We start from the raw sequence: 72,089 nt of genomic DNA, 5'->3' as shown, positions 1-72,089 counted from the left end.
GCGAAGCCCTGTAGGGGAACCACAAGCTCCACCACCACGCCATCGTGCTGCCGGAGCTCTCCCTCAACTTCTCCTCTCCTCTTGCTGGATCAAGAAAGAGGAGACGTCCCCGGGCTGTACGTGTGTTGAACGCGGAGGCGTCGTCCGTTCGGCGCTAGATCGGATCTTCCGCGATTTGAACCGCTGTGAGTACGACTCCATCAACCGCGTACTTGTAACGCTTCCGCTTAGCAATCTTCAAGGGTATGAAGATGCACTCCCTCTCTCTCTCTCTCATTGCTAGTATCTCCTAGATTGATCTTGGTGACACGTAGGAAAATTTCGAATTATTACTACCTTCCCCAACATTTGTGTCACTTGTGAGCCTCCGTCAAGATTGTGGAGTTGAACCAAAAAGTTTGTAAGGGCAAGGAGATCGCCTACGTCGTGAAGATCTACCCAAGTGAGGCAAGTCCTTCGTGGGCGATGACTTAGGGAGTCCTGGATAAGGGGGTATCCGGACAGCCGGACTGTATACAACGTCCGGACTATTGAAGCGTGAAGATACAAGACTCAAGACTTCGGCCTGTGTCCGGATGGGATTCTCCTTGGCGTGGAAGGCAAGCTTGGCGATCCGATATTATGTTTCCTTCCTTGTAACCGACTCCATGTAAACCCTAGCCCTCTCCGGTGTCTATATAAACCGGAGAGGTTGGTCTTTAGAAGGCCGATCACAATTACAATCATACCTTCATAGGCTAGCTCTTAGGGTTTAGCCTCTACGATCTCGTGGTAGATCTACTCTTGTACTACCCATATCTTCAATATTAATCAAGCAGGACGTAGGGTTTTACCTCCATCGAGAGGGCCCAAACCTGGGTAAACATCGTGTCCCTTGTTTCCTGTTACCATCGGCCTTGACGCACAGATCGGGACCCCCTACCCGAGATCCGCCGGTTTTGACACCGACATTGGTGCTTTCATTGAGAGTTCCTCTATGTCGTCGCCACAAGGCCCGATGGATCGTCTCGTCGTCAAGGACGACATCACCTCAGGGGGAGCTCTGGCTGTAGGCCAAACTCTTCGATTTGGCGGCTTTATCATGGCCGCCCCATCGGCGATAGAGCCGACGATGACCTCTCGAGTCTGTTGGAGATATGCCCTAGAGGCAATCATGTATGATGATATTTCCTATGTGTTTATGAATAAAGATAGTCCTTGGACATTATCAATGATGTGTATTAGCAAGTATGTGACTTGTTTGTGGGACTATGCATTGTATGATGACTGTCCTAAAAGGTCCCTAGTCGGAAGGGCTGTGTGGAGGCATTGGATGCTAACCGGATAATATGGACTTGGAAAGGTCTGGTCGGATCCGACGCAGTCGGATCCGAGTCGAGATAAGGTCCGAGTCGGACAAACCCAACTATGAGACGCAGCGATATGTCATCTGTGAGTCTCTAGTACAACATACGTTCTATGTCCTAAGACCTGAGCTGACGCTTGTACTCGGGATGCTGACAGACTTGCTATGGGCCGACCAAACGCTACTCCATGACTGGGTAGTTACAAAGGTAGGTTTCGGGTTTGTCCAGTCCCACGCTGCGAGACATGGTCGAGCAAGATGGGATTTGCCCCTCCGATCAGGAGAGATATACTCTGGGCCCCTCGTGTGATCCGACCAGGATAAGCATGGCCACGTGACAAGGATTATGAGATAATCCGGATTGTGGTCGGCATCACTAGAACGAGAAAGAGGTCGGGCTAGCACAAGGATGACAGTCTCGCCTTGAGCCCGACAACATGTATCGTGTGGCAAAGGGAACAGAGGTGTGACACATTGTACAGGTTCGCCTAACCAGATTCATGGTCTGCTTGGTGGTCGGCACGCCTTGCTAGGGGCCGCTACCAACCGTGCAGGTCGGAGGTGATCCGAACTATGACCAAGCCGACTTGAACCTAAGGGGTCGTGCGCTTAAGGGAAGGAACCTACGAGGTCGGTTCGTAGGACACTGGTCGGATGTGATCCGAACTAGACTAGGAACGTGACCGAGTAGACTTTGGGCTTTAGGGTCCGTGCGAGGCCCAAGTGTTGAGCCTGCGACGGACGCCTATATAAAGTGGAGGTGCGGCACACTCATGCGGTTGATCGCTTCGGCGCAGCGACTAGGGTTTGCATGTGTTGCTAATAGCCACCTCCACTCGCCGCCGGTTGTGTGATCGGACCTAGCAGTCCGCCGCACGACGTTCCTCCTGCACGCGCGGATACCGTTAGAGGCGGTGCACTTGCGCCGCTCCGGCAGACCTGTACGTGGGAACCGACGACTGGCTGTTCGAGGGAGATCAGACGAGGAGGAGACGATCCACGCGGACGCGCTGCCCCAACTCTTCTTCCGCTGCACGGCATTGCGTGTCTAGTGGTAACGAACTGTGATCCATCTCCCGTAGCATGTTCCTGTTGTTCTGCGCATAGGGGAATTTTAATTTGCAGTCGACGCACCCTACAGTAGAAACCAACAGTGGTATCAGAGCCTCTACTATAGGATTTGGTTTCAGATCGTATGCATATTAGATATGTGGAGGTGGTAGATGAGATCTATTGTCGTTGATGAGATCGGCTGTGTGCACGGTTGATGAGATCAACTGCACATGGGGATCGATGAGGCTATGTTTTCTGTCAATCGGGATCGATGAGGTCGTGACACGATCTACCCCTACCGGTCGGTCATCCGCCATCGGGGTTAACAGTGAAACGTAAATCCGAATCGGATTCGCGATGATCGATGACCGAAGGAGCCATACTATTTCACAATATATGTTTATTTGTGATTGTTATGCTTCTTGTTTTCTATGCATGTTAGAATGGTAGAAAGATCCCTCATAAATATCAAGCGAATTGCCATCCCCGATGTTGCACCTTCGCACGTCAAGTACGTCTAGTAGCGGGCTCATAAAATTGGGGTGCTGCTGGGTGTCCTTGAACTGAAGGGTTCGTGTCGGACACGGACATGCACTGCATCAGGTTAACTTGACAAGGCTATCAAAACGGTTTTGGGCCTTGTGGCAAAAATGGTTGGGAGCCGGGGTATGAGATACCTTCCCGACCGACAGGAGTCGTATAGAGATACTATTAGCAAGGAGTTGCTTACCGGATAGGTATGTTGGCTAGCAGTGATGCTAAAGCTCACTAGTCGCATGCGCTAGTCGTATCCTGAATCACTGAGAGTTTGCGGAGGGATGCTGACTTCAGTGGGAGTATTTCTGTTTAGGCTAGAATTACTCTACATAAACACATTGCTTAGTGATTGCATATTTTCTGTTGTAGATCAATGGCACCACCTGCTCGACCCAACTTTGCATTGAAATCAATTCTGGAAAAGGATAAACTGAATGGAACAAACTTTACCACCTGGTATAGAAATCTGAGAATTGTTCTCAAGCATGATAAAAAGGAACATGTTCTAGAGGATCCACTTCCAGAGGAACCTGCCGATAATGCTAGTGTCACAGCTAAAAGTGCCTACTAGAAACTCGTTGATGAATCAACGGAGATCAGTTGTCTGATGCTGGCTTGTATGGAGCCCGATTTGCAACAGCATTTCAAAAATGTTGAGGCTTACGATATGATCGAGAGTCTCAAGAGCATGTTTCAGACACAGGCTAGGACCGAAAGGTTCAATGTCTGGCGATCCTTGATGGATTGCAGGCTGAAGGAAGGTGATCCACTGAGCCCACATGTGATGAAGATGATCGGATATGTGCAAGCTTTGGATCGGTTGGGCTTCCCGCTCTTGGATGAGCTGGCTACAGATGCAGTTCTGGGTTCTCTTCCGCCTAGCTATGGGACGTTCGTCTCGAACTATCATATGCACGGCATGGATAAGAAGCTCACTGAATTGCATGGGATGCTCAAAGTGGCAGAGCAGGATATTAAGAAAGGCACGCATCAAGTGTTGATGGTGCAGAAATCGGCTAAGTTCAAGAAGAGTTGGTCCAAGAAAAAGGCTAAGGCAAAGGGCACAGAGACGGTAACCTCCGCCGCTACGCCGAAGTCTGGACCGGACTCGAAGACCGTTTGCTATCACTGCAAGGAGACCGGTCACTGGAAGAGGAACTGTAGCAAGTGGCTTGCAGAGCATGGCAAGAGGGCCGGAAATGCTTCTTCAGGCAAAGGTACACTTGTTGCATATGTTATAGACATTTACCTTGCTGACATACCTAGTAGCTCTTGGGTATTTGATACCGGATCGCTTGTTCATATTTGCAACTCGATGCAGGGGCTGGTAAGAACTAGGCGTGTGGCACAAGGGGAGATTGACATCAGGGTCGGCAACAAAGCAAGAGTTGCTGCGTTGGAGGTCGGCACGATGTAGCTCCAGCTTCCTTCCGGATTCATTATGGAATTGAATAATTGTTATTACATTCCTGCACTTAGTCGGAACATTATTTCTGCCTCATGTTTGATGAGTCAAGGTTATGAATTCAATTTAAATGACAATGGTTGTTCGATATTTTTGAATGGTATGTTCCACGGCTATACACCCATTATTGATGGATTATTTATATTGAATCTAGAACAGGAACCGGTCTATAACGTGAATGTCAAGAGGCATAAGCCTAATGAGATAAATCCGACATACTTCTGGCATTGCCAGCTTGGACACATTAGTCTGAAACGCATGAAGAAGCTTCATGATGATGGGCTCCTAACTTCGTCCGACTTCGGGTCGTTCGAGACATGTGAATCATGCTTGCTCGGCAAGATGACTAAGTCTCCATTCGCAAAGAGTTGCGAGAGGGCGTCCGACCTGTTGGAACTTATACATAATGATGTGTGTGGTCCAATGAGCACAACTGCCAGAGGTGGCTATCAGTACTTCGTGACTTTTACCGACGACTTGAGTAGATATGGATATATCTATTTGATGAGGCACAAGTCGGAAACTTTTGAAAAGTTCAAAGAGTTTCAGAATGAGGTTGAGAATCAGCTCGGCAAGACTATAAAGCTTCTGCGATCTGATCGTGGAGGTGAGTACATGAGCCAGGAGTTTGATGATCATATGAAGAGTCGAGGTATAGTACCTCAGCTCACACCTCCGGGTACGCCACAGAGAAACGGCGTGTCGGAACGGATGAATAGGACCTTGTTGGACATGGTCCGGTCTATGATGAGCAAATCGGATTTACCCTTGTCATTTTGGGGATACACTCCAGAAACTGCAGCTTTCACACTTAATAGGGTACCATCAAAATCCGTAGACAAGACACCACATGAGATGTGGACCGGGAAGAATCCCAGTTTGTCTTTTCTAAAGATTTGGGGTTGTGAAGCATTTGTCAAGCGACTTATGTCAGACAAGCTTACACCCAAGTCGGATAAATGCATATTCGTGGGATACTCGAGGGAAACCTTGGGATATAACTTCTACAACCGGGAAGAGAACAAAGTGTTTGTTGCTCGGAACGGGGTTTTCCTTGAGAAAGAGTTTCCCAGTCGGGAGGCCAGTGGGAGGACAGTCCGACTCGAAGAAATTCGAGGACCACTCGGGGACGGCTCGGCTGGTGATGAGATCATACCGGAGTCAGTCAGGGAACCCATAGTGGAAGCGGCACCAGAACCACAGAGGTCGGAAAGATTGCGCAGAGTGCGCGATGTATTGTTGCTAGAAAGCGACGAGCCGGCCACGTATGCGGAAGCGATGATGAGCCCAGATTCCGAGGCATGGCTGGAGGCCATGAGATCCGAATTAAAGTCCATGGATGAGAATCAAGTCTGGGACTTGGTTGATCCGCCACCTGGCGTAACTGCCATTGGTTGGAAATGGGTCTTTAAGAAGAAAACCGATGTGGATGGAAATGTTCAGATCCACAAAGCTCGGCTTGTCGCTAAAGGTTATGGACAAGTTCAAGGAATTGACTACGACGAGACTTACTCACCGGTAGCGATGCTGAAATCGGTGAGGATCATACTAGCTATAGCTGCATATTTCGATTACGAGATATGGCAGATGGATGTCAAAACGGCTTTCCTTCACGAAAATTTAACCGAGGACGTGTATATGATACAACCCGAGGGTTTTGTCGATCCGACTAGCACTAGTAAGGTATGCAAGCTCAAGAGATCCATTTATGGGTTGAAGCAAGCATCTCGGAGTTGGAACATTCATTTTGATGAGGTCGTCACTGGTCTCGGTTTCATCAAAAGCGAAGAGGACTCTTGTTTATACAAGAAGTTAAGTGGGAGCTCGATAGTGTTTTTGATCTTGTATGTGGACGACATACTACTGATCGGAAATGATGTTTCGATGCTAAACTCAGTCAAGGAGTCATTGAATGGCAAGTTTTCGATGAAAGACCTTGGTGAGGCAGTCTATATTTTAGGCATTAAGATCTATAGAGATAGATCGAGAAGGTTGCTCGGCTTGAGCCAGAGCACATACATAGATAAAGTGTTCTTGCCACTCTCACATGGTTTAAGGCTAAGCGAGACTCAGAGTCCTTCGACATCTGATGAGCGAAGCAGGATGAGTAGGATTCCGTATGCCTCGGCAATCGGATCCATCATGTATGCCATGATATGTACAAGGCCTGATGTTGCTTTTGCGATAAGCCTAACAAGCAGATACCAGGCCAACCCAGGCGAGAGTCACTGGGCAGCGGTAAAGACTATTTTGAAGTACCTGAAAAGGACTAAAGAGATGTTCCTAGTTTATGGAGGTGAGGAAGAGCTCGTCGTAAGGGGTTACGTTGATGCTAGTTTCCAAACCGACAGAGATGATTGTCGATCATAGTCCGAATTCGTGTACGTCCTGAATGGAGGAGCAGTGCACTGGATGAGTTCCAAACAGGATACGGTGGCCGATTCTACCACAGAAGCCGAATACATTGCGACCTGTGAAGCTGCAAAGGAAGGTGTTTGGATCCGACATTTCCTGGATGATCTTGGTATTTTCCCGGCCTCGGTAAAACCGTTGGACCTTTATTGTGATAATTCTGGTGCCATCGCACAAGCCAAGGAGCCGAGGAATCACCACAAGGTCAGACACATAGCCCAGAAATATCACCTGATACGAAAGATCGTAAAGAATGGTGATGTACAGTTATGCAAGATTCACACGGATGCAAATGTTGCAGATCCGTTGACTAAGCCGCTTCCACAACCCAAGCATGAGGGGAACGTTAGAGCTATGGGCATTCGATGTCTATTTGATTGAATCTAGTGCAAGTGGGAGACTGTTGGAGATATGCCCTAGAGGCAATCATGTATGATGATATTTCCTATGTGTTTATGAATAAAGATAGTCCTTGGACATTATCAATGATGTGTATCAGCAAGTATGTGACTTGTTTGTGGGACTATGCATTGTATGATGACTGTCCTAAAAGGTCCCTAGTCGAAAGGGTTGTGTGGACGCGCAGCCGACTAGACTGGCATATGACACGGTCGATGGCTTGGTCTCACTAGCCATGGAGCATTGGATGCTAACCGGATAATATGGACTTGGAAAGGTCTGGTCGGATTCGACGTAGTCGGATCCGAGTCGAGATAAGGTCCGAGTCGGACAGACCCAACTATGAGACGCAGCGATATGTCATCTGTGAGTCTCTAGTACAACATACGTTCTATGTCCTAAGACCTGAGCTGACGCTTGTACTCGGGATGCTGACAGACTTGCTATGGGCCGACCAAACGCTACTCCGTGACTGGGTAGTTACAAAGGTAGGTTTCGGGTTTGTCCAGTCCCACGCTGCGAGACATGGTCGAGCAAGATGGGATTTGCCCCTCCGATCAGGAGAGATATACTCTGGGCCCCTCGTGTGATCCGACCAGGATAAGCATGGCCATGTGACAAGGATTATGAGATAATCCGGATTGTGGTCGGCATCACTGGAACGAGAAAGAGGTCGGGCTAGCACAAGGATGACAGTCTCGCCTTGAGCCCGACAACATATATCGTGTGGCAAAGGGAACAGAAGTGTGACACATTGTACAGGTTCGCCTAACCAGCTTCATGGTCTGCTTGGTGGTCGGCACACCTTGCTAGGGGCCGCTACCAACCGTGCAGGTCGGAGGTGATCCGAACTGTGACCAAGCCGACTTGAACCTAAGGGGTCGCGCGCTTAAGGGGAGGAACCTACGAGGTCGGTTCGTAGGACACTGGTCGGATGTGATCCGAACTGGACTAGGAACGTGACCGAGTAGACTTTGGGCTTTAGGGTCCGTGCGAGGCCCATGTGTTGAGCCTGCGACGGACGCCTATATAAAGTGGAGGTGCGGCACACTCATGCGGTTGATCGCTTCGGCGCTGCGACTAGGGTTTGCATGTGTTGCGAATAGCCACCTCCACGCGCTGCCGGTTGTGTGATCGGACCTAGCAGTCCGCCGCACGACGTTCCTCCTGCACGCGCGGATACCGTTAGAGGCGGTGCACTTGCGCCGCTCCGGCGGACCTGTACGTGGGAACCGATGACTGGCTGTTCGAGGGAGATCAGACGAGGAGGAGACGATCCACGCGGACGCGCTACCCCAACTCTTCTTCCGCTGCACGGCACTGCGTGTCTAGTGGTAACGAACTATGATCCATCTCCCGTAGCATGTTCCTGTTGTTCTGCGCATAGGGAAATTTTAATTTGCAGTCGACGCACCCTACGGTAGAAACCAACAGAGTCATCAATTGTGACCTTCGCGTCAGTTCGGAACTCGCCAAACATATGGATCCGATGGAGCTCTCCTCCCTTAATGAGCTCTTGGATCGCATCGCCGCTCTGGGAGTCGCTACAGACTATGACCGGATCGGGCTTAAACCCGATCAAAGGGATATCAGATCCCCGCCGGCCACCCACGAGATGGCGGTAGTGGAGGAACCGCACACGGACCGCCCCTCGACTTTGAAGACGAGCTATGTCCGGATCACCGAACTCCCTGAGCCGAATACATTCTCAAGGGAAGGCATGACCCAGGTCCTGGACTTGGAGCCGGACATTGGGCCAAAGAAATTGGGCGGCACTCCGGAGCCCGAGCCGTCAGGCTCGGAACTTCCCACGCCCCTGGGTGTCAGGTTGGATCAGAATCCGGAGTCCGCCAACGACACCCTCCAGGACTTAAACCGTCTCTCCCGCATCAGGCAAGAGCCCCAGGAGACTGTACATCACTACTGGGCCAGATTCCTCCTTGTGCTTAACAAGGTCAAGGACTGCCGCGAGGAGGATGTAGTCTTACTCTTCTGCAAAAACTGCACGGACAAAGGACTCCTTAATGCTATAAACCGCCGTGACATAGTACACTTCGCGGATCTGACACTCATAGTACAGAAGTACTGTGCGATGGAAAGCACCTGGAAAACCCAAACGGAATTTTGGGACAGTATGGCTCTCGCCAAGACCTTTGTCCGAACTAAACGGGCGAACTCTCGTAAGTCGCCCGATCCCTCCCCCAAGAAGCCGAAACATATCTCGGGGCGGGGAACCGTATTGGAAGAATGGCTCAATGGGCCATGTAAACTCCACAGCGCTCCGGGCACGACACCAACTCATAGCCTTAGAGCATGTTGGATGCTCCGGCAGGTCGCAAAAAGCGGCGAGGATCTTCTTGCAAGCCATAGAGCAGAACAACATCCCGCCAACGAACACAATGCGGTATTAACAGTTTTTGAGATTTTCGCCTCGAACAATAGGCGCAAGCGGGCTCATCGAAGCTCTGCTGAAATTTGCCATATGGCAAAGATAAACCCCTGGAACGGCACTGCTATTACTTTCAATGCCAGTGACGAACCTCGATTCTCGACTGTCCGGGCACCGGCCGCTCTGGTCCTTAGCCCAATCGTGGATGGCTTCCGGCTCACTAAAGTACTCATGGACGGCGGAAGCGGATTAAACTTGATCTATGAAGAAACGCTCAACAAGATGGGTATTGATAAAAGCCGCATTGAACAAAGCGGCACCACCTTCAGGGGAATCATCCCTAGTCGGGAAGCGAGGTGTGCGGGAAAGATCACACTTGATGTGGTATTCGGCACCCCGGACAATTACAGCTCCGAAGAGATCACATTCCAAGTGGCCCCATTTAGCAGTGGATACCACGCCCTTTTAGGGCGGGACGCGTTTACAAGCTTTCAAGCCATACCCCATTACGGGTACATGAAGCTTAAAATGCCCGGGCCCAATGGAATCATCACTCTAGCCAGTGATCCGGACGCCGCACTCCGCGCCGAAAACAAAACCGCAGCGCTGGCCCTGGAGGCATTATCCGAAGCCCTAGCAGCTGAAGAACTAACAACGCTACGGGCCACCGTGGACAGTGACGATGTGATACTCGACAAGCGACCCAAGTCCACCTCATTTAAACCCGCAGACGAAATAGTCAAATTCCAAGTCCATCCAACGGACCCCACGAAGACAGCTTTCGTCGGGACACAGTTGAGCCCCGCAATGGACGCTGCACTACGAGACTTTTTACGCGAGAATTGGGACATTTTCGCCTGGCACCCGTCGGACATGCCGGGCATCCCGCGTAGATTGGCCGAGCATAGCCTTAATATACTAAAGGGATATAAACCTGTCAAACAGGCCCTAAGGCGGTTCTTAGAGCCCAAACGACAAGCAATGGGGGGAGAGTTAGCTAAGCTACTCGAGGCCGGGTTCATCAGAGATATTAAACACCCAGATTGGCTGGCAAATTTGGTAATGGTACCAAAGAAGGACAAATCCTGGCGCCTATGCGTCGACTTCAAAGACCTCAACAAGCTTGCCCCAAGGATCCCTTTCACCTCCCTCGCATCGACCAAATCATCGATGCCACAGCTGGACACGACTTGCTGTGTTTTCTCGACGCATACTCTGGATACCATCAAATAAAGATGGCAGAGTCTGACCAAGCTGCAGCAGCTTTCATAACGCCATATGGCCCTTTTTGCTTCAACACTATGCCTTTCGGGCTCAAGAATGCCGGCGCAACCTATCAACGCATGATTCAAACATGCCTGGAAAAACAAATCGGCAAAACAGTGGAGGCATATGTCGACGACGTGGTTGTAAAAACTAGACACGTCGAAACTCTAATAGATGACTTGAGGCTTACATTTGATAACCTCCGGACATATGACATCAAGTTGAATCCGGAAAAATGCGTCTTCGGCATCCCCTCAGGGAAACTGCTGGGCTTCATTGTTTCTAATAGAGGAATCGAAGCGAATCCGGCAAAAATCCGAGTGCTGTCACAGTTGGCTATACCAACAGACCTCAAGCACATACAGAAACTAGCGGGATGCGTGGCCGCTTTGAGCCGCTTTATCTCCAAGTTAGGAGAAAAGGCATTACCCCTTTACCGCCTCCTTCGGCGCACCGAACACTTCATGTGGACGGACGCAGCCGCGGCCGGACTCAATGAAATAAAGACCTTATTGGCCAGTAACCCAGTCCTAATCGCGCCAAATATCGGCGAGCCTATGCTATTATACATAGCCGCAACACATCAAGTAGTAAGCGCAGTGCTCGTAGTCGAACGAGAGGTGGACGGATACAAATTCCCGCTCCAGAAGCCGGTTTATTACGTATCCACGGTCCTCACTCCATGCAAATCCCGATACCCACACTATCAAAAAATAGCATACGCGGTCTTCATGGCATCCCGGAAGCTGCGACACTACTTTCAAGAGTGTTCGATTACAGTAGCCTCCGAAGTACCACTCAATGACATAATAAATAACCGCGATGCTACGGGCCGGATTGCTAAATGGGCTATCGAGCTCCTTCCGTTTGACATAATATACAAACCACGGCGGGCCATCAAGTCGCAAGTACTGGCGGACTTTGTCGCCGAATGGACGGAAGCCGAACTCCCTAAAGAGTACGGCGCGTACTTCAACTGGATCATGCACTTCGACGGCTCTAAAATGCTGGCCGGATTGGGAGCAGGTGTAGTCCTGACATCTCCCACCGGAGACACGGTCCAGTACGTCCTCCAAATATTATACACAGACTCCAACAATGCAGCCGAATACGAGGCTCTGTTGCGTGGTCTTCGAATGGCAGTCTCCATGGGCATCCAACGCCTAGAGGTGCGCGGGGATTCGAACCTCGCAATATCACAGATAAATGGAGACTTTGATGCCAAGGATCCGAAAATGGCGGCCTATCGTACTGCCGTCCTCAAAATTTCAGCTCGGTTCAAAGGGCTCGAATTCCACCATGTGGCCCGAGAAAACAACCAAGCGGCGGACGTACTCGCCCGCATCGGCGCTAAACGCGACCCCGTCCCACCCAACATATTCCTGGAAAGGTTTTTCAAGCCATCCGTAGTACGGGAAGGGGAGTCTGGCAATACCAGCACGGACCCGAACACACCCCCAGATTCTGAACCATCAGACACAATCGGAGGCTCTGCCACCGAAATAACATCTTCAGCCCACGAAATCATGGCCGTCATTGCCCCGTGGACTGAGCCTTTCTTGGCCTACCTAAATAGGCAGGAACTCCCCGAAGACCAAAATGAAGCACGCTGCATTGTACGGCGTTCCAAAGCTTACAAAGTCCATGAAGGGGAACTCTATAAGAAAAACGCGACCTGAGTGCTCCAAAGGTGCATCTCCGAAGAGGAAGGGCGGCAACTCTTGGCTGAAATCCATGCCGGACTGGGCGGACACCACGCTGCGGCTCGAGCGCCGGTTAGCAAGGCGTTCTGCACAGGCTTTTACTGGCCGACGGCCCGAGCAGACGCAAAGGACCTTGTTCAACATTGCGTCGGTTGCCAACTTTTCGCCAATCAGAGTCATATGCCCCCTACCGCTCTCCAAACAATCCCCATAACATGGCCCTTCGCGGTCTGGGGGCTGGATATGGTCGGCCCTCTTAAAGGGGGAAGCCATAAGAAAAAATACTTATTGGTCATGGTGGACAAGTTCACCAAATGGATAGAAGCCAAACCAATCAAAACGGCCGAATCTGGACCAGTGATAGACTTCATATCCGGGGTCGTACATCGATACGGTGTCCCCCACAGCATCATCACTGATAATGGCTCAAATTTCATAGCCGATGAAGTGAAAACTTGGTGTGCCAAAATGGGCATTAAGCCCGACTACGCTTCTGTCTACCATCCCCAAACAAATGGCCAGGTCGAACGGGCAAACAGTCTCATCATGAGCGGCATCAAACCCAGACTAGTGCGATCTTTGACAGAATCAGACACGCACTGGGTCAAGGAGATCGACTCCGTACTCTGGGGGCTGCGGACCACACCAAATCGTACCACCGGATATACACCATTTTTCATGGTGTACGGGGCGGAAGCAGTACTACCCTGCGACATAATACATGATTCGCCATGCGTATGCATGTACGAAGAGAAGGAAGCCGAGTTAGATCGGCAGGATAATTTGGATGCCTTGGAAGAGGAGCGCGATGTCGCAAAAGCCCGTTCCGCATTCTATCAGCAGCAGGCTCGACGATATCAAAGCAAAGAAGTGCGGGCCAAAACTTACAATATTGGCGAGCTCGTCCTACGCCTACCGGAGAAGAAGAAGGAAAAACTCAAACCCAAGTGGGAAGGTCCCTTCGTCATTGACAAAGTTCTCACCGGAGGAGCGTACCGCTTACGTAATGCATCTGATAACAGACTCGAGCTGAACCCATGGAACACGGCCCGACTCCGGAGATTCTACGCCTAACGCCAAACTCAGTGTTCGTCTCCTTGCTCCCTCTTTCCTTTTTTTACTTATGCTCCACCCCATTTTTCCTTTCTCGACCTTTTTTCTCTTCACACAAAGTATTTCATACAGTGCGGACTCCCGGATTACTCCGGCCGCACTATGTGTGTAAGCAATACCTGGGGGCTTCCTATACGAAAGCTAAAAATAATTACTCAAATGGCTTTTCGCCCATCGCATATGAGTTTCTTTTTCATATGTGCCTTTTCTTCACCATTATATGCATCGATATGACTTAAGATGTGGCCAAGCTGGGTTGCCTGGCTCTTGTATTTATGCCCTACGTTCCCGTTAATTCGGCTAGGGCATAAGCGGAGCACCTCTGCGATTGTTACTGCCGGTTCAGCCCGATGTGTACCTCAGACTGGGTGAAGCCGAAAGCTAGTTTCCTTAAGAGAATATTCGATCGGTGAACAAAAGATGTATTCATTTATTACAACATAAATCCCCAGAAGTTTTTTTATCCTGCGCCATCGTTCGCAGTGCGGGCATGCGCATCGCCGCATGCGTACCTAGGGAAAGGAACCCCTAACGAAACTATTCTCCCTGGAAGATGTTTCTTACTATCCATGTAATATAACATAACTAGTTGGGTACTTGTCTGTTCAAGCACTTATGACCCCTACGCCTGGTCTCCACGCATACCTCGGTTTTGTATAACTGAGCGGGTATTCGGACACACCCCGGACTATAGGATCCGGGGGCTGAAGCGAAAAGGTCCGCCATGATAAATGATTTTAATCCGGCTAGGGGCTTCTTACGCCCATTAAATTACACAGTCACTTGGACTGACTATATTCTTCCTCTATACCATCCAACAGACTATCTAGCTTACAATCCTGTTGAGAATACTTAGCGGCTAACGCTACCTGGTCATATACCAGATTTACGGGAATTTCTTGCCCATCGGGCCCCGCAGGTCCTACTTCGGCCATATGGTTCGGGTCCAGCTTGGTGTAGCGCGTCTTCACCATTGCCCAGGCTTCTCTGGCACCTTGCCGGCACGCTGATATCTTCCATAGTCGGAAGCGCCGCTGGGCTCCTTGAAGCAGGTCCACAAGCTCCCCCATGCCATTTGGCAGGAGGCTTGATGGCCACAAGGCCTGAGCAATGCCATGCATCACCCGCCGAGCTCGCTCGTGCAATTGTGACATTTCTTGCAATAAATCACTTGCAGATGAGGGCATCTCCTCTTCAGAGCGACCCGTTAACATTCCTGCAAGAAAAATTCTTTCAATATACTTCCTCGCCGAACTATCATACAGTTCGTCAGGGCGCTCACCATATATGCCACGTCGCAGCCTTTGGTTCTCCTTCACGGAGTCCGCCAGTTGAGCGCGGACGTCTTTTAATTCTACGTCTAGCCGAATATTGGCATCTTGAAGATTGTTCTTCTCTTGCCTCACTTGCGTATGGATGCGCTCGCCAGCCTTTAGCTGCCTTTTAAGATGCGAGTCGTCATCCGTTACGCCCTCCGGATTCACCCCGGGATTGTCTACAGAATTTTCTGTTAGACTAGTCAAACCAGCCATTTACTAACTGGTGCATCCTCGTACAATTGAGATAAATGTTACTAAGGGAGGCCTTCTGGGATTCCTCTAATTTGGTAACCGCGTCCCTCAGCTGGGACTTACATTCCTCCAGCTCCCGAGCCAATTGTTCATTCTCATCCAGGAGTACCTGTGTATAGGTTGATCCTTCAAACAGTTGTTCCAACTATTTCAAGTCTCAGGGGCTACTGCTATATATACTTATCAAAATTTCTTACCCGTATATCTTTGGTATACTGGTTCGTCGCTTGGGCAATCCCGCCTTGAGCAGCTCGGACGTACGCATTTGCTGAATTGAAGGCATTAAACGCCTCTTCGGAAAAGATGTTGTGCCGAAGCACGGCCCTCCGGCGTCGGTGATTCATGGCGCTCTCCACTTCGGAGTTCGTGGCCGAACACATATCCGCATCCTCTGTCGGAGAACTATGCGGTGCGGGCCCCGTGTCCGCTTCCGCCCTTGGAGCCGGTTCTGGAACATGGCTGGTGGAAGCGTGATTGGTGGGATCCCCGGATATAGTCCGGCTACTCCTCTTCCTGCCAGACATGAAGGGCGTTGTCATATTTCAAATACTATAATTGCAAGACAGGTTATTACTTTACCTCTGCAGCGGTGTGTCCACCCTCACCGCCTTTCTTTTGAGCCTGCCCGATCCGAACGCCTGTGGTTGACGAGTCCCTAGGGGCTCGGCCCCGCGCTCCGGCCGTCGCCTCTGCAAACAGCACGACACATCAAGGGTGAATCATAATACCTGAGGGGAGTCCTCTTCGGAGGATAGGGTTTTTAAGTTCAGGCTTACGCGCGACGCAGGGAGCAGTCCGGAATGGTCAGCCGTAAGGGCCACCAAGGTACCATCCCAGCTCGCTTGATAAAATACCCCGTCGACAAGCTCCACGGTGATATCCGGATCTCCTTTGAGACCTGGATCTAGGGCCCTTCCAGGGTCCTCTAGTTGCGGGGAGGCTGAAGATTCCCTCTACGGCCCTCCTCAGTTCCTGCTCGGAAACATCGATGCAGGCAATCTTAGCGGAAGAACGCTAAAAGTAAGTGAAACAGGGAAAGGAATGACGACTTACCCACTCTGGGGGTTGTAAATGGAGAATCCATCCCGTATTTTGATGCGGAGGAATTCCTCTTCTTCCCCTTGGTATAAATCGTATCCTTGCCAAAGTAGTGGCGGAGTCCGGACCCTTACGGCCGCAGCGGGTGGCATCGTCTTCCCCGTTGAAATGCCACATGGGCTGCCCCCGATATTGAAGCGGTTGCACCCCCCCCCCCCCCCCCCCGCCTTATGCATATTGCCATAACTTCGACTGTCGTCAGTCCGGATTTGGCCAGTAACTCTGTCCTGCTCATCAGGAAGTGTATTTCCCTCGTGTCCTCTTCTTGAGGGCCCCGGGGATGCCAGCTGAGGCGTGCCCTCGGCGGGGCGTTACTGAACTCGGGGAGACCGGTCCGGACTAGATCCGGAAGGGGAACGTCATCGATATAAAACCACTCTGAAGACCAGTTTTCTGGTGTCTTCTTTGGAGTGCCGGACAGGTATCCGGTCTCAGCAATGCGCCATACTTCGGCCCCGCCCACTTGACATAGGGATTCTCCCTGGGTGCGGGGGACAAGGCAGAACAGCTTCCTCCATAATCCGAAGTGTGGTTCGCAACCTAAAAATAACTCGCAAAGGGCGACGTACCCCGCTATATGCAGAATAGAGGCAGGAGTGAGGTTGTGCAACTGGAGGCCATAGAACTCCAGGAGTCCGCGAAGAAACGGATGGATGGGAAACCCGATGCCCCTCAACAGATGCGAGATGAGGCATATACGCTCCTTTGGAGAAGGATTTGGAGATCCCTCCGCTTGTTCCCCTCCATCATAAGCGGCAATTCCGGCTCGGACCGGAACTATCAATGCCGGAGGGAGAAACCCTTGGGTTTGTAGCTCTACTAAACGGCTATGAGGAACTGAACACTCTCCCCAATCCCCCAACTTAGAACGAGGAGGGCGAGCAGAAGAGCTGCGACGGCCGGCCATGTTAGAATGGCTTTTTGCGGAGCGCTCTATTGGATGCTAGCTCAGGGAGGGAGAGTGAGGTTTGGATCCGTAAATCCCCGTCCCTTCAAATAGACGGTCAGCCTGAAGGATTGAAGATGGCAGGTGCAAAGATAACTCGACTCTTCGCATTCGCTCGACACATGGAGATGGTCATTATTGAGACGCTGAAGCCGAGGAGTACAACATTGATGGGATGCCAGACGCTATTCGTCATAACAGGAACTTTGGAGTATTCGAAGGAGGAACCCGCCTTGCAATGCCGAAGACAATACTGCGCGCCGGACTCATCGTCATTGAAGCCTGGTTCAGGGGCTACTGAGGGAGTCCTGGATAAGGGGGTATCCGGACAGCCGGACTGTATACAACGTCCGGGCTATTGAAGCGTGAAGATACAAGACTCAAGACTTCGGCCTGTGTCCGGATGGGACTCTCCTTGGCGTGGAAGGCAAGCTTGGCGATCCGATATTATGTTTCCTTCCTTGTAACCGACTCCATGTAAACCCTAGCCCTCTCCGGTGTCTATATAAACCGGAGAGGTTGGTCTTTAGAAGGCCAATCACAATTACAATCATACCATCATAGGCTAGCTCTTAGGGTTTAGCCTCTACGATCTCGTGGTAGATCTACTCTTGTACTACCCATATCTTCAATATTAATCAAGCAAGACGTAGGGTTTTACCTCCATCTAGAGGGCCCGAACCTGGGTAAACATCGTGTCCCTTGTTTCCTGTTACCATCGGCCTTGACGCACAGATTGGGACCCCCTACCCGAGATCCGCCGGTTTTGACACCGACAATGACCATGGTGGGATAGACAAGGTTGCTTCTTCGTGGACCCTTCGTGGGTGGAGCCCTCCGTGGACTCGTGCAACCGTTACCCTTTGTGGGTTGAAGTCTCCACCAACGTGGATGTATGATAGCACCACCTATCGGAACCATGCCAAAAATCTCCGTGTCTTCAATTGCGTTTGCACACTCTAATCCCATCCCTTTACTTTCTTGCAACTAGCATGCTTTAGTTTCTGCTGCTCATATACTCTTGCCATGCTTGCTTGAAATGTATTGTGAATGTTTAAACTTGTGCTAAAACTCCACCTTAACTTGAAGAATTTAAAAACTGCCACATTTGCTTGTTGAGGGTCTAATCACCCCCCATCTAGACACCTCTTCTCAATCCTTTCAATTGGATGTGTTGGGGACACAAGAGATTTCTTGTATTTGATTGCAGGGTTGTTTGAGAGATACCATCTTCATCCTACGCCTCCCACGGATTGATAAACCTTAGGCCATCCACTTGAGGGAAAATTGCTACTGTCCTGCAAAACTCTGCGCTTGGAGGCCCAACACGAGTGTAGCGCAGAGTTTTGCAGGACAGTAGCAATTTTCCCTCAAGTGGATGACCTAAGGTTTATCAATCCATGGGAGGCGTAGGATGAAGATGGTCTCTCTCAAACAACCCTACAACCAAATAACAAAAAGTCTCTTGTGTCCCCAACACACCAAATACAATGGTAAATTGTATAGGTGCACTAGTTCGATGAAGAGATGGTGATACAAGTGTATTAACAATAGTAGATATTGATTTTTGTAATAGGAACAATAAAAAACAGCAAGGTAGCAATTGATAAAAAGGAGCACAAACGCTATTGTAATGCTTGAAAATGGGGCCTAGGGTCCGTACTTTCACTAGTGCAATCTCTCAACAATGCTGATATAATTGGATCATATAACCATCCCTCACGTGCGATGAAGAATCACTCCGAAGTTCTTATCTAGTGGAGAACATAAGAAGAAATTGTTTGTAGGGTACAAAACCACCTCAAAGCTATTCTTTCCGATCAATCTATCCTAGAGTTCGTACTAAAATAACACCAAGCTATTCTTTACGATCGATCTAACCAACAGTTCGTACTAAAATAACACATATGACACACATCAACCAACTCTAATGTCACCTAGATACTCCAATGTCACCGCGAGTATCCGTGAGTTGATTATACGATATGCGTCAAACAATTTCAGATTCACAATACTCAATCCAACACAAAGAACCTCAAAGAGTGCCCCAAGATTTATACCGGAGAAACAAAGACGAGAACGAGCATCAACCCCTATGCATGGATTACCCCAATGTCACCTCGGGAATCCACGAGTTGAGTGCCAAAACACATATCAAGTGAATCAATATGATACCCCATTGTCACCAGGGGTATTCATAGCAAGACATACATCAAGTGTTCTCAAATCCATAAAAGCATTCAATCTGATAAGAAAAAAATCTCAAAGGGAAAACTCAATTCACAACAAGATAGAGAGGGGAAAACACCATATGATCCAACTATATTAAAAAAGCCCACGATACATCAAGATCGTGACATCTTAGGAACACAAGAGAGATTAAACACATAGCTACTTGTACAAACCCTCAACCCCGAGGGTGGACTACTCCCTCCTCATCATGATGGCCGCCGAGATGATGAAGATGGCCACCGGTGATGATTTCCCCCTCTGGCAGGGTGCCCGAACAGGGTGTAGATTGGTTTGTCATGGCTACAGAGGCTTGCGGCAGCGGAACTTTTGATCTAGGGTTATTTCTGGGGGTTTATGTATTTATAAGATTTTTGGGCGTCGGTTTCACGCGAAGATGGACCTCGAGGTGAGCACAACCCACCTGGGCGCGCCTGCGCCTCCTGGCGTGCCCAGGTGTCTTGTGCTCACCTCCTTCACCTTCTGGTCCTCCCACGAAGCTTCTAGTGCCTCTTTTATTTCAAAAAAAGCGTCAAAAAGTCTCATTGGATTTGGAGAACTTCTATTTCTGCACAAAAAACAACACCACAGTAGTTCTGCTGAAAACAACATCAGTGTGGCTTAGTTCCTCTCAAATCATACCAAAACCATATAAAATTGTTGTAAACATGACATGAATTCTTCATAAATTATAGATAGGTCGGAGACGTATCAATGACTACATCACCTGTGTTCATATTTTCTTCCGCTTAGCGATGTACAAGGGTGTATAGATGCTCTCCCCCCCCCCCCTCGTAGCTATGCATTTCCATGGATAGATCTTGCGTGTGCGTAGAATTTTTTTGTTTTCCATGCAATGTTCCCCAACAGACCCGCTGCGGTCAGCAGTAGACTAGTCGAGGGTATCATGTTGTCAGAATGGATATCCGTCGACGCCAATCGTAGACTAGTTCAGTTTCATTTTTAGTTGAAAATATGTCCAAAATGTAACCGTTTTCGTCCGGTTTGTATGAAATCCGTCGTGTTTATATGAAATCCGCCCATGTTTGGAGGAATTTCATCCTGTTTGTTGAAAAAGTGTTGCAATGTGTGCGACTACGGTTGGATGGCCTCCCGCATTCGTGTCTGCGAACTGCCCCATCCCCCTCCGGTCCGCGGACGGATGCGGGAGGAAATTTGTGGGTCGCCGTTTGAGATGTTGTTAGAAACCATTCTTTACATAGGGATTTAAATGATCTGATTTGTTGGGATCGTCAAGCAAGTTCTATTCCATCAGAAAATTCTTAATATTCTCAACAATTCCATGCAAAAAATAATGAATCTAATGTGGCACGAACTCAAATCTTATAATATTTAGTTGTTTCCCCCCAAAATCTACATGGTCTGATGCCTCCAAGTGAAATGAAATGCATCCCAGTAGTGCTGACTCTCTAATTACTACTCCCCTTGTACTCAGCTACTCCAACGACATATGTTTCAGTGCAAAGGAAGTAGCTACTTCTCTCCAAAATGCAAACATATCTTTAACAAAAAATGTTGAAAGAATTGACATGAAGGCCTAGACCTATCTCTTGATGTTCAAAGAATAAATTGAAAATTTTGTTTCCTCGATGACCTATAGCAGTTTTTAACTCAGAATTACATTTACACCGGCCAGTTTTGCTTCCCATGAGAAAGGTTAAAAGTGCACCTTACACCTTTTGAACTAATGTGTGAGATTAATATACAAGTCTCAACTCACGCATCCTCTAACTGTCAGTACTCATAAAGACCCAGTCCTCCATGTCATAGTAAATTGTCAACCGATATGACTATCAATTGGTTGATGCTAATTTTTCTTTCTGGTCTCCAAAAATTACTTGTGAAATTTTGACGACTTCGGCTTTGCCTTTTTTTAGAACCCTCATCCCTGGTGAACGTCCGTCGGAATGGGTGGAAAAGAACATGGTCCCCTGACAGTTATCACTGCATTTGAAGGGTGTGGGGCTGCCAGTTTTTAGAAACGAGATTGCTAAACCTCAGTCGACTAAGACTTAACTAAGTCTTAGTCGATGCTATATTCAGGAGATCTTATACGTGGATATCCATGCAATTTTTCCTTTTTCTTTTTACATGGTATGTCACTTGAATGAGACTTTTTTTGAACGTCGTGACTTTATTCCTCAAATAATGGCAAGATCATTTACATAGTGGTGAAGAACAAGTCAGCGACGAAAGATTCCCAGCTTTCAGAAATTCTACTGCTAAGACAATGCTTTGCAAGATCGTCCGCAAGCATATTAGCCTCTCTGTTACAAAAATCAAAACTAACACTTGTAAACTCCATCGCCAGGAGGGAGCACTCCATCACAACCGCGACGTCGGCGTCGACTCCCATATACATAGCCGGATCAGATATTGCCTCCAAAGCATGCATATAGTCCGATTCTATAATGATCTTGGTGCATCCCAAGTTAGCTACTAGATATAGACTAGAGCGGATAGCCAAGATTTCAGCTGATCCCGCGCTTGATACATGAGGTAGAATTTGTGTTGCTGCTCCCAACAGTTTGCCATGGTCATCACGTGCAACAACGCCACATGCTCCCCGAGGATTCTCCTCATGAAATGATGCATCGACATTAAGCTTTATAACTCCCCTGGCTGGCTTTTTCCACACTTGATCTTTCTTGCGGGTGGCCAATTTTGGTGTATTTGCTCGAACAAAATTGGTAGCGAGAACTCGTATTGAGATAGCTGATTGTTCCAGGGTTGAAACTGTCTTTCCTTTCGACGCTTGCCTCCGCTGCCACCATATAAACCACATAGCAATGAGAATAAGCTCGGCCATTTGTATGTCCCCTGCTAGCTTCTGCAATCGGATCAACGTATCCAAATTAACAGATCTGGACCGGTCCTGTATAACAGCTTTATCTATCTCATCTGTTAAACCTAGTGATGCCCACACAAGTCGAGCTCTATCACATGTGAATAAACAGTGCTGAATATCTTCCAAGCCAACCTTACATATTGGGCATTGCGGGATCAAGGGAATATGTCTGTCCGCCAGCACACCATAGCACGGAAGAACTCCCTTAAGGACTTTCCAACCAAAATGTTTGATCTTTCCCGGTAAGCGGAGGTGCCAAATCTCCTTCCAGGCCCCGTTTAGCTGAGCAGTTCCTAGGCTGTTAGTCTCTCTGTAATGCCAACTGAACTGGTGGTCAAACTCTAGGTGATAAGTCGAGCGAACTGAAAATGTTCCTGACTTTGTGAATTGCTAGGCCACAAAATCCTCTAAAACTTCAACTTGGAGTGGGATTTGTAGTATTCTTCTTACATCAACTAGTGAGAACACACTCTGAATAAGTGCATCATCCCACTAACCCGTGTGTGGGTCAATTATATCTTGCACTTTTGATAACATAACTCCCCCTCCAGGGGTAATTACTTTCCTGGACGGGCTTGATGGAATCCATGAATCCTCCCAGATATTAATCTGTGAAGCCGTACCCACCCTCCAAATACATCCCCTCTTGAAAGTTTGTATTCCCGCAAAAATACTTTGCCATGTGAACGAGGAGCCTTTCTTCGGTCCAGCTCACATGATATTTCCATCCGGGTAGTATTTTGCACCTAGGACCCGTGCACACAAAGAGTCAGGATTATGGATCAGTCGCCAACACTACTTTGCTAACATAGCAAGGTTAAAGCTATGAAGGTCGTTGAATCCCAGTCCTCCCTTCTTCTTTGGTACACGCATCTTCCACCATGCAAACCAGTGCATTTTCCTTTTTTTCCTCTCCATCACCCCACCAGAAGCTCGATATTTCATCAGTTATTGCTTTGCAAATTCCTTTCGGTAATTTAAACACAGACATAGCATACGATGGAATTGCCTGAGCTACCGCTTTGAGAAGGATTTGTTTACCTTTAATTGACAGGAATTTTTCCTTCCAACCCTTCAGCCTCTGACACACTCTATCAAGATGTTGAAAGCAATCACTTCTATCAACACCCACAATAGTCGGTAATCCCAAGTACTTGTCAGACAAAGCTTTAGTTAATATATTCAGCATTCCACAAACAGCCTCTCTTTCACTAACTCTGGTATTAGGACTGAAAAATACACTAGATTTAGGTGTACTTACTCTCTGTCTCGAGCTCTCACAATAAGTATCTAGAACCCTCTTCAAAGTACTTGCATTTTGTACCGTGGCTCTCATAAGAATTAGAGAGTCATTTGCAAACAAAAGGTGAGATATTGAAGGGGCATTCCTTGCCACTTTTATTCCTTCAATTCCACCTATTTCTTCTTCATGCAATAACATACTAGATAGTCCTTCAGAACAGATCAAAAACATGTAAGGAGACAGGGGGTCTCCCTGTCTTAGGCCCCTGGTTGGAATAAATTCATCCGTCTCTGTGTCATTGAATCTGATGTGATATTTCACAGAGGATACGCACTCCATAATTAGCTCAATCCATTGTGCATGAAACCCCAACCTTATCATCATCTGCCTCAAAAATCCCATTCTACTCTGTCATATGCTTTTAGCATGTCCAGTTTAACAACACAAATACCATTCGACCCATGTGTTCTCTTCTTTATGGAATGAAAGCACTCATATGCAATCAACACATTATCAGTGATCAACCTACCTAGTACAAAAGCACTCTGTGTAGGAGAAATCAACTCCGGCATGATTTTTTTCAACCTATTTGCCAACATTTTTTAAATGATTTTATACACCACGTTACATAAGCTGATGGGCCTAAACTGAGTGATCAACTCTGGGCTGTCAACTTTAGGTATTAGCACCACATTAGTGTCATTCCACCCATTAGGAATTTTCCTGTTGTTTATTGCTTGTAGCACTTCATTTGTTAGCTCCTCTCCAGCGATATGCCAAAAACGTTTGAAGAAGATGGCATGCAGCCCATCAGGGCCTGGGGCTTTCATATCTCCTATTTGAAACAAAGCTTTTCTTACTTCTTCCCTTGTGTATGGGGAAATTAGAAGGTCATTCATTTGCCCCGTCACCACGGGTTTTACTGTGTTTAGTAGAGCTTCATCAATCGGCCCTGCCTCCGTTAAAAACAAGTTCTGAAAGTAATCAAAAATCAATGGTTTGAGGTTCTCATTCCCCTGAACCCATGCATTATTATTATCTTTCAATCTCTTGATCAAATTACGACGCCTACGAGCCGAAGCAAACTGATGAAATTTTTTGGTCTTACGGTCACTGCGATGAAGCCACTTTGCATGTCCCCGTTGGGCCCAGTAGATCTCCTCCTGCTCTAAGAGGTTTTCAATTTTGAGCGTCAAGTCATGTTGTTTTGCCCGTGCCTCAGCATCATATGGCTCTCGCATCAGTGCCTCTAGTTCCTGCTGCGCTGTTTTCAGTCTGGCTCGAGGTCCCTTCAAAACTTTCCTGTCCCATTGGTGAAGATCTTTATGCACTGCTGCTAGTTTCTCACTAGCCGAGGGGCAGAGCCCCCTTACAACTGCCTTCTGCCACGCCGTCCTCACTACTTCCTCCACCAATTCCTCTTCTAGCCATCTTGCCTCAAACTTTCTTCCTGACCGACGCCTTTGAACTACGACACCCGCCAGGTATTCAGTATCCAAACATATAGGTATGTGGTCCGACTTGCCCATATCCAGGTTTACAAGACCACATAGAGGATGCATATCCATCCATCCCGGATTTGATACTGCTCGATCCAACCTTTCTCGTAGCCCTCCTCTGAAAAAGGTAAATTTGTCGCCATGGTATCCAATATCCTCCAAGGAGCCGTCTGTCAGGGCATCTTGGAACGCTTTAAGCCTAGACTTTTGCCGCTGGGTTCCTCCTTCTTTTTCTGACGACGGTAGTATTTCATTGAAGTCACCAATAACAACCCACGGTAAGTTAGAGTGGGCATGAAGGTCTCGGATCAACTGGTATGTTTTATTATTATTGTCCCAGCTTGGTTCTCCATACAAACCCGTAAGCCTCCATACTCTACCATCCACTTCTTCCATCGAGACATCTATGCAATTAAACGTATTAGTCCGGGAGTAGATCCTCACCTCCTTCTTCCAGACTAATAGTAAACCTCCGCTTCTACCATCAAGACAGGGGACCACAATCCTATGATCCATCCTCACTTTCCTCATTATCTCATCTTCCCTAGTCTCGTCCAAATGCGTTTCAGACAGAAAAAACGCATCTGGGTTATTCTGCCTCTAGATGTCCAGAAGCGATCTCACTGTCGGGGTCCCGAGCAAACCCCGACAGTTCTAACTTATAATTTTCATTGCGATCGGCGACCCTCCCCGGAGGAGGACACCGCTAATTCTTCTGTCGACTCTGACATATTGGCCTTCAGCCTTTTGTTATCATGTATCTTTTGAGGGGTACTCATGTGGGTTTTATCAATCTGTCCTCCACCTATGTGTTCGATCAGTAGGACTTGATCCGTCACAAAACCGAGTGGCGGTGCCATAGAGGAGTTGGCTACTATATTAACAGTCCCATCCTGACTAATGAGACGCTTTCTAGCGAACGGCACAACATCTTTCCCTTGAAGATCATCCCCTCTTTCCATGTCCATGCTCACAGATTCCTGTGGGTTTAGATCTCCATCATTACCCCTCCCTGCACCTCTTGGTGCCGTGTTCCTGTCATCACCAAAACCCCTCCCTCTGTTCCACATCTCTCCTCCACGGCCTGAGCCACGGCCACCACCTCGACCATACCCAGGTCCGCCTGACGGATCATCAAACTTAACCATCAATCAGTTGCCCCATTCACAGTCCTCTGCTCTATGAGTTCCATCCCCACATTCTGTTACTAAATGTCCAATCATACCACAGAAATCACAGAAATCTAGGAGTTTTTCATATTCCACCGGATACCTCTTGCTCTCTTTCAATGTTAGATGGACAAACCGAACTAGTGGAACATCTTGGGGAAGAAACACCCTAGCTCTCAAATATTTAGTCAGATTAATTCGTCCTTCATTCACAATAACCTTTATTGGAGGGATACCGACCTTCCTCGCTATCTTCTCCGCAATTGCTTTATTTTTCATAAGACCATCCGGGATTCCAACAATACGTACCCATGCGGGGATACGATCCAATTTGTAGTCATTCACATTCGTAATTCCATCATATTCCTCAATGACTACTGCCGCCTTGCGGAAGAGCCAGGGTCCTCCATTGATCACTCCGTTCCAATCACCAAGACACACCAGTTGCGCTAGGAATATGCTTTCGCCCATTGGCTTGAAGGTCACACCCTGCGCTGTCGTCCACGCGTTCCTCAAAGATTTAAACAGGGATACATGACTAAAGGGTTTTTGGGTATGAACCCTAAAGACTGCAACTCATCCACTACTAGGGAAAAGCCTAGCAGTAGCGCTGGTTTTTGGCCTATCAGTAGCGCGGGGAAGCGCGCTAATGATAAGGCGCTACAGCTAAAGCTTAGCAGTAGCGCCTGCTGGCACGCGCTACTGCTATATCTACTTAGTAGCAGTGCTTTCCCAAACGAGCGCTACTGCTAATTACTAGTAGCGCTTTCGAGAACAATCGCTACTACTATTATTCCTAGTTCCATTTCTTTTTTATTTTAGGTCGTATTCATACACCTGTATACAATTTTTCATATAGTAGCAATTTAGAGATTGTTTTAACATCATAATGAGTTATTAAATCACTAGGTGAAAGAACTTTGGATTAGTTTCAAGTGCATGGATCCAAAGTAACCAATATAATGGTCACTTTGGATCCATCCATTTGAAACTAATCCGCGGTTCTTTCACCCAATGACATAATAACTTATCATCATCATCATCATAATATCATTAACAACTTATCATCATAATATATCATTGTCATATAACTCCTCATAATCATCATTTTCGTCCATGATGAGACATCATATAACAACTTCGTCACTAGTTATAATAACAACTCCTCATCATCATCATCATAGTACTCATAATCACTACTCCTACTCAGCATCACCATCAAGTCTAAGACATTGTAGTTATATATAATCAACACTAACTAATTGGTCTTAATACTTAGGACCTACTCCTCTCTCCTAGCTAAAATACCATAAAACAGATAAACCGGTCCTTCACCATAATGGAGAATGGACATAAACCTATATCCAACTTGTGGCTTGCGCACATTCATTTTGTCTCCAATTATTTGCGTGTGCGCATTCATCACTTTGCTCCATTCTTTGATTTTGAGCCTTCCATCATTTGAAGAAATCGAGTATGCGGTATGGTAAGCCTCCGAAGGAGTTGGTCGTAAGCTAACCATATGCATATCACCTTCGGTACATAGCATGTCAGGCACAACCTGCTTCGGGAGCCTCTGTTCAAAACCGAAATAGTAACATATATAGTTAGCAATGTAGTTTACTTAAGAATAATGTATGCAATGAAGTTACCATCATTAACAAAATCTTACCAAGTTTTTGGCAATGAAGTTACCATCAAGCAATTTATGGACTAGTGGCACGTATCTAGTATAATTTGGGCTGATTGAGTGACTGGTTTTGCAGGCCTCAACATCTTCTATGAATGAGACAAGATAACCTTTCTCCTCACAATTAAGCTTGGAATCATAGCTGTAGTATGTGTTGTCTACTACCTTCCGAGTATTTCTTGAAGATAAGAAATAAGCTAACAATTATAAATAAATAAGTTTAGTACGGACGAACACCAAATATTTTTAAATTAACAACATAAACTACTGAACTTAACAAATTAGTTTGACAAACTCACATCTAGGTAAAACTGGAGGCATATCCACATCCACCCAGATGTCGATATTATCATCGTCATCATAATCTTTGGGACGAATATCAAATCTTATTCACATTCCCTCCTCAAATCCATATGCCTTGCAGAGAGCTTCCCAATTAGAGCAACCGAAATGGGAGCGATCGACCGCATTGTAGAACTTAACCAGAAACTCATAACCATGTTTAGTTCTTAAGTGAGCCCTCCTGGTCTCCACATTCTCAAAGTCATCTAAACCAAAACCAAGCTTCTCCAATACATATGCTCTAGCATGGCACGGGATGTACTAGTCGTATTGAAAAAAAATCCATAAATTACATGTTGAACAAAAGAAGCACAAGTGATGATATTTATTATGATGAAATGCTTGTCGTTGCGTACCGTACAAACATCGAAGGTCTCTTCCAGCTTCACGGTGAAAAACCTATCATTTTGCAGGTGAGGAAACCTGTCGCACACACCACGGTCATCGTAGCAGTACCCGCACTCCGGGATCCCATCGTCATCAGACATCTCCTGTGTTCAAAATTCAAAGATTATAACTCGACGGCAAAACCCAAAAAACGTGGCATGACCTTTGCTAAAAAAGACATATCGAGCGCCTGAAATTTGCCGGAACGGAAATTAATCAACACTCTGGCAAAACATAGGCCATTTATCGATGGTCATTGTATTTCAATGGTTCAAAATATGAAAAAAAAACATTTGAAAATATCTTATATATAATCCTAACACTAAATAAACTAGTTTTACTAACTACTTACTAAATAAACTAGTTTTATTAACTACTTACTAAATAAACTAGTTCTATTAAGCACTTACTATAAATAAACTAGTTCTATTAAGCACTTACCAAATAAACTAGTTCTATTAAGTACTGTGACGCCCTCGATTCAATCGTACACTAATCATACACGCAAATGTGTACGATCAAGATCAAGGACTCACGGGAAGATATCACAACACAACTCTAGACATAAATAAAATAATACAAGCTTTATATTACAAACCATGGGCCTCGAGGGCTCGAATACATAAGCTCGAATACACAAGCGTCAGCGGAAGCAACAATATCTGAGTACAGACATGAGTTAGACAAGTTTGCCTTAAGAAGGCTAGCACAAAAGCAGCAACGATCGAAAAGGCAAGGCCTCCTGCCTGGGAGCCTCCTAACTACTCCTGGTCGTCGGCGGCCTCCACGTAGTAGTAGGCACCCTCGGGGTAGTAGTAGTCGTCGGTGGTGTCGTCTGGATCCCGGGCTCCACCATCTGGTTGCGACAACCAGAAAGAAGAAAGAAGGGGGAAAAGGGGAAGCAAAGCAACCGTGAGTACTCATCCAAAGTACTCGCAAGCAAGGATCTACACTACATATGCAACATTATCAAAGGAAGGCTGTATATGTGGACTGGGCTGCAGAATGCCAGAAGAGAAGGGGGAAAGCCTAGCCTATCGAAGACTAGCATCTTCTCAAACCCACCATCTTGCAGCAACAGGAGGGAGTAGAGTAGCATAAAGTAAAGTAGTAGAAGTGTTATCAACCTCGGCCAGAGATCCTTTCTCGACTCCCTGCGAGAAAGCAATCCCAAAGCCATACTATCTAGTTCTCATCTCCATTTCTCATATCCATTTCTCATCACAGTCATTTCTCATCTCAGGTATCCAGTTCTAGTTGTATCGATCGGGATACAACTCCAAGTGTTCGTTACCGTAGGACAGGCTATCGATAGATGTTTTCTTCCCTGCAGGGGTGCACCAACTTACCCACCACGCTCGATTAACTCCGGCCGGACACACTTTCCTGGGTCATGCCCGGCCTCGGCCAAACAATACGCCGCAACCCGACCTAGGCTTAATAGAGAGGCCAGCACGCCGGACTAAACCTATGCCCCCAGGGGTCATGGGCCATCTCCCCGGGAACTCCTGCACGTTGTGTGGGCGGCCGGTGAGCAGACCTAGCTACCTCCTTCAACAAGGCAGGTGCTTACGCAGTCCAACCCGGCGCGCGCCGCTCAGTCGCTGACGTCTATTAAGCTTCGGCTGATGTATACGACGCAGAACGCCCATACTATGCCCACGTGATGGTTAGTGCTATCAGGCCAGAGGCCCCTCGGATCAAATATCCAAATCGTAGTGGATTAGGAACGCGCGGTAACAAGCAGAGACTCACGAAAGATGTGACCCCGTTGCCCCATCTCGAGGACTTGCGGCAAGGGCTAGGAATGCCCGGCCACGCCTCGTAATTATCTCGCGGGCACCCTCCAGGTCAACCCGACTCCACATCACTCGCAAATATGCTCGCGCGGGTACCCCTCAGGGCCGACCCGTCTTTAGTAACATGGTTCAGTGTAAAGTCATAGTAACCATAGTAACTGTGTGTCCAAACATCAAGGTTAAAACCCGAGGAATCACCCCCGATGAATTCCACTCGATGTAATCATCAAGGTGAACGTAAGAGGAACCACCCTCGAAGTTCACACTTGAGGGGTTGCACGACAGAGTCGTATCGGAAGTGGTTAAGGCGGAATCACCCACGATGACCGCGACCGAATATCTACACTACAGGGTAACATCAGAAGTGCTAATGAGGTCTCACCCCCGGCACTCAATAGTAGTCCAGTAGTGTCGAGCAACTAAGGGGAAAGTGATGTGCGGTGTCGGGGCCTGGTCTTCGGTCACGTAGATCGAGTCGGCGATGATGAAGCAGGGGCAACAAGGACAAGTGGGGGTCAGTGATGAATCACTAAACAACCTGTACTAAGCAGTTTAGGAGAAGCAGGTAGGTAACAACAGCAGGTACAAAAGCAGGCTATGCATCAGAATAGGAGCAATCAAATACAGTAGCAAAATCTAATGCAAGCATGAGAGAATGGAATGGGCGATATCGGGATGATCAAAGGGGGGGCTTGCCTGGAAGCTCCGTTGAAAGGGAAGAAGGGTCATCGTCGACGTAGTCGATCACAGTGGCATCATCAGCGGTCTCGGGGTCTACCGAAGGAGAAGAGGGGGAAGAAACAGTAAATATAAAGAAAACATAGCATCACCAAGCATAACATGACGATACGTAGCGCGAGGGTCGACCTAAAGCAGTACTACACGTTGCAGACGGAGGGAATAAACATTCGAGGATGATTTCCTGGCGGTAGACGGATTCCGGACAGAGGAAAAGAGGGGGAAAGTTCCATGTTCAACATGCTAGGGGCATGTGACAGATGAACGGACCGCGTATTCGGTTGGATTTTTCTGAGCAACTTTCATGTAGAAAACATTTTCATCCGAGTTACGGTTTAATTTCTATGAATTTCCGAAGAATTAAACAGCTATTTGGAATTCCTGAAAATTGGCTAAGTCTGAGAATTGTTCAGTTTTTAAAGTTCACTTAGCTGATTTCCAAAGGCTATAACTATGGTTCTGCCCATCCTATGGATTAGTACCTTATATCAATGTTGACCATTTCCCTGTGATCTACTAGATGGTATCAATTGCATCACTATTAGTGTTCATGTGCTTAAACAAAACTTTGCTTGAAAAGTGCCACTTGTTGTTGATTCCAGAAACTGTTAAAATATACGAACATAAGATTTTGTGATTTTCACAGGATTTAATCCATGCCTTATTTGAATTTGGTCTAATGGGATGTTTTGAACCTTGTCAAGTGTACTACCCGTACATATTTATTTTAGCTATGTTAAGCTTTGTTCAGATGCTGCTTTGAGGCTGTGAAGAGGGCTAGTCAGTGTTATAGATTAATGGGGTTGTTTTGGGCACTATTTTAAATCCTAAGGGCATTTTGGGAATATAGGTGATGTTGTTTTCCCCAACATAAATAATTAGGAATTATTTGCAAAATTATGAACTATTTTGTTTGCATTTTTGAAGAGGTAAATTTTGACTTCAAATTTAACTTGAATCTGAGTTTGGATTGAAACAAAGTGAGGATTAGCAACTTCATTATGATGACATGGCATCATCAGGCATGAGATTACTGTAGCATGACACTGGAGGTGTTACAAGTACCTAATATAAATAAACTAGTTATATTAATCACTTACTAAATAAACTATTTTCTATTAAACACTTGCAAAAAATTCTACTACCCTAGTTTTACCCTAAATTTTCTTACTTCTATTTTATTCAAAACACCTACGATTTGCAAGAGTAGAGACAAGGGAGGGAGGGAGGAGAGAGGAGGGGGAGCGGGCGGCCGGAGGAGGAGGGGGAGGGGCCGGCCAGAGGAGGAGGAGGGAGGGGCGGTGGGAGGAGGGCTGCCGACGGAGGAGGGAGGAGGGGGCGGCCGCAGGCGGAGGGAGGAGGGCGCGGTGGGAGGAGGAGGGAGGAGGGCGTGGTGGAAGGAGGAGGGACGGAAGGAGGGAGTACCTCGGTGGCGGATGGACGACGGCGGCGGCGGCGACGGACGACGGTGAGGTCGAGAGCGGCGGTGAGGTCGAGAGCGGAGGGGGTGGGGGAGGCGACGGCGACGGTGAGGTCGAGAGCGGTGGCGGTGAGGTTGAGGGCGGCCTCGGGCGGCGGCGGTGAGGTCAGGCTCGGGCTCGGGCGGCGGCGACAGAGGAGTAGGGGAACGGGGGGGAGGAGGACTTAGCGAAATTTTGAGCGGACGGATGGTTAAGTCGAACTAGCAGTAGCGCACTTTAGGAAACGCGCTATAGCTAAAGTAGCTATAGCGCGTTTTACAGAAAAACGCTACTGCTAAGTCTAAGCACGCATCAAAAATATACATTGGTCATCATTGATCTTTTTGTGTAGAATCTAAATAGTCAACATGAATCCTCACAGTACCTGTATAGGCACTGGTAAAGATTCATATTGCAGCCACAAATCCTACACATATAGTTCAATGAAGACCAAATGCTCAAGGTAGTTTGAGAAGTAACATATTTAAGGTGGTAAACACCTTGTTCATTTAGCAGTATGGGACTAAACTTAATTAGATGCAACACTTAGCAGCAACGAGTTTTGCAGAAAAACGCTGCTACTAAGTACTTTAGCAGCAGCGCGTCCAGGGAAGGACGCTACTACTATATCTAGCCTGGAGGCAAATCCGTGGCAATTATAGTAGTAGCGCTTGTTTCACATAGAGCGCTACTGCTACCTAGTTATTAGTAGCGCGGTTCAGTTAAGCTCGCTACTGCTAACTAGCAGTAGCGCCTGTTTTTAAACTGCGATGCTGCTAAAATTCTGTGTATAAGGTTTTCCCTAGTAGTGATCTTGTCTCTTCGATTAGCCCCTCGATCAGCCCTCACTGAGACTTGGTTAAATTTCAGTCGATTGAGATCTAGCCACGCCCTTTTAATTAGAAACTGCCATTCTTTCCTTCGGCAGACTTTTTGTATTTTTTGGCAAAAACTGCCAGCCATGGAATGGAGATCATGCGACCCTAGAGGCGTTCGCTAGGGTTGGCCTCCCAGGAAGCGTAAGCCAGATAATATTTCCGTTTCTTAAGGGCCTTTGATATTGCCTTGCCAAAATATATCCTTGAAGCCACTTCAGCACCTCGTCCCCAGCGGAGCCCGGACCAAACTCCTCCCTAGCTCCTCCGCCGGCGCGATCTCCTCCACCTCCCCTGGCGTCCTGGGTCGAGGCCCGGGCTTGAAAAATCTCGATTGCCCTCCCTGCTCCCCCTAAACCTCGCTTCACGCAGGATTCGACACTGATGAGGCTCCTCATGTCCAGGAAGCGGCACAGGCTGCGCTGCCGCCGGCGAATCCGAGACCGTAAGGCTCCTGCTTGCACTCTCTCCCTCTTTCCGCCTCTCAGTTATTTATTTGCTTTTGTTTTGTATATTCTCTTAGTGTGTTACATAGATCTGTTGGTAGAGGAAGAACTGTTTATTTGTGGGGAGTACCTAGAACTCATCTAGATGAGACGTAATTTGGTCTCATTCACCTGAAAAACAAGAATGGATACAACCCATATCAGCACACACGCATCTTATAGCACCACATCCAATGGTTATAAAATGTGAATGAGACCAAATTAAATCTCATCTAGATGAGTTCTAGCAAAACTGTTATTTGTGTGTGTGGCAGCATAGGTGGGGATTCTATTTGGGTGAGAATTGGACCAAGCTCGATCACTTGGATGATCTACGTCGGCTAGCCTATCTTTACTTGGGCACAAAATTGGGGAACATGAACGAAAACTGGACACCAAATCTCTGTCCTAGTTCCTTCTTAAGTGCCAATGGTGACTTCTGCCTGAAGAGATTATTACCCTGCCTAGAAATTACAGCAGAAATAATTCAAAAGCTATTTTGACTGGAGGGCAAGGCAGCATCCATTAAGTGTGTTGAGTCAAGGATGCAATCCTCTCAGATAACCTGCACCTAGAGGGAAATCTTCTTGATTTTCAGAAATAGGATCTGATGTGCAACACGCGATATCCTTGAGCTTGCATTCTAATGCCTGTTCTCACCATAACTGTGGTCTATTGCAGGTGGACCGGTTGCTTTGGTGGCTAAAAGAAAGAGTCTGCGCTGCCAGCAAGATGATAACTATCATGTTGACAGAGGAATATCTTGTCCCGATCTTCCAGAGGTACATGATGCTGATACTTAAGAATTCCACCCATTTCAAGTAAAAATCACATTTCCTCTGTTGGAAACCATGGGCAAGCTTGTGCTTGCTGGATAACAATGGACATGTATTGTAGTGCTTCTTGGTATGTTTCGTTCCTGAGGGTTTACAGGCAGGATGTTGAACGGAAAGTGAGTGGATGGGGGCTCTCAAAGGCACTGTTTCGTTTGGTTACTAAGCTGTAGGCATGTGTACTTGTTGTGGCTTATGAATAGTAATTTGGAGGTTTCCATAGGATTTTTTGTTCTTTGTAGTTTTCTATCACTGCAATGATATCTAAGGACTCTGGCTTGTCTCCACTCCAGGATGAAGAGGGGGTAGATTGTGTTTTGGAGGGTTTGCTGGGGATTTGGGTAGGTGTCTGGTTTGGATTGAGATGTTTTGCTTTTGGATTTTGTAGCCCGTGGTATCTGTCAATGTAAATTAGAGGAAGTTGTATAAAAAGTACATCGAGTTTGAGAGGAAATCAACTGTTGAAGCTAAATTCATGCAGACTTACTAAATTTCTGCCAAGGAAGAGAATGGCAGGATCTGGCTTGAATTCCACCAGCGAACTCCATCCAACAGCCCTCCAAACAAGATGTTTCTAATTTTCTACTGCTACAGTTTGTAATAAGAGGAAAGTCCTTTCTAAAATTAAGACAAGTTTGGCTATGGTGCAAGCATCAGCCTCGTAATGCTGTCATAGAAGAGTTAGTTGAAAGAAACGACATCCAAAAACCTGGCACCTATGTTATACCCAAGAAAACACCGATACTTCCCCGATACCTCTCACGCTCTAGTAGTGCTGGTGGTGGGCTCCTTTCCCCAGTGCTCCCGCTCCCCGTCCCCCCACTATCCTGTAGAATTCTATCTAATGGAAGGCTTCTGATTTCCTCCTCCTCCCTTTCTCTCTAACTGAACTTTTATGTTTGGTAAATTGCTGCTACCCTGTGGCTGCTGGTTCTTGCTTTTGTTGGAATCATGGATAAGAAGATAGAAGATAATGGGCTGCACTGACTAAATATATACTAAATGGCTTGATGCTTAATTGATAACATATTCTTTATATTATTTAAAAAAATAGTCAAACCTATCCTCGTATTGACGCTTTTCAGAAATGATGTATTTGCGTATCCGTATCGCCCCGATACTGATACGCGTATCGATATCGCTGCAATCTAGGTTGTACCCCTCCCTGGAGTGGAGGCAGGAAGATACCAACTAATAGAGTATACCCAGAATTATAGCCAAGCTTAAAATGCGGGGTGCCACATTCGGACTAGAAGGATGGGGTTATAAACACTTTTTACTACATAATCATTTCCTCTCTGTACTTCGTTACCTTCCTGAGGTGTCGAGCAGCCCTAATCAGTGTTCTCCTTTCTCCAAAAAAAAAAGTATCCATGCTTCCATGCATGTCTTCACATCACTGGTTGCACTGTTCCCTTTATGATGTCTAATTCAAACATATAGGCGGACTGAATCACCATTTATTCTTAGGGATTGCTATTTTATGATTTTATCTGAGTTTTTTCAATCTATTTTCTTCCATCTATAATTCTAATGAGTGTATTCTCCTATGTCTGCTGCATGCAGGATATCTTGCGGCATATTCATGCCAAAATGACACTTAGAGATGCTGCCCGTGCTACTTGCGCATCGCACGCATTCCGACACAACTGGATATGCCGTCCCAACCTTACATTCAGTCTGGGAACACTTGGCTTGAATAGAAATGCGTCTAGGGATGTAATAACAAGAGATCTTATCAGCAAGATTGACCTGATTATGCAAAATCACTCAGGCATCGGCGTGAAGACACTAGACATTGATCTCTATAGTTGTGACAACATCGACTTCGCCTATCTTGATAGTTGGCTTCGTATTGCTGTTACTCCAGGGATTGAAGAACTGATCCTGACGCTGCCTCTACCCAGCATTGTTTTCGAGAATGCTCTACCCATCATTTCAGTGTATAACTTCCCTTGTTCACTATTATCTAACGGGAGCGGAAACTCAATTCAATATCTCAACCTATGTTACTGTACCTTGCGTCCCACGGCTGGTCTTGGTTGCCTAAGAAGCCTGACAAGACTGCATATGAGTTGCACGCGGATTACTGGGGATGAATTATGGTGTCTCCTTTCCAATTCTCCCGCTTTGGTGTGCTTGAAACTCCTGCACTGCGAGGAGATAATTTCCTTGAAGATACCTTCTCTGCTGCAGCGTCTCCGTTTTCTGGAGGTGGCCTATTGCGATAGGCTGCAGGTGGTAGAGAGCAATGCTCCAAATCTCACCACTTTTTACTTTGCAGGTTTCTTAGGTCAAATCTCACTTGGGGGCTCACTGCAATTGAAAACACTACGCATGATATGCTTCCGCCAGACCAACATTGTCTGTTATGCTCGGCAAAATCTTTTGTCTATTGCGCCAAATGTTGAAACACTTACCATATCATCACTGAATGAGGTATACTCTGAAACTTTAGATGATTATTATGGACTTGCTATGCCCGGCGATAGAAGTAAAGTAGTGATACATTGGAATGCAATTAAGGTCTCAGATGTCTTTATGCAGATGGTGAACACACCGATGCTATCTAGCAAGTTTCTCCACCTCAAGCTCTTGCAGATTTCATTAGTGGGAATGGCTTTTTCCAGAGCTTATGATTATCTTTCTCTGGTTTCTTTTGTTGATGCTTCTCCTTGCTTGGAGAATTTTGTATTAGCTGTAAGTTCTTTCATCCTTCCTTCATAAGTACTCCCTCCGTCCCAAAATTCTTGTCTTAAATTTGTCTAAATACGGATGTATCAAGTCACGTTTTAGTATTAGATACATCTGTATCTAGACAAATCTAAGACAAGAATTTTGAGACGGAGGGAGTATTTGGTATCTTGGTTTCTCTGGAGAGCAGTGGCATTGATATTGGTCCTATGCAGATATCCCAGCATCGCATGGGGCATGCTTCGATTCTTGGAGAGCCCTCACATGATCTGAGGCAGATCCCTCAGCAGCGCCATGCCAAGCTCAAGAGTGTGACAATCACTGGCTTTTGCTCAGCAAAGAGCTTGGTTGAGCTAACATGTCATATCCTCGAGAATACAACATCACTCGACTGCCTTACGCTGGACACCACATGTCATCCTAGTTGCGCTGTCACAAAATTTGACAAGTGTCACCCCCTCATGGATGGGGATAGCCTGGTGGAGGCACAGAAAGCGCTCTTGGCCATCAGAAGATACGTTCTGGGGAAAGTCCCCTCTATGGTCAAGTTAAATATCCTGGAGCCTTGCAGCCGATGCCATGCCGTTGAATCTTTGGTGTCAACTGCCAAGTTGTCTTAGCTGTGCAATGTCTGTTATCTGAGTTATGCATATGTTAATGTTACTTTAGTAAGACAACTGCACATTGTTCAGGTTCTCTGATGCTCAATTTTACCCGTAATCCAGTGCATGCTTCCAACATTTGGCGATTGATGCACGCTGCCCCTTGAAGAAGGTGATGTTTCGCCATGTAAGTCTACAGGCTGTGGCTGTTCTTTGCAGGTGGTTCTGACATTTGTGGCTGTCGAATCCTCCTTTTTATTTAGTGAATGAAGGGCCCCGTTGATTTAATCGATTCTTTTTTCGAGAACATGATTGAATCGATTCTCAGAAAGAGGTTTACATGAATCTGAGGATGATTTTTCTTCATTTTTACTTGTAGCGTTTTTATGTGTTTGCGAATCTCGTCTGGTGCATCAAAATCAGACTATTAATATCTGAATCTCTTCTTGTTGTCCATGTATGTCACATCCTAGCTAGTTCATGCATTAGAGTGTTGCATCATGTCTATTTTCACAGAAACTTGAAATGGGGATGCCAGAAACCCCCAGCAACCCCCCGAAACAACTAGGGTTTACTAAAATCCTTTTCAATGAACCTGAAATGCCCTCCATAAATGTTCACCATCTTTGGTCCTGGCTAAAACCTCTGCCAAAAATGGTTTCATATTTTTGGAGGCTATTCTGGATTTTTCATCAAGCCATAAGTATTTGCATTTGGGCAATTTAAATCCTATAAATATTTTAAAATGCCCAAATAATTTTGAAGGTATTTTTAGGCTGTTGAGAATAATTTCAAAGGTGCCTCTGAATATTTCCAGGATTTTCCTAAATGAAATAGTATTTTTACTATTTCAAAACACAGAACAGAAATAAATAAAAAAAGAGAAAAACAGAAAGCAGAGAGGACTTACCTGGCGGCCCAGCACTGTGCTGGCCCATAGCCAGTCAGCTGCCTGCTCTCGCCAGAGCAGGCAGAGAGGTGACGCCGGCGAGCGCCAGCCCGCCACGGCGCCACCTGCTTGCCGCCTCGCCCGTGGACGAGCTGGACGACCCTCCACGACGCGCCCCCGAGCCCCTGGACACCCCCTTTCTTCCCCATCGCCTCTCCCTCGCCTTCCTCCACCATGGCCGACGCAGCCGCTGCCACCTTGCCGGAGTAGCCGCGCCCACCGTCGACCTCGCGCCGTCCCACCGTGTCCAACAGCTCCGTCGTCGCCTTCTCCTTCGAGCAGGTCGAGCCCCGAGCGCTCGCTTGCCCCGAAGCCTCTGCTCCGACCTCGCCTTCGCCGCTCACCGTCGGAGATCCCCTCCGCCGTCACCACTGCAGCAGTTCGCCCCCGACCTCGCCGTCCGCTCCGTCGCAACCACCGTGAGCCTGGCCACCTTCCCATCCTCTCCTCTCTCCCTCTCGAGCTCCGTAGCCACTGCACGTAGCTCACCCGTACGCGCCGCCGCACGAGCTCGTCGCCGACGAGGCTCCGGCCATCCAACGGTCGCACCACCATGGCCGTTAGCTCCACTGCATCGCCAGGAGCCCGTAGCACCATCGCACACCCCTCGCCGTGCTCTCTAGCAACGGGTTCGACTACGCCCGTACCCCGGCAGCCGCACGGCTCGTCGCCGGCGTCGATTCCGGCGACCCCGAGCTCCACCACCACCACCAGTCGATGCGGTTTGCTCCCAGCTACACGTAGGTGCTCTCCGCCGTCCATTTGGTCGCCGGAGGAGGAATCCCGCACTCCACCGCCGCGTCTGGACGTCGCCGGCGAGTCAGCGTGGTTTGACCACGGGTTGACCCCCCAGAGTCACTGACAAGTGGGGCCCGCCTGCTAAATAATCTGAGTTAGAGTTTAAAATTAATCCTAATTAGTTAATTACCTAACAGTGACACTGACACAGGGGACCCACACGCCAGGTTTGACCTGGGCGACCCCGTTGACCGCTGACGTCATCATGACACACTGCTGACGCATTAAGCAATTTAATTACTGGAATTATTCTTATATTGGAAATTCCAGAAATTATCACAAACTTCAAAAAATCATAGAAAATAATCTATAGCTCAGAATGAAAAGATTTATATATGAAAAATGATCAGAAAAATCCATTCTATCCATCTGTACTGGTTTCATGCATGTTTAAGCAAGTTAACCTACTGTTTAATGTAGAACAAGATAAAGCACTAAAAGAGGCCACATATGAACTTGGAATTTGAATCTTTGATTCAAAATAGTCCAAACCCATCTGGTCCTAGTTGCATTAGCCCAATACATCCATTTTGCCATGTCTCATGCATGCATCATATTGTTGCACTTGCTTGGTGTTGATTGTGCTTCGATGTGTTCATTGTGGTAGGTTCTGCCTCCGAGGATATTCACGAGTATCCAACTGAAGGGCAGTATCCCACCACCACTCCGTCAGGCAAGCAACCCGTTGATCATTTCGATACAAACCCATCTTCTCGCCCTGCTCTCATTTACTGCATTAAGACAACGCGATTCAAACTGCTGTGTGTTGCGGTAGTTGAACCCACTTTCCTTTGCATGACCTGTCATTGCCACAGTAACTAAATGAAACCCACTGGCATGTGTAGGAGTTGATTGAGCCATGTTGTGTTCCTACAATGCTATGCTTGCTACGCTTAGAATCGTGTCAGGTCTGGCTCATCAGGGTGATGAACTAGAGTGCAAGTGTGTGTCGGTAATGAGAGTGAGGTGTTGAATACGATTTGGTAAAGGTATCGATGGGAGGCCATGTAGGAGTACATGGTGGGTTGTTTCATTGAGACCGTCCCTAAGAACTGAGATCTGTATGCGTGATTTAAGATTCAGCTACTACCACGCATTGGGCCCGAAACCAATGGACCCCCTCGGCTTCTTAATCACCCTTGTCCTCTGTCCAGGAGTTGCACGTAGTTTCTGGTGTTTGTAGTAAGCTGGAGGCCGTGGACAGCGCTGACCAAGGGGTGGGCTGTGATGCGGTAGGCTCGTGGCACGGTGTACCGAGTCGCCCGTTTGGTGTCCGGGAACCCTGCACACATCGTTTGGGGCCGTATATGGAAACCTCGGCCGGACTCCCTGCGGATGGAACCTAAATAGGCGATAAACCTGGACTAGAGAGTCGAGTGTTTAGGTAGGCTGTGGCCGACACCCACGTTGGGCTTCCGCTTGAAGGTTGTCGAGTACACGTCGTGTAGCGCCGATAAGTGGTGGGAGCGTGTGTGACGAAGTACACCCCTGCAGGGTATGAAACTATTCGAATAGCCGCGTCCGCGGTAAAGGACTACTTGGTCGCTTATGCAGTTCATAGACAAGTAAATGGATACTATTAAAAGCCTCAAGATAGGTGTGAGTACCGCGGATGGCCCTCTCGTGGGATGACGAGGGAGGATCCACGGTGGAGTATTGAGATGGTGATTAGTGGACTCGTGTACGAAAACTATTTCACAAGTGGTGTCTCGTAGGATAGCTTAGCCAAGAGTCAAAGCTGGCTTGCTGCAATAACTCCACTACCTTCTTGAGAATGAACATGTATAGTAGGATCTGTTGTAAGACTTGCTGAGTACCTTTGTACTCATGTTGCTTCAATTACTGTTTTCAGACGACAACACCGCCCCTTCTGATGGGTTCTATGTAGAACTCGACGACGACGAGTGACTTGCCACCCAGGTGGTGATCTAGGCTTGTGAAGGGCCTACGTAGATAGACAGGCTTCGTCAAGCCTTCTTTCTTTCTAGCGTCTGTACCCAGACAGTTTGCTTCCGCATGTGCTTGTATGATTGTATGACTTGAGTGTCGGGTCATGTGACCCCTATCTGTATGAACAAGTTATGTAAGGCTCTCCGGAGCCCCTTAAATAAAGTACTTTGAGTTGTAGAGTTTTTTTGTGATGCCATGTTGTATTTGCACATATCGAGCATATTGTGTGTATGATTGAAATGCTTGGTATGTGTGGGATCCGACAATCTAGTTGTTTATCCTTGGCAGCCTCTCTTATGGGGAAATGTAGTCTAGTGCCTCCTTGAGCCATAGTAGTCCGCTACAGCCCGGTTCACCGGAGTCCTGCTAGCCCAGCACTACTGCTCTGGACACTTGACTGGCCGGCATGTGATTCATATCGTTCCTGTGTCTGTCCCTTCGGGGAAATGTCACGCGGTGACATCCGGAGTCCTGCCTAGCCTGCTACAGCCCGGGTTCCCGGAGTCCTGTTAGCCCAGTGCTACAGCCCGGAGTCCTGCTAGCCCAGCACTACTGCTCTGGACACTTGACTGGCCGGCATGTGATTCATATCGTTCCTGTGTCTGTCCCTTCGGGGAAATGTCACGCGGTGACATCCGGAGTCCTTCCTAGCCTGCTACAGCCCGGGTTCCCGGAGTCCTGTTAGCCCAGTGCTACAGCCCGGATTCACACGCTGCTGACCGACACGTTCGATGTTGATTCATGTATGCCTGTCCCCATACGTTAGTGCCGCTTTGGGTTCACGACTAGCCATGTCGGCCCGGGTTCTCTGTCATATGGATGCTAGCGACATTGTCATATACGTGAGCCAAAAGGCGCAAACGGTCCCGGGCCATGGTAAGGCGACACCCGTGGGAGTTCCGTGCGTGAGGCCGCAATGTGATATGAGGTGTTACAGGCTAGATCGGTGTGACTTGGCATCGGGGTCCTGATAGCGTTGGCATCAGAGCCGGACTGCCTGTAGGTGCGTTAAGCCAAACTGGTCGATGTCGAGTCTAGAAATGCTTTAGTTATATGTAGGGGAATTGATTGTGGGAGGGAACGTAAGGTGCTTTTACTCCTTTACCTCATGCCCTCTGATCTGAGTCATTATCTTCTCATTCTACGTGGGTTAAGGACTAGGCTCTCTTCTCTCTATCAGGTTCACGTTTTACTAATCCGTAGTAACTTATAGGATTGTTGGTTCCATGCTTCGGTTCAGTTTCCATTACACTTAGTATGTTGTCAGTTGAACCAGAACCCTGATATGATGTTGTTGAGTGGTATTGCAAAACTGTTGCGAATGTCTCAAATCCTTTTCCGAGCATTTACAGCCGTTATGCTGTCCGAATTCTCCTAGAAATACTAATGCCTTGCATTATTTCGTGCTTTCAGATGGCCACCCGTTCCCAGAATCAAGTGGTTCGTATGACCCGGTGCCTCGGCGTACCTGGTCACACGGCCATGTTGGTCCGAGTGATGGTTGAGACAGGCTATCGTTGGTATCCCGAGTATACCGTCGAGGAGCAGTTTCGAGACTTTAATCAAAGTCAATATCTTTGCACAGTTAGGATTTACCCTTCCTATCCTGGATCCACTGAACCCCTCCATTGCTCTTATGGACTTGGGGTTACCATCGAGATGTCCGTGCAGGACGCACTTACTCAATGATGACTATCATGCGAGCCAGAACTGCCTTGCTTCAGAACACTGACTTCTGCTATATGCCAGCAGCACTCCCTGGGGCACAGGGGTACTATCAGGCTACTTACTGTGATTCTACCCATGAGGACTCACTACTCCGCACCACCACCGAGATGCTTGAGGACAAGGACCGTGAGAATCGTGCCTTGCGAATGGAGCTCTTTAATGCTCGTGCTGATCACTGGGCCACTCTGACACGGTTTGCACCTGCCGTGCAGGCCGGGTATATGGACATGAGGGACTTGTACCCCGTGCGATCTGGTCTGCCAGAATGTATGGAATGGCGTGATGTAGGAGGCATCACCCCTCCTCGTGGACCCCGACTGCCACCGTTTGTTGGACCAAGGCCACACCCGAGTCCTTATGGACCGCAAGCTCCACAGGACCGACTGTTTCCAGATGATCATGTTCAGCTCCCAGGACATGGTGGTGACTTCTATGAAGATTACTATGGAGACGTCTGAGTTGGTGGTAGTTCCACTAGTATTGTAACAGTTGTATTATCCACAGTCCTGCGTGTCTTGTGGGATACGACTTGGTGTGTATCACGTTCCGGAGGTGTAGAAAAATAATGTATAGGAGCTTGGAATTCCTCTGATGAGATGTATCGTCTTTCATCGTAGTTGTACCCTAGCCTGGGCTTGTACTAAACTATGTATGGTGTGTATGACCGTTGGTATATGTATGTCGGTTGCTATGTTACCATGTCATACTGATGATCATCTCTGCATTCCGTGTTATCCATTACATTCAGCATTTCCCTGCCAAGATTTAGCCATCCTTGTCTAAACCGTTGTTTTGTTTCTCCTAGGATGGTTAACACCCGCAACAACCCTGCTGTCCAGTCGCAGGGTGAAGCCAATGCAGCTAGGGGGGAGAATCTGCCCCAACCGCCTTCACTGGCCGAAGTTATGCTGGAGGCAGAAAGAAACAAGCGTGAGACTAACCGCTTGCTAGAGCGAATTGAGCAGAATACTGCACGTCACCAGAGGAACGACCTGGTGTCCATCAATGACTTTATCAAGTTGTACCCACCGAAGTTTAACCATTCCGTCGAGCCCCTTGATGCGGATGATTGGCTTCGCAGCATCACCCATAAGCTACGTTCTGCCAACGTAGCCGAAGCTGATAAGGTTACCTACGCTGCCTATCACCTCGAAGGCCCTGCTAGCCTTTGGTGGGAAAACTTTGAGGCTATGCGCCCAGCCGGCCAAATCACTACTTGGGCTGAATTCAGTGAGGCTTTCCGTGAGCATCACATTCCGGAGGGTCTCATAGATCATAAGCGGGAAGAATTCTGCAACTTCACCCAAGGTAGACTGACTGTGGATGCATACAGCCGTGAGTTTGGAAATCTAGCACGCTATGCTCCTGAAGAGGTATCCACCGACGCCAAGAAGCAGGCAAGGTTCCGCAAGGGACTTAGCCCCGAGCTTCGCCGTGATCTTCGTCTGCACGAGTGCACCTCCTTCCAGAAGTTGGTCAATAAGGCCATCAGTGCCGAGACAGGACAGACTGACTATGACGCTACACGCAAGCACTCTCGCGATTTTGGTTCCTCATCGGGCTCCGGATCCCAGAAGCGCCGGGTCTGGATTCCAAACAGTGCTCTGCCACCTAGGTTCACTCCGAGGCCATCCTTCGAGGCGCCTCGCCCCAACCAGCAGCATGCACCACCCAAGGTCTATGGTGGCCCCGCTGCTAATGCTGCTCCACGCCCCAATGTTGTGACATGCTTCAAGTGTGGAGAGACGGGTCACTATTTGCGCGAGTGCCCCCGAAACAACCTCAATCAACCTGGAAAGTCCGTTGGCCGTGGTAAGCCAGCAGGAAAGACTTACTACGCCAAGCCAGCCACCACTGCACGTGGCCATGTCAACTATGTTTCAGCTGAAGAAACTCATGAGGATCCCAACGTCGTCCTTGGTACGCTCCTTGTTAATTGCCATCCGGCAACAGTTCTTTTCGATACTGGAGCATCTCATTCTTTTATCTCTGAGAGCTATGCTCGATTGCACAACACCACATTTTGTGACATGCCCACCTCCATGGTAATTCAAACCCCTGGTTCTAAGTGGCAAACCTCTAGGATAAGCCATGGAAATGAAATTCTTGTCGACAGATTGGTCTTCCTTGCATCACTAATAGCTCTCAAGTCCTCGGACATAAATATCATCTTGGGTATGGACTGGATGTCAGCCCATTATGCTAAGATTGATTGCTCTACTAGAACTGTTCAACTCACTCATCCGTCGGGCAAGACAGTCAATGTTTTGACCCGAGTGTCTAAGCGCCAGCTTTACTCATTAAATGCCAACCCTCTTCCAGACCTCGAAGATGTGCCGGTAGTCCGTGACTTCCCGGATGTCTTTCCTGAAGAACTGCCAGGTATTCCACCTGACAGGGATGTTGAGTTCGTGATAGACCTTGTTCCAGGAACCGTCCCAATCTCTAGAAGACCCTATAAGATGGCACCCCTAGAGCTAGCCGAGCTTAAGAAACAACTCGATGAGTCCTTGAAAAAGGGTTTCATCCGTCCTAGTTCTTCTCCGTGGGCTTGCCCCGTCCTCTTCGTCAAGAAGAAGGATGGTACGGATCGGATGGTTGTGGATTACCGACCTGTCAACCTAGTCACTATCAAGAACAAGTATCCGCTTCCCAGGATCAATGACCTGTATGATCAGCTCGCTGGATCCTCAGTCTTCTCTAAAATGGATTTGAGGTTGGGCTACCATCAAATCAAAATCAAGAACGGGGACATCCCTAAAATGGCCTTTGTCACTCGTTATGGCCAATACGAGTATACCGTCATGTCTTTCGGTTTAACCAATGCTCCAGCCACCTTCTCTCGGTTAATGAACTCAATCTTCATGGAGTATTTGGATAAATTCGTCATAGTATACCTCGATGATATACTCATCTACTCCAAGAATGAGGAAGAACATGCCGAGCATCTAAGGCTAGTACTGACGAAACTTCGAGAGCATCGCCTTTATGCTAAATTCTCTAAGTGTGAATTCTGGTTGCCAGAAGTGACCTATCTAGGCCATGTAATCTCTGGTAAGGGTATTGCTATCAATCCCGAGCGAGTTCAAGCCGTCCTTGACTGGACTCCACCTGAATCGGTCAAGCAAGTTCGGAGTTTCCTTGGCTTAGCGAGCTACTGCCGCCGCTTCGTCGAGAATTTCTCCAAGGTTGCTAAACCTCTAACCGAACTCCTCAAGAAAGATAAAAAGTTCGAGTGGACCCCACAGTGCGAGTTCAGCTTTCAGGAACTGAAAAGACGCCTGACATCTGCCCCCGTACTCGTACCACCAGATTTTTCTAAGGACTTTGTTATCTATGGCGATGCCTCGCGACAAGGACTAGGTTGCATACTCATGCAAGATCGTCACGTAATTGCCTACGCTTCCCGACAGTTGCGTCCACATGAGGATAATTATCCCACACATGATCTAGAGCTTGCAGCTGTAGTCCATGCACTCAAAACATGGCGACATTACCTTCTCGGTAATCGTTGCGAGATTTTCACTGATCACCAAAGTCTGAAATACATCTTCACCCAACCGGATTTGAATCTCAGGCAAAGACGTTGGGTCGAGTTGATCACAGATTACGACTTAGGAATAACTTACACCCCGGGCAAAGCCAACGTCATGGCTGATGCGCTAAGCCGTAAATCCTACTGTAACAACTTGATGTTACAACAAAGTCAACCACTTCTCCACGAGGAATTCTGTAAGCTTAACCTTCACATTGTTCCTCGAGGATTTCTATCCACCCTGGTGGCGAAACCTACCCTTACGGATCAGATCATCAAAGCTCAGAAGGTAGATCTGGGAATCTCCCATATTAAGAGAAACATCAAGAAAGGAGTTGTGGATTGTTTCTCCGTTGATGACCAAGTTGTTGTGTTCTTTGGAGACCGCCTAGTGGTTCCCAAGGTACGCAACCTGAGGCGATTGATCCTTAAGGAAGCTCATGAATATCCTCTCACCATTCATCCCGGTAGTACTAAAATGTATCAAGACCTACGCCAGAGGTTTTGGTGGACTAGGATGAAGAGAGAAATTGCTCAATACATTGCTAGTTGCGACGTCTGCCGTCGTGTTAAAGCAGAGCATCAACGGCCTGCTGGCACCCTTCAGCCTCTGGCTATTCCTGAATGGAAATGGGATAAAATCGGTATGGATTTCATTACCGGGTTTCCCAGGACCAAGAGAGGGAATAATGCTATCTTCGTTGTTGTCGATCGTCTTTCCAAAGTAGCCCACTTCCTACCTGTTCGTGAGAGTATAACCGCTAGCCAGCTAGCAGACTTGTACATCTCCCGAATAGTGTCTCTTCATGGTGTTCCATTGGAAATTAACTCAGACCGTGGAAGTCTCTTCACCTCTCGATTTTGGGAAAGTTTCCAAAATGCTATGGGGAACTCGTCTCTCTTTTAGCACCGCCTTTCACCCTCAATCAAGTGGTCAGGTAGAATGGGTTAATCAAATTCTGGAGGATATGCTCCGAGCTTCTGTCATCTCTTTCGGCATGGATTGGGAGAAATGCCTTCCATTCGCCGAGTTCGCTTATAACAATAGTTACCAAGCTAGCTTGGGCAAAGCCCCTTTCGAGGTTCTCTATGGACGAAAATGTCGAACGCCTCTTAACTGGTCAGAAACCGGGGAAAGACAACTCTTTGGCCCGGATAGGATTCAGGAAGCAGAAGAGCAGGTTCGCATTATTCATGAGAAATTGAAAACAGCCCAATCTCGCCAAAAGAGCCATTATGACCGCAAACATAAGGCCATGACTTATGAAGTTGACGAGAAGGCTTACCTTCGGGTGACTCCTTTAAAGGGAACCCATCGACTCGGTATCAAAGGCAAATTGGCTCCTCGTTACATTGGACGCTTTCGCCTTCTTGCCAAGCGAGGAGAAGTTGCCTACCAATTGGAACTACCTCCGCATATTTCCAAGGTTCATGACGTCTTCCACGTTTCCCAACTCAGGCGTTGCTTCTCGGATCCTATCCGTGGAGTGGACCACGAAACGCTTGATCTCCAAGATAATCTCACATATCGAGAATATCCCGTTCGCATCCTTGATCAAGCCGAGCGTACCACTCGACGCCAAAACATCAAGTTTCTCAAGGTTCAATGGTCACACCATTCCGAGAAGGAAGCTACTTGGGAAAGGGAGGATCGTCTTCGACTTGAGTACCCCACCTTCTTCCCAACGGATCCTAAATCTCGGGACGAGATTCTTTTGAGTGGGGGTGAGTTGTCACATCCTAGCTAGTTCATGCATTAGAGTGTTGCATCATGTCTATTTTCACAGAAACTTGAAATGGGGATGCCAGAAACCCCCAGCACCCCCCTGAAACAACTAGGGTTTACTAAAATCCTTTTCAATGAACCTGCAATGCCCTCCATAAATGTTCACCATCTTTGGTCCTGGCTAAAACCTCTGCCAAAAATGGTTTCATATTTTTGGAGGCTATTCTGGATTTTTCATCAAGCCATAAGTATTTGCATTTGCGCAATTTAAATCCTATAAATATTTTAAAATGCCCAAATAATCTTGAAGGTATTTTTAGGCTGTTGAGAATAATTTCAAAGGTGCCTCTGAATATTTCCAGGATTTTCCTAAATGAAATAGTATTTTTACTATTTCAAAACACAGAACAGAAATAAATAAAAAAAGAGAAAAACAGAAAGCAGAGAGGACTTACCTGGCAGCCCACCTAGCGGCCCAGCATTGTGCTGGCCCATAGCCAGTCAGCTGCCTACTCTCGCCAGAGCAGGCAGAGAGGTGACGCCGGCGAGCGCCAGCCCGCCACGGCGCCACCTGCTTGCCGCCTCGCCCGTGGACGAGTTGGACGACCCTCCACGACGCGCCCTCGAGCCCCTGGACACCCCCTTTCTTCCCCATCGCCTCTCCCTCGCCTTCCTCCACCATGGCCGACGCAGCCGCTGCCACCTTGCCGGAGTAGCCGCGCCCACCGTCGACCTCGCGCCGTCCCACCGTGTCCAACAGCTCCGCCGTCGCCTTCTCCTTCGAGCAGGTCGAGCCCCGAGCGCTCGCTTGCCCCGAAGCCTCTGCTCCGACCTCGCCTTCGCCGCTCACCGTCGGAGATCCCCTCCGCCGTCACCACTGCAGCAGTTCGCCCCCGACCTCGCCGTCCGCTCCGTCGCAACCACCGTGAGCCTGGCCACCTTCCCATCCTCTCCTCTCTCCCTCTCGAGCTCCGTAGCCACTGCACGTAGCTCACCCGTACGCGCCGCCGCACGAGCTCGTCGCCGACGAGGCTCCGGCCATCCAACGGTCGCACCACCATGGCCGTTAGCTCCACTGCATCGCCAGGAGCCCGAAGCACCATCGCACACCCCTCGCCGTGCTCTCTAGCAACGGGTTCGACTACGCCCGTACCCCGGCAGCCGCACGGCTCGTCGCCGGCGTCGATTCCGGCGACCCCGAGCTCCACCACCACCACCACCAGTCGATGCGGTTTGCTCCCAGCTACACGTAGGTGCTCTCCGCCGTCCATTTGGTCGCCGGAGGAGGAATCCCGCACTCCACCGCCGCGTCTGGACGTCGCCGGCGAGTCAGCGTGGTTTGACCACGGGTTGACCCCCCAGAGTCACTGACAAGTGGGGCCCGCCTGCTAAATAATCTGAGTTAGAGTTTAAAATTAATCCTAATTAGTTAATTACCTAACAGTGACACTGACACAGGGGACCCACACGCCAGGTTTGACCTGGGCGACCCCGTTGACCGCTGACGTCATCATGACACACTGCTGACGCATTAAGCAATTTAATTACTGGAATTATTCTTATATTGGAAATTCCAGAAATTATCACAAACTTCAAAAAATCATAGAAAATAATCTATAGCTCAGAATGAAAAGATTTATATATGAAAAATGATCAGAAAAATCCATTCTATCCATCTGTACTGGTTTCATGCATGTTTAAGCAAGTTAACCTACTGTTTAATGTAGAACAAGATAAAGCACTAAAAGAGGCCACATATGAACTTGGAATTTGAATCTTTGATTCAAAATAGTCCAAACCCATCTGGTCCTAGTTGCATTAGCCCAATACATCCATTTTGCCATGTCTCATGCATGCATCATATTGTTGCACTTGCTTGGTGTTGATTGTGCTTCGATGTGTTCATTGTGGTAGGTTCTGCCTCCGAGGATATTCACGAGTATCCAACTGAAGGGCAGTATCCCACCACCACTCCGTCAGGCAAGCAACCCGTTGATCATTTCGATACAAACCCATCTTCTCGCCCTGCTCTCATTTACTGCATTAAGACAACGCGATTCAAACTGCTGTGTGTTGCGGTAGTTGAACCCACTTTCCTTTGCATGACCTGTCATTGCCACAGTAACTAAATGAAACCCACTAGCATGTGTAGGAGTTGATTGAGCCATGTTGTGTTCCTACAATGCTATGCTTGCTACGCTTAGAGTCGTGTCAGGTCTGGCTCATCAGGGTGATGAACTAGAGTGCAAGTGTGTGTCGGTAATGAGAGTGAGGTGTTGAATACGATTTGGTAAAGGTATCGATGGGAGGCCATGTAGGAGTACATGGTGGGTTGTTTCATTGAGACCGTCCCTAAGAACTGAGATCTGTATGCGTGATTTAAGATTCAGCTACTACCACGCATTGGGCCCGAAACCAATGGACCCCCTCGGCTTCTTAATCACCCTTGTCCTCTGTCCAGGAGTTGCAGGTAGTTTCTGGTGTTTGTAGTAAGCTGGAGGCCGTGGACAGCGCTGACCAAGGGGTGGGCTGTGATGCGGTAGGCTCGTGGCACGATGTACCGAGTCGCCCGTTTGGTGTCCGGGAACCCTGCACACATCGTTTGGGGCCGTATGTGGAAACCTCGGCCGGACTCCCTGCGGATGGAACCTAAATAGGCGATAAACCTGGACTAGAGACTCGAGTGTTTAGGTAGGCTGTGGCCGACACCCACGTTGGGCTTCCGCTTGAAGGTTGCCGAGTACACGTCGTGTAGCGACGATAAGTGGTGGGAGCGTGTGTGACGAAGTACACCCCTGCAGGGTATGAAACTATTCGAATAGCCGCGTCCGCGGTAAAGGACTACTTGGTCGCTTATGCAGTTCATAGACAAGTAAATGGATACTATTAAAAGCCTCAAGATAAGTGTGAGTACCGCGGATGGCCCCCTCGTGGGATGACGAGGGAGGATCCACGGTGGAGTATTGAGATGGTGATTAGTGGACTCGTGTGCGAAAACTATTTCACAAGTGGTGTCTCGTAGGATAGCTTAGCCAAGAGTCAAAGCTGGCTTGCTGCAATAACTCCACTACCTTCTTGAGAATGAACATGTATAGTAGGATCTGTTGTAAGACTTGCTGAGTACCTTTATACTCATGTTGCTTCAATTACTGTTTTCAGACGACAACACCGCCCCTTCTGATGGGTTCTATGTAGAACTCGACGACGACGAGTGACTTGCCACCCAGGTGGTGATCTAGGCTTGTGAAGGGCCTACGTAGATAGACAGGCTTCGTCAAGCCTTCTTTCTTTCTAGCGTCTGTACCCAGACAGTTTGCTTCCGCATGTGCTTGTATGATTGTATGACTTGAGTGTCGGGTCATGTGACCCCTATCTGTATGAACAAGTTATGTAAGGCTCTCCGGAGCCCCTTAAATAAAGTACTTTGAGTTGTAGAGTTTTGTTGTGATGCCATGTTGTATTTGCACATATCGAGCATATTGTGTGTATGATTGAAATGCTTGGTATGTGTGGGATCCGATAATCTAGTTGTTTATCCTTGGCAGCCTCTCTTATGGGGAAATGTAGTCTAGTGCCTCCTTGAGCCATAGTAGTCCGCTACAGCCCGGTTCACCGGAGTCCTGCTAGCCCAGCACTACTGCTCTGGACACTTGACTGGCCGGCATGTGATTCATATCGTTCCTGTGTCTGTCCCTTCGGGGAAATGTCACGCGGTGACATCCGGAGTCCTGCCTAGCCTGCTACAGCCCGGGTTCCCGGAGTCCTGTTAGCCCAGTGCTACAGCCCGGATTCACACGCTGCTGACCGACACGTTCGATGTTGATTCATGTATGCCTGTCCCCATACGTTAGTGCCGCTTTGGGTTCACGACTAGCCATGTCGGCCCGGGTTCTCTGTCATATGGATGCTAGCGACATTGTCATATACGTGAGCCAAAAGGCGCAAACGGTCCCGGGCCATGGTAAGGCGACACCCGTGGGAGTTCCGTGCGTGAGGCCGCAATGTGATATGAGGTGTTACAGGCTAGATCGGTGTGACTTGGGATCGGGATCCTGACAATGTACTCCCTCCATCCCATAATATAAGACGTTATATTGTGGGTTGGAGGGAGTGTCTATCAATATTGTCACTGAGGCTGAAGTTTTATGTTACAAACCTTACAACTATGCTGCTTGGTGTAAAAGGAAGATAGACAAAACATAATACAGGAGAACATTGAGAATTTGAGAGTATGCAACAAACTGAAATCCAATACTACAGTGACACACAACATGGAGCCATAGGACAGATGTATTTGTCAAAGTGATTGTGCATGAGAAATTTAATTCATGCACTTCGTCAATCATCATGCAAGTTGAAAAACTTGCTGTTCTAACCCACAACAACACAAGAACAAAGATCAAGCAAGGACGCCTGCTGATTTGTTCTAATCCACAATCAAACAACAAAAAATTGTAAGAATAGCATATCAAACAAGCACAATTCTACAGTGATAAACGACATGGAGCTCTAGGACAAATGTATTTGTGATTGTGCAGAAAGTTGAAAAACTTCCATTCTGATCAGATATCACACAAGAAGAACGACCAAACAAGCACAATTGTCCACAATCAAACTACTGAGTTCCAATCTGCACATCCTGCAGGCAATATACTACCTCGAATTGGAGAAACAGAGTTTCAATCTCGACATCCTACAGCCAATGTACCTCCATACCTCGAATTGAGTTCCAATCTCGACGTGTTCTCGCCTCCCATCGCAGAGTACTCATGCTGCGGTATCATCCTCCACGCCGGCGGCATCCGGAGCGGGCCCATCGGTTGAGCCTGGGCGGAACGCGTCTGCGGTGGCCTCTGAGGCGTCGAGTGCCTCCGGGTCGGCGAGGTCGGCGTTGATGGGCGCCATCAGCTTCTCCGACGCGGCGGTCTTCTCCTCGAGGGCGAGCGACTTCTGCTTCTCCGACGCGGCCGCCTTCTCCTGCAGGGCGAGCGCCTTCGGCTGCTCGGACGCGGCCGCCTTCTCCTCCAGGGTGAGCGGAGTCTCGGACGCGGCCGCCTTCTCCTCCAGGGCGAGCGGCTTCTCGGACGCGGCCGCCTTCTCCTCCAGGGCGAGCGGCTTCTCGGACGCGGCCGCCTTCTCCTCCAGGGCGAGCGGCTTCTCGGACGCGGCCGCCTTCTTCTCCAGGGCGAGCGGCTTCTCGGACGCGGCCGCCTCCTCCTCATCCACGGCGAGCGGCTTCTCGGACGCGGGCGCCTCCTCCTCGTCCACGGCGAGCGGCTCGGCGGCGGGGCCGGTCGCCGGCGCGGGCGCGGGCGAGGCCGCGCCGATGGCCAGGATCACGGCGGGGCCTGTCGCGGGCGCGGGTGAGGGCGCGCCGATGCCCAGGATCACGGCGGGGCCTGGCGCGGGCAGGTCGCTCGTCGGGCTCGGGGTCGAGAGAACGACGTCTCGGTCTCGAAGCGCGTTCACGGTCGCCTTGAGGGTCTGCAGCGCGTGATGCAGCTGCGCGAAGTAGCGGCACGGCGGCTTCAACTTGTCGGCGACGCCGAGCATCTCCTTGGCGACATCGTCGACGAAGGAGAAGAAGAGAGGGTCCTGGAGGACGACGCTGTTGATGATGAATTGCGCGTTGCGGCGCAGCCCCTCGACATGCTCCTGGTTGACGCGTCGCTCGTTCACCTCTCGGAGCAGATCGTCCAGGATCATGTCCGTGGACTCCAGCATGAGGCCGGCGGTGGCGAGGTGCTCGACGCGGGCGCGGTTGTTGGTGATGATCAGCCTCGCCCCATCTTCGCGCGGCGGCGACGGCGGCGGAAGCCTCGCCGCACCTTCAGGCTGCGGCGCTGGCAGAAGCCTGAGCGCTTCCCGCGCATCCCTCACACGCATGGACGTGATCTCCACGGCGTCGTAGAAGTGGACCCGCCCGTTGGCCTGGACGAAGAGGCGGACGGCATCCAGAGAGCCGAGAGCGAAGGCGGGGGGAGGCGGCGACGCCATTGCTGGTGCGCGTACTGCGCTGCGGGAGGTGGGGGTTTGGGTTTGTGGTGGTGGCGGTGGTCCTCTACCTCCGCGCCTACTTTTATAGGCGGAGGCAGGGCAGGGCAGCGTATCGCCGCACTTGGACGCGCCTTGCGTGCTCCGATCCGTGCTAGTCCTAGCTAGGACTAGCTAGGAGTCTAGGACTAGTGTGAAGTCGGTTGTGTAGCAGTTTGAGTTAATTAACAACATGCTAGTTCGTAATAGGAAAGCGGGGTCGTCAAGTTTCTATGGATCTTCTTAGTTTGGAATGTCAGAGGCCTAGATTCGCCGGCGACGAGGACCGCTGTTCGGTCGCTCATTTCAAGCTATCAAGTGTTGATCCTGTTGTAGTATCTGAGATTTGTGGTGCCACCTTCTCTGAATCTGCCTTCTCACCGTCTGATGGTGCTAGTGGGGGGCTGCTAGTTGCTTGGTCTGATGATGTTGCTGTCATCTCTGTGCAATGCTCAACAAATTTCATTTCCCTCAAGTGCTCAAATAAGATTATTGTGATTCATGGCACCTGATTATTGTGTATGGTCCGCAGCCTCCCAATGAGAAGATCTCTTTCCTAAATGACTTACAACTGCTTTGCGTGAACCCCCCTGATCCACTAGTTTTAGTGGGGGATTTCAACTTGATTGCTGCTGCAGCTGACAGAAGCAATGGTAATATCAATAGAAGGCTGATTAACGCATTCAGAAACTTTATGAACTGGCTGGAGCTCAAGGACATGTATTTGCATGGTACAAGGCATACTTGGAGTAATGAGCAACTACACATGATCCTGGTCGGACTCGACAGGGTTCTTTATAATCAACCATGGAACGAACTTTTCCCCAATGCTCTGTTACAAGTCCTTTCCTCGGCTGATTCAGATCATTGTCCGCTCCTGCTTACAAGTGATGTTTTGTTCAGGCTACAGAGAAAATTCATGTTTGAAAATATATAGGGAAGGGATTCAAAGACGTCGTTACTGCAGCTTGGGATAAGGCTACCAAGTGGAGTGACCCGTACACCAATTTGCATAACAAATTATCTCTCACTGCCAAGGAGCTCAAATCTTGGGCTTCTTCTCTGTTGAGTGATATTTAATTAAGGACCAGAATTGTTCGTGAGCTCATATTACAATTGGATATTGCTAGGGATAACATGATGCTCACCCTCAAGGAACACACTTTCAAAGGCAAGTGAAAGATGACGAGCCTTGGTTTTGCTGCCTTGGATAGATGTATGTTGCGCCAACGCTCCAGATTTCTCAAGCTGAAGGAGGCCAACGCTCCAGATTTCTCAAGCTGAAGGAGGGGGACTGCAATTCTCGGTTTTTTTCACTTGAAGGCCACTGCCAGAAGAAGGAAGAATTTCATTACTTCTATCTTAGTTCATGGCACTGAGTATACAGACCAGCAAAACAAAGAGCAACATGTTTGGCAACATTTTAATGATCTCCTTGGCACTTATTTAGCCCGAAATTCTTCTTTAAGCCCATAAGCTCTTGACCTACCCGCCTTAATCTAGCTTCCCCTAACCTTGCATTTTTGTAGAAAGAAATCAAAAAGGCCATTTTTATGTGCACCCAGAGAAGGCTCTTGGTCCCGATGGTTACATTGGCATCTTATTTCGCAGGTGTTGGGACACTGTCAAACATGACTTAATTGCTGCTTTCAGACATTTCCAAGGGTTGAACACTTTGAACTTATTTATGCTTAACAGTGTTGTTATTGCTTTGCGGCCAAAGCACCAAGGTGCTATTAGGGTTTAGGACTTTAGGCCCATTAGCCTAATCCACCTCTTTGCAAAGTAATTGCCAAAATGTTGGCTGCCAGACTGCAACCATGGACGAACAAGTTAACTTCCCCATCTCAAAATGCATTCATAAAGGGTTGAAGCATACATGATAACTTTGTCTATGTTTAGGCAATGGCTAAGACCTAAGGCAGGAAAAAAATCCCCTCTGTTATGCGTAAGCTGGATATATCCAAAATCCCCTCTGTTATGCGTAAGCTCGGCATATCCAAAGCCTTTGATTTGGTTTCATGGGAGTTTATGCTTAAGCTTCTCAAGGTTTGGGTTTTGGACCGAAATGGAGAGGATGGGCATGTGCCCTTTTTTTCCTGCTTCCACAAGAATCTTAGTCAACTCTAATTGCACTCAACAAATCCTTCATTGCAGGGGCCTCAGGCAGGGAGATCCCCTCTCCCCGCTGCTCTTTATGCTTGTAGTGGACTGCGTTGGGAGGCTGATGGATAAATCAGAAAGGATCAACATTCTATCCCAACTAGGTAATCAATTGGTTAAACACCATGCATCTATTTACACACATGATGTCATCATTTTCCTCAAGCCGGAAATGCATGATTTTGAGGTAGTAACTAAGGTACTAAAGATCTTGTCACTAACCTAGCTAAAAGCAAGATCCTACCTATCTTAGTCCCTTAAACTAGCTCTTGGATGCCAGTTGGCTAGCTTCCCATGGACTTACGTTGGGATCCCTCTGTCTGATAGGCGGTTGAAGCTCGTTAACTTCCAAGACCTACTTGACAAGTTAATGAAGGCGATTCCTGGTTGGAAAGCTAGGTGGATCTCCTCCACGGGTAGAATGGTGGTTGTAAGGTTTGTTCTTTCAACAATGCCAATATTCCTTCTGTTGGTTGTTCATCAACCCAAATGGATCATCAAGCAAATCGACAAACTACATCGTGCTTTCTTATTGGCTAGCTCCGATGTCGCCTGCAGAGGCAAATGCCTTGTCTGCTGGGCCCAGGTGTGATCACCCATCTACATTGGTGGGCTTGGGATCCATGACCTACAAGCTCAGGGGCGACCGCTTAAAGTATGCTCGCTTTGGCAGAGCACCATAGATCCGGATAAGCCATGGCAAGGTCTGCAACTTCCTGTTGACAAGCACGTTAAGGCTCTTTTTCATTGTTTCCACCTCCATCAATATTGGCAATGGCATTAGGATATACTTTTGGCATGATCATTGGCCCGGCGGTGAAATTCTGGTTGTTGCATTCCCTAACATTTTCAAGAAGAACAAGAATAGAAAAATATTGTTGGCTGAAGGTCTCACCAATAGAATATGGGTCACACTTCTCAAGCGCGACCCGGGCATGCGAGGTGCTGGGTGAATATTGACTTTTGGCATAGATCAAGGGTGATCAGCTTATCCAACCTGGAGGAAGAGTTCATTTGGAAATGGTCGGCAGATGGAAGATACGATGCTAATTCAACTTACCTATGTCGATTTTGGGAAAGATTGATTCTCCTCTACCATGCACATCCGATGGAAAATCCTCACGCTGTGAAAAAATGATGCTTACGATAAGGAATCCCGATGGACAAGCCTCTTATAAAAGATGAAACTAAACTAGCAAGACTGCCCGGTGTGTCGACGACCCCGATAGGAGCCACACGTATCTCGTTCTCAGGACGCGACCGAATGGGACAAGCTACGAGTAAAACCAGTCCACGAGTTTCCCTGTGGTGGTCCCGCACGCCGCTGATACGTCTCCAACGTATCTATAATTTTTGAGTGTTCCATGCTATTATATTATCAATCTTGGATGTTTTATATGCATTATTATGCTATTTTATATCATTTTTTGGGACTAACCTATTAACCTAGTGCCAAGTGCGGTTGCTATTTTTCCCTTGTTTTTGCCTTTACAGAAAATCAATACCAAACGAAGTCCAAATGGAACGAAACTTTTTGACGATTTTTCTTGGACCACAAGACACCCTAGAAGCTTCAGAAGGAGGCCAGAGGAGCCACGAGGTGGCCACAAGCTCGTAGGGCGCGTCCCAGGGGGCACCCCCAGGCTTGTGGGCCCCTCGTAGTCCCTCTAACCCTAATTATTCTTCTATAAATACCCAAATATTCCCCGTAGACCATAGGGCACACCAAAAATACTTTTCCGCTGCCGCAAGTTTCTGTTCTCGCAAGAGATCCCATATGGAGGCCTTTCCCGGTACTCTGCCGGAGGGGGATTGACCACGGAGGGCTTCTACATCAACCTTGCTGCCCTTCGATGATGTGTGAGTAGTTTACCACAGACCTATGGGTCCATAGCTAGTAGCTAGATGGCTTCTTCTCTCTCTTTGATCTTCAATACAATGTTCTCCTCGATGTTCTTGGAGATCTATTCGATGTAATCTTCTTTTGTGGTGCGTTTGTTGAGATTCGATGAATTGTGGGTTTATGATTAGATTATCTATGAATATTATTTGAGTCTTCTCTATACTCTTTTATGCATGATTAAGACAGCTTTGTATTTCTCTTCGATCTATTTATTTGGTTTGGCCAACTAGATTGATCTTTCTTGCAATGGGAGAGGTGCTTTGTAATGGGTTCAATCTTGCGGTGCTTATTTCCATTGACAGAAGGGGACATGACATGTATTTGTATTGTTGCCATTAAGGATAAAAAGATGGGGTTTGATCATATTGATTGGATCTATCCCTCTACATCATGTCATCTTGCTTAAGGCGTTACTCCGTTCTTGTTAACTGAATATACTAGATGCATGCTAGATAGCGGTCGATGTGTGGAGTAATAGTAGTAGATGTAGGCAGGAGTCGGTCTACTTGTCACGGACGTGATGCCTATATTCATGATCATTGCCTTAGATATCATCATAACTATGCGCTTTTCTATCAGTTGCTCAACAGTAATTTGTTTACCCACCGTATGCTTCCGTTCAAGAGAGAAGCCTCTAGTGAAAACTTTGGCCGCCGGGTCTATTTTATCATATTATTTTCAAATCCATAAAATCAAAAAAACAAAAATACCTTGCTGCAATTTATTTACTTTTATCTTATTTTGCACTTTTACTTATCTTTTATATCTATCACTATAAGATCTCATCCTTGCAAGTAACCGTGAAGGGATTGACAACCCCTTTATCACTTTGGGTGCAAGTATTCGTTTGTTTGTGTAGGTGCTATCATTGGAGACTTGTGTGTTCCTCCTACTGGATTGATACCTTGGTTCTTAACTGAGGGAAATACTTATCTCTACTTTGCTGCATCACTCTTTCCTCTTCAAAAGAAAAACGAACGCAAGCTCAAGAAGTAGAAGCCGCCCGTTTTGGACCAACACCATCGGCACTGGCCCACGTGTATTATGCGGAATAAAGAATCCACGAGGTGATCAACCCCTATGCATTAATTAATTTCAGTATTATTATGTTGGCAAATTTTAAAACCAAAGTTGGGCCTTGCTGGAAGAGTTCTATCCTAATACAGATGATCAAGGGGGTCCCCATAAAACCCCACATGTGTTAGGAGCTCTCATCAAGGATCATAATACTGATATGAGGGAAACTAGGGCGGCAAGAGTGGAACAAAACACCAATCAAAAGGCCGAGCCTTTCACCCTTTACCAAGTATATAGATGCATTAATTAAATAAGAGATATTGTGATATCCGGTGATATCCATGTCCCAACCTGAAACAACCTGCAACTGCACCTGCAACTAGCAACGCTATAAGAGGGGCCGAGCAAAGCGGTAACATAGCCAATCAACTGTTTGCTAGGAAGGTGGAGGTTAGAGGCTCATCATGGCAATTTGGGAGGCTTGACAAACAAGTGGTATCCAAGATAGTAGTGATATCCAAGGTAATGGTCATCTTTCCTGAAATCCCGCTCGGAAAAATATCGAGTCCATGAAGTAGACGGACACACATAGCCGAACGTGTCACATCCCTAGAACGTTTGTTGTAATCAGTTACATGAGTGAGCATCTTGCATCATGTCTATTTTCTGAAAGTTGAATTGAGGTTAGTTGAAACCCTCAGAAACAAGTTCAGAAATAATCAACATTAAAATCTCATCAAAGAAGCCCAAGAAAATGTTCCTGTTAAACCTTGAAAAATATTGGCAAGAATAAAATTCAAACCAATATTTTTGGAGGCTTCAAAATATTTATTTTGGCCTTTGAGTTAAATCATAATGTATTCGAATTGGCCTTATTTCTGTTATCAAAGAAATACATGTCCAATAATTTTGGAAATTATTGTGGGGCTCTGGAATAATACCACTAGTCCATATACAATAATTTACAGAAGTAAATAAATTGGTTTAGTATTCCTACTAAATCAAAAACAGACAATAGATAAAAAAACAGAAAGAAAGGAAAAGGAGAGTACCTGAGCCACTTACCTGGCCTGCACTGTGTTGGCCCAACACTGTTGGCCCAGCCCATCGCTCTCCCTTGTCTTCTACCAGCTCACGCCAGAAGGACTGGAGCGCATGTGGCCGATGCCCGCCGGCACGCGCCCGGCCACCTCCAGCCTGCCTGCTCGCCCTGGACGGCTCTGGACGATGCCACGCGACCCCCGACCCTTCTCTCACTCTCCTCGCTCCTCCCCCTCCTCCGCTCTCTCCCCGCACGCGCCCGAGCGGAGCTTGTCACCGCCGCCCGCTGTTGCCGCAGCCACCGCCTCCCCCTCGACCTCTCGACGTGTTCACAAGCTCCGCCTCAACTCCCTCGACCTCCACGACGAGGCAAGAAACAAGGGAAGCACCACAACGCCTTCCCCGACGTCTTCTTCAACCTCGGTGCCCGGAGATCCTCGCCGTCGATTCGCTGTCCACCGGCCGTCCCCGCGCCTGCCGATCCCTCCGTTATCCTCTCTGTGAGCCTTCGCGCCGAACCCCTCTCTCCCCGTTCTCTATTTCCCTCTCTAGCCGCCGTTCCCATCGAGCCCGAGAGCTCGGCTCCGCCGGCGATGTCGCCGCCGTGGCCTGAGCTCGACCCAGCCGAGCCCTTGCACCGCATCATGCTCCTGGTGCCTCCAGGAGGCCGCCTAGCCCCTTTGCTCACTCGCCTGCTTGCTCTAGTGCCGCGCCCGTGCAGACAGTAGCTCTGGCCGCCGCACCTGTGGTCGTCGGCGTTGATTTAGGCAGCCCCGTGATGCGCCACTTGCACCACCCGACGTGCCTCGACGCGCTGCATCCGTAGAGCCCAGCCGCGCGAGCTCTCGTCGGCGGAGATGGCCGGACGAGGAGAGCCGCCGCGTCCTGCTTAGCACCGGCGGCTAATCGCCGTTTAGATGACGTGGCGTCATTAGTTTAGAGTTAAGTACATGTTTAATTAACAACCCCCCAACAGTCACTGACACGCGGGCCCCGCAGATAACTAACCCCGGATTATATCCACTTAACCGTGAACCTATGACATGTGGGCCCCACAGGTTAGGTTTGACCTGGACCGGCCCTGTTGACCAGATGACGTCAGCATGACCTAGTGTTGACGCAGTAAAGGAATTTCTGGATTAAAACAAATTCAGAAAATTCTAGTAAATAGTATAAACTTCTAAAAAACATATAAAATCAACCGTAGCTCAGAATGAAATAATTTATATATGAAAAATGATCAGAAAAATCCAATCTTTCCATCTGTACAATTTTCATGCATGTTAGAACAACTTAAAGCTGCTGTTTAGGATAAATCATATAAATGGCATTTTAATATCCACATATGGAGTTTGAATTTGAATCTTTGATTCAAACCAACTTCATTTAATCTGGTTGCTAGATGCATTAGCTCACCTCACAGCATTTTGCTATGTCATGATCATGCATCATATTGTGCATTGCATTGATTGCTTTTCTTCTCTGTTGCCTGTATTTGTCCCCTCTCGGTAGACGATGTTCCGACGTTGTGATCGTTGACACTGATAAAGACTCAATGCTATCTTCAGAAGTGCCAGGCAAGCAAAACCCCCTTGTTCATTCCGATACAATCCCACTCTCTCGCTCCTGCTCTCTTTTACTGCATTAGGACAACAATGTTTCAACTGTTACATGCTGCGGTAGCTGAACCCCTTTCCTCTGCATGACCTGTCATTGCCACAGTAAATAAATGAAATCCACTAGCATGAGTAGGAGTTGTTTGAGCCCTGTTGTGCCTACTCATTCATGCTCGTTTGTCATGCCTGCTATTGCTTAGAGTTGAGTCAGGTCTAATTCATCGGGGATGAATTGGAATGTGGTGAACATGTCCTACTGCTGAGAGCTAAGTGTGTGAACACGATCTGGTAAAGGTAGCGGTGAGAGGCCATGTAGGAGTACATGGTGGGTTGTCTCATTGCAGCCGTCCTCAGGAACCGAGTTCTGTGTTTGTGATCCATGAATAGTTACTACCACACATTGGGCTCCGGCCGCTCCAAACTCTCTCGACTTATTAATCAACCTGATCTCTGTCCAGGAGTTGCAACTAGTTTCTGGTGTTTGTAGGTAGTGTTAGTAGTCTACCAAGTGGCACCCGGTACAGGTGGGCTTGGGACAGACTAGGCACAGTGGCACGGTGTACCAAGTGGCACCCGGATGGTGGGCTTGGGAACCCTGCTCACATCGTTTGGGGCCGTGAGCGACACCCCGGCCGGATCTCCTTGCGGATGGAACCCGAATAGGCGATAAACCTGGACGAGAGACTTGTATGGTTAGTCAGGTCGTGGCCGACTCCCTCGCCAGGTTTCCGCTTGAAGGTTGCCGAGATACACGATGTGTACATGGTGGTAAGTGGCGAGAGCGTGTGTGAAGAAGTACACCCCTGCAGGGTTAACATCATCTATTCGAATAGCCGTGTCCGCGGAAAAGGAATTCTGGGTTGCCTGTACAGTTCATAGACAAGAGAAAGTGGATACTCTAAAATGCGCAAGATCAGCTTGAGTGCTATGGATGGCGTTCTCGTAGGGAGACGGGAGCGGATCCATAGTGGTGTATTGATATGGTGAATATGTGGACTCGTGTGCGCCACCTCAAAAGAGTTACTTGCAGTCGTAGTTTAGGATAGCCACCGAGTCAAAGCTGGCTTGCTGCAGTTAAACTCCACCACCCCCTTTGTTGATAGCGATGCATAAGTAGATAGTTCTGATGTAAGTCTTGCTGGGTACATTTGTACTCACGTTTGCTTAATTTATGTTTTTGTAGAGAGACTTCAGTCTCGCTAGTAGTTCCGCGTGGACATCGATGTTTAGCTTGTTGCCTCAGCTACGATCTTGTGCCCTCGGCAGGATCTGGTAGATAGTCAGGCTTCTCAGCCTTTTTCATTTGTAGATGTTTGTACTCAGACATGTTAAGCTTCCGCGTGTGCTTTGACTTGTATGCTCTGAATGTTGTGTCATGAGACCCATGTTTGTAGTATCTGGCTCTTCGGAGCCTAATGAATAAATACTTGAGTCGTAGAGTTATGTTGTGATGCCATGTTATATTTACACATATCGAGCATATTGTGTGTATGATTGAAATGCTTGGTATGTGTGGGATCCGACAATCTAGTTGTTTATCCTTGGTAGCCTCTCTTATGGGGAAATGTAGTCTTGTGCTTCCATGAGCCATAGTAGTCCGCTACAGCCCGGTTCACCGGAGTCATGCTAGCCCAGCACTACTGCTCCGGAACACCTGACTGGCCGGCATGTGATTCACTTCGTTCCTGTGTCTGTCCCTTCGGGGAAATGTCATGCGGTGACATCTGGAGTCCTGCCTAGCCCGCTACAGCCCGGGTTCCCGGAGTCCTATTAGCCCAGTGCTACAGCCCGGATTCGCACGCTGCTGACCGACATGCTCGATGTTGATTCATGTATGCCTGTCCCCGTAAGTTAGTGTCACTTTAGGTTCACGACTAGTCATGTCAGCCCGGGTTCTCTGTCATATGGATGCTAGCGACACTATCATATACATGAGCCAAAAGGCGCAAACGGTTCCGGGCCATGGTAAGGCGACACCCGTGGGAATACCGTGCGTGAGGCCGCAAAGTGATATGAGGTGTTACAGGCTAGATCGGTGTGACTTAGAATCGGGGTCCTGACAGCTTTGGTATCAGAGCCTGACTGCCTGTAGGATTACCGAGCCAAACTGGTCGAAGTCGAGTCTAGAAATGCTGTAGTTATATAAGGGAATTGATTTTGGAAGGGAACGTAAGGCTCTTTTTACTCCTTTATCTTATGCCCTTCTGATCTGAGTCATCCTCTTCTCTTCTACGGGGACTAAGAACTAGGCCTTCTCATCTATCTATCAGGATCATGTGTTACTAATCCATAGACTCATAGGATTGATGGATTCAAGTCTCAGTTCAGTTTCTACTACCTCCGTGTGATGACAGTTGGTCTCGGAACCTTAATATTGTGATGTTGAGTGGTTATGCCACCATTTTGCAGGATGTCTCAAACCCTTTTGAGCATTTACAGCCGTTATGCTGTCCGAGTTGTCCCAGATCTCTAAATAATCTGATGCATTTGCAAATCCCTTCTTTCCGTTCCCGATGTTCCTTTGGGCCAGATTAGGCACACTAAATGGTCTGTTGAGGTACTCGATTGCCTTGACATATATGTTGGAGCTAGTATTATGACCCTAGGCATCCTAGAGAACCACCCAGTAATCTAGCAATGCTTTATATTCCCAGTGTGATAACTCTGGCCATCATCCTCAAAAGCATCCCGTGATGCCACTTAGTAGTAGGTATTCTACTCCTGGGTTCTTGAACCCGAGATTCACCCTACTTATTTCATGTTGATAATGTTTGCTAGTTCCTTTAGGATATTAGTAACTTTTGCGATAGTCCTCGAGGTCCGTGGTATTTCCTTCTTCCAATACCATGAACCAATATGGCAGAAGTTCCTTTGAACCAAAAGATCACAATAAGAGTGCTCTTGATGAGTTCTCCATTCTACATTGTGAATCTGCCAGTCCTTCCTTTCAGCATGGGTTATCCGGAAGAAATATGTTGAACTTGTTCGACATACTAACCTATGCATCCACAACTCAGAAAGATATATGTTCCTTTGAGTTGTCCCTCTGTAGTTGTATTCTGATCCTTGTCTATCAGTTGATAGTCAAGTTTATGTCGTGCATTCGTGTTCTTTGATGCGTACTATCCTTGTGGTCCGTCAAGCCGTTCTATTTCAGAATGACTAGGAGAAATAAACTCCAGAACCTCGTCCATATCTAGGATTGGGTCAAAGCAATTGTATTCCGCAGACCAAAATGCCAATCCAGCTTTTGCTCTGCTCTACCTTGGAGTGTTACCATCTTTATGTCAAGAGTGTCATGAGAATTGCACCACCCCTTATGAATTCTTGACGCAGTGATACTTCTCGCCATCATTATTCATTCCTCGGTCCTGTGTTGTCACAACCGGAATACCGACAAGTGAATCGTGATGTGTGAAATAAATACTCCTAGCAACCTCGTTGCTTGGTAGTAAATGGACAATATTCTCATTCTTAGCGTGTTGGTTATTGAATCATCATTCTAAGCTAGATTGTGCTACCTAGTCCTTATTTCTGGTGCACTCTTCGATCAATGAGTTAGGATTATTCAATCCCTTGCTTATTTGATCATATCGTCTTGCCCTGAAAAGCGAGAATGTTCTCGAGCTTAGCAACACATCGGTGGTTCGTGATTTTCCGAATATCTTCTCGGAAGTATCACCAGGTTGTCACCTGACCGCTATGTTGAGTTCGTGAACATGTTGCTTTTCTTGTAAACCACCCTTTCTCCAAGAATCCGTGTTGGATACCCCTGAGCTAGTTGGTCAAGCTAAACAACAACTTGGAGAGTTGGAAGATAAAAGCTTGTCTAAACTTAGTTCATTTCCAAAGGGATATCTTGTGTTGTGTGTTTGTTGTAGAAAGATGATTTCTTCATTGATTGGTCCTAGTGATCAATTAATGGACCTATCATCTTAACCAAACTTTGATTGGAGTATGGGCTATTATCAAATCAAATCAGAACCAACTATGTTCGTAATGTTGTCTTACTCGTGGTTGATTCCTCGAGCATACACCATTACATCTTTTGGTCAGACCAATGCTAACACATTGTTCACATAATGGTGGAAGTCCAGTGGTATGGAAATTCCGATGAGTTGCTGTTGAGTCCATCAGCAGCATTTTGTCTCCTCCATGATTCATGTTGAACATCAAGCTAGTGTTGGAAACTTTTATAAGCATTACCTTCATGTCCCGTGCATGAAGCATATGTTGGATGAAAGAAGTGACTTCCTCTAGGATCATGTGCACTTGATGCAAGTTGCCGCCGTGAATTCAAGAAAGCTTGTGTTTGCTTCCTTCGGAACCTTCCCAAGTCAGTCATGCATATGTGCGAAGTATTCTATGGTTTGGAGACTTGCAACCTTCATTCTATATGTATCCCTAGCATGCCAAGCCACTGATTGATTTGTTCAAGATAAAGGAGTCTGTTCTAAAGTGTTAATCCTTTGGACTTCCGCGCAGAGACTTCGATATCATTAATTATGGTTCCCAACCAGAACTCGGTAGTGTTTTTGCTGTAAGACTACTATGTGGTCAGGCTTGTCTGGGACAGCGTGTTCACATGTGTATAGCAGAACCAGCTCATGTTTTGGAGCTTGCTATCGTAGTTCATCTCCCGAGAATCTCACTACGTCATCTCGTCGATTTGTGTTGCAACCTTTCCTTTTCCAGACATGCTGTCTGAAATATCCCGTTACCAACCAGATCTGAATCTCAGGCAGATATGATGGTTGGAACTTCTTCCAAGAGCTATGATATAGGTTCCAGTGAAGTGGACACACCTAGCTGGAAGCACTATTGTTGTAGCATCTTGATTAAGCCGTTTGGTCACCTCCCATGAGGATTTCACATGACTTATTCTAGAAGTTGTTTCTTATGGATTTTGTACTTCCGAAGTCCGACCTTTTACTTGATGTTCTAGATACCAAACCATATCTATAAATGGGTGACCCTAGCACATCAAGGAGAACATTAGAAGCGGAGTGCTAAATGTCTCTTGGTCAATCATCCAGATTTCGTTCCCTTGGCCTCGCTAAGGTGAAATCTGAGAAAGTGTTGTCTTTCCTTGCATCTGCATTGTCCATCACTATTCATCATGGTAGTAAGATGTGTTTCCAGGATCCTCGGCACGGATGTTGATAAGACCTTGATGACTATGGAAATGCTCAAGTTCTTGAGAGCACGCTCGGACACTAGGTTATATCCTCGGTATCAACTGGAATGTGCCTTCCGTTTGCCGAGTTGTTCTATAACCATAGTTTCCTTTCCGATGTGAGTATGCCATTTCTTCGAACTCCTTCAAAAGATCGTTTGGAAATTTCCTTAGGCTGATATAGAGCAATTCAATGATCTCCGAATCAAAAGTAACTCTTTTTGCCACTTAAGGGAATATTTCTACGAGTCACCTCTCCCAAGGTGCCCCGTTATGGGATCATGGTAATTGTTTCCTCGCTACTTTGAAACCCTCGTCAAATTGTTTCTTCCGTCCCTCCTGATGCATGTTTTGCCTTTCAGCTCCAGAGATGTTTCTACGTCTCATTCCGTGAGTTGATCTTGTGGTCATTGAGATGATCCTAAGTTGCTCGAACCTCAAGAAGATCGATTCTTCTAAAATTCTCCCTTTCCTCTCGTTGTCATGTTAGATGAAGTTCTCAAAGCAAGACGTCGAGATCAAGATGGTGCAATGAATCAACATCTTCGAGAAGGACAGTTGGATCTTGGAAATCATGTTATTAGCTTGTGTCCCTCTGTCTTCTTACCTCACGTCTTGAATCTCGGGACGAGATTCTTGTTTAGTGGGGGTGAGTTGTCACATCCCTAGAATGTTTGTTGTAATCAGTGACATGAGTGAGCATCTTGCATCTTGTCTATTTTCTGAAAGTTGAATTGAGGTTAGTTGAAACCCTCAGAAACAAGTTCAGAAATAATCAACATTAAAATCTCATCAAAGAAGCCCAAGAAAATGTTCCTGTTAAACATTGAAAAATATTGGCAAGAATAAAATTCAAACCAATATTTTTGGAGGCTTCAAAATATTTATTTTGGGACTTTGAGTTAAATCATAATATATTTGAATTGGCCTTATTTCTGTTATCAAAGAAATACATGTCCAATAATTTTGGAAATTATTGTGGGGCTCTGGAATAATACCACTAGTCCATATACAATAATTTACAGAAGTAAATAAATTGGTTTAGTATTCCTACTACATCAAAAACAGACAACAGATAAAATAAAAACAGAAAGAAAGGAAAAGGAGAGTACCTGAGCCACTTACCTGGCCTGCACTATGTTGGCCCAACACTGTTGGCCCAGCCCATCTCTCTCCCTTGTCTTCTTCCAGCTCACGCCAGAAGGACTGGAGCGCGCGTGGCCGATGCCCGCCGGCACGCGCCCGGCCACCTCCAGCCTGCCTGCTCGCCCTGGACGGCTCTGGACGATGCCACGCGACCCCCGACCCTTCTCTCACTCTCCTCGCTCCTCCCCCCTCCTCTGCTCTCTCCCCGCACGCGCCCGAGCAGAGCTCGTCGTCGCCGCCCGCTGTTGCCGCAGCCACCGCCTCCCCCTTGACCTCTTGACGTGTTCACAAGCTCCGCCTCCACTCCCTCGACCTCCACGACGAGGCAAGAAACAAGGGAAGCACCACAACGCCTTCCCCAACGTCTTCTTCAACCTCGGTGCCCGGAGATCCTCGCCGTCGACTCGCTGCCCACCGGCCGTCCCCGCGCCTGCCGACCCCTCCGTTATCCCTCTGTGAGCCTCCGCGCCGAACCCCTCTCTCCCCGTTCTCTATTTCCCACTCTAGCCGCCATTCCCATCGAGCCCGAGAGCTCGGCTCCGCCGGCGATGTCGCCGCCGTGGCCTGAGCTCGACCCAGCCGTGCCCTTGCACCGCATCATGCTCCTGGTGCCTCCAGGAGGCCGCCTAGCCCCTTTGCTCGCTCGCCTGCTTGCTCTAGTGCCACGCCCGTGCAGGCAGTAGCTCCGGCCGCCGCACATGTGGTCGTCGGCGTTGATTTAGGCAGCCCTGTGATGCACCAATTGCACCACCCGACGCGCCTCGACGTGCTGCATCCGTAGAGCCCAGCCGCGCAAGCTCTCGTCGCCGGAGATGGCCGGACGAGGAGAGCCGCCGCGTCCTGCTTAGCACCGGCGGCTAATCGCCGTTTAGATGACGTGGCGTCATTAGTTTAGAGTTAAGCACATGTTTAATTAACAACCCCCCAACAGTCACTGACACGCGGGCCCTGCAGATAACTAACCCCGGATTAATATCCACTTAACCGTGAACCTATGACATGTGGGCCCCACAGGTTAGGTTTGACCTGGACCGGCCCTGTTGACCAGATGACGTCAGCATGACCTAGTGCTGACGCAGTAAAGGAATTTCTGGATTAAAACAAATTCAGAAAATTCTAGTAAATAGTATAAACTTCTAAAATAAAATCAACCGTAGCTCAGAATGAAATAATTTATATATGAAAAATGATCAGAAAAATCCAATCTTTCCATCTGTACCATTTTCATGCATGTTAGAACAACTGAAAGCTGCTGTTTAGGACAAATCATATAAATGGCATCTTAATATCCACATATGGAGTTTGAATTTGAATCTTTGATTCAAACCAACTTCATTTAATCTGGTTGCTAGATGCATTAGCTCAACTCACAGCATTTTGCCATGTCATGATCATGCATCATATTGTGCATTGCATTGATTGCTTTTCTTCTCTGTTGCCGGTATTTGTCCCCTCTCAGTAGACGATGTTCCGACGTTGTGATCGTTGACACTGATAAAGACTCAATGCTATCTTCAGAGGTGCCAGGCAAGCAAAACCCCCTTGTTCATTCCGATACAATCCCACTCTCTCGCTCCTGCTCTCTTTTACTGCATTAGGACAACAACGTTTCAACTGTTACATGCTGCGGTAGCTGAACCCCTTTCCTCTGCATGACCTGTCATTGCCACAGTAAATAAATGAAACCCACTAGCATGAGTAGGAGTTGTTTGAGCCCTGTTGTGCCTACTCATTCATGCTTGTTTGTCATGCCTGCTATTGCTTAGAGTTGAGTCAGGTCTAATTCATCGGGGATGAATTGGAATGTGGTGAACATGTCCTACTGCTGAGAGCTAAGTGTGTGAACACGATCTGGTAAAGGTAGCGGTGAGAGGCCATGTAGGAGTACATGGTGGGTTGTCTCATTGCAGCCGTCCTCAGGAACCGAGTTCTGTGTTTGTGATCCATGAATAGTTACTACCACACATTGGGCTCCGGCCGCTCCAAACTCTCTCGACTTATTAATCAACCTGATCTCTGTCCAGGAGTTGCAACTAGTTTCTGGTGTTTGTAGGTAGTGTTAGTAGTCTACCAAGTGGCACCCGGTACAGGTGGGCTTGGGACAGACTAGGCACAGTGGCACGGTGTACCAAGTGGCACCCGGATGGTGGGCTTGGGAACCCTGCTCACATCGTTTGGGGCCGTGAGCGACACCCCGGCCGGATCTCCTTGCGGATGGAACCCGAATAGGCGATAAACCTGGACGAGAGACTTGTATGGTTAGTCAGGTCGTGGCCGACTCCCTCGCCAGGTTTCCTCTTGAAGGTTGCCGAGATACACGATGTGTACATGGTGGTAAGTGGCGAGAGCGTGTGTGAAGAAGTACACCCCTGCAGGGTTAACATCATCTATTCGAATAGCCGTGTCCGCGGAAAAGGACTTCTGGGTTGCCTGTACAGTTCATAGACAAGAGAAAGTGGATACTCTAAAATGCGCAAGATAAGCGTGAGTGCTATGGATGGCATTCTCGTAGGGAGACGGGAGCGGATCCATAGTGGTGTATTGATATGGTGAATATGTGGACTCGTGTGCGCCACCTCAAAAGAGTTACTTGCAGTCGTAGTTTAGGATAGCCACCGAGTCAAAGCTGGCTTGCTGCAGTTAAACTCCACCACCCCCTTTGTTGATACCGATGCATAAGTAGATAGTTCTGATGTAAGTCTTGCTGGGTACATTTGTACTCACGTTTGCTTAATTTATGTTTTTGTAGAGAGACTTCAGTCTCGCTAGTAGTTCCGCGTGGACTTCGACGTTTATCTTGTTGCCTTAGCTACGATCTTGTGCCCTCGGCAGGATCTGGTAGATAGTCAGGCTTCTCAGCCTTTTTCATTTGTAGATGTCTGTACTCAGACATGTTAAGCTTCCGCGTGTGCTTTTACTTGTATGCTCTAAATGTTGGGTCATGAGACCCATGTTTGTAGTATCTGGCTCTTCGGAGCCTAATGAATAAATACTTGAGTCGTAGAGTTATGTTGTGATGCCATGTTGTATTTACACATATCGAGCATATTGTGTGTATGATTGAAATGCTTGGTATGTGTAGGATCCGACAATCTAG

General features: G+C 47.7%; 1 protein-coding gene across 1 annotated transcript; it reads left to right on the top strand.

Moving 5' to 3' along the window:
* The first annotated feature begins 33,684 nt into the window (after positions 1 to 33,684).
* LOC109768128 (F-box/FBD/LRR-repeat protein At1g13570) lies at positions 33,685 to 38,578 on the top strand. Its single transcript, XM_020326858.3, has 5 exons — positions 33,685 to 34,042; positions 34,764 to 34,864; positions 36,482 to 37,354; positions 37,463 to 37,615; positions 37,825 to 38,578. The coding sequence occupies exons 1-5, from the start codon at positions 33,982 to 33,984 to the stop codon at positions 38,227 to 38,229; spliced, it is 1,593 nt and encodes a 530-aa protein (XP_020182447.1). The 5' UTR covers positions 33,685 to 33,981; the 3' UTR covers positions 38,230 to 38,578.
* The last annotated feature ends 33,511 nt before the right edge of the window (positions 38,579 to 72,089 follow it).

Source organism: Aegilops tauschii, chromosome 5 (genome assembly GCF_002575655.3).
Source record: "Aegilops tauschii subsp. strangulata cultivar AL8/78 chromosome 5, Aet v6.0, whole genome shotgun sequence".
Taxonomy (NCBI): domain Eukaryota; kingdom Viridiplantae; phylum Streptophyta; class Magnoliopsida; order Poales; family Poaceae; genus Aegilops; species Aegilops tauschii.
The sequence above is the reverse complement of the archived record's forward strand: the minus strand, read 5'-3'. Positions and strand labels throughout refer to the sequence as shown.

Bases quoted from the DNA above. Each gene is read 5' to 3' on its own strand.
- LOC109768128 (XM_020326858.3), top strand. From the start codon at position 33,982: ATGAGGCTCCTCATGTCCAGGAAGCGGCACAGGCTGCGCTGCCGCCGG. The intron at 34,043-34,763 runs GTAAGGCTCCTG...GGTCTATTGCAG, and splicing joins CCGCCGGCGAATCCGAGACC to GTGGACCGGTTGCTTTGGTG. The intron at 37,616-37,824 runs GTAAGTTCTTTC...GGTCCTATGCAG, and splicing joins TGGAGAATTTTGTATTAGCT to ATATCCCAGCATCGCATGGG.